A 70,944-nucleotide genomic window follows, 5' to 3' on the forward strand; every position below is an offset into this window, starting at 1 on the left:
AGGAAGCGTAGGAATAGGAAGTTACGAAGTACTGAGATTAAAGTTCGGGAAGTAGAAGAGATGAAGGAAAACGAGATTGAGGGAGAGGGGAATGATGTAGAGCCCAAGAAGGAAGTGGCGAGTGAGGTAGAGGTAGCGGTGATTGAGGTAGATGCAGTGGCCAAGCAGGAAGTGGTGAAAGAGGTTGTGGCCAATGTCGTAGAAGGGATTGAGAGAGATACAAAGCAGGAATTGGTGAAACAGGTCAAGGCAATTCAGGTCGACACGATCGAAGAAAAGGCCATGCAGGTCTTGATCAATGAGTTAGACACAAATGAGCTAAAGGCCAAACAGGAAATGGCAAAAAAAGTTGAGAATGTGGTGGAGGAGATAAAGCAGGAAGGGGCAAATGAGGTTGAGGCATATGAAGTAGATGCCATCCAAGAAGTGGCAAAAGAGGTAGAGGAGATTGAGGGAGAGGCCAAGCAGGAGGTGGTTATGGAGGTAGAGCCGAATGAGTTAGAGGTGAATGACGTAGAGGTGATTGAGGTAGAAGTGGAGGTAGGGGCTATTGAGGTGGAGGAGAGTGAGGCGATTTTGGTAGAGGCGAATGATGTAGAGGCAATAGAGGTAGACGCAAAAGAAGTAGGAGCTATTGAGTTAGAGGCAAATGAGGTAGAGCTGAAGGAGGTCGACACGATTGAAGACGATACAAAGCAGGAAGTGCTGAATGAGGAAGGAAGATATGAGCAACCTTGGAGGGCAGAGAGTGTTCAGGAAGAGAAGAAAGAGATTAAGCACATCCCATCTTCTAAGGGAGAGAGAAAGAACAGTTTCTGGCGTTGGGCAATTTGGAGCTTCATGTGCTGCACACGGCAGCTGGAGAAAGATGAGGAAGAGGAGAAGGAACGAGGAGGAGACAGAGGGAAGGAGCACCAAGACCAGGAGCTGGGAAACAAGAAGAAAGAAAAGTGGTGGAGACTCCGCAGAGGGAGAAACTAGCGTGTTCTCCCGGACATAGACATTGAGACGTGGTTGTATGGACATGTATATTTATATATGTATATATATTTCAGTTGAAATAAAAATGTACTTATGTTTCTTGAACTCGACTTCTGGTATAAAATATGTATTACCTAAGCTATCAACAGAAGGTTTGTACAGGATTAACTGCACTTGTGGCAAATGTTATGTTGGGCAAACAGGACGAATGATCAGCACGAGACTAAAAGAACATCAGAGAAATATTAAATACACACGTTTCAACAAGAACACTCAATCCACTGCTGGATGAAGCCCTCTCCATGCTGCGATTCCTCACATCCCTGTGATGTGGCAATCCATTCAACTCCTGTAAGCAACCTATTTTTATTTGACGAGGTAAGGCCCACTGAGATATATAGCTCTTTTCCAGAAGCAGCCTGGCCACATATGATTGCTCAACGAGGTGGCTTATGTGAAAATTCATAGCAGTCATGTCAACGTGACCATGGGGAGAACATGCAAACTCCAAATACGGGAGACCCTTGAATATCACGAGTTCATAGTTCGTGGTTTAGACCTATCACCGGCAAGCTCTATGTATATCAATTTACCTATCATGGGGATTAGATTTGGTCTTTATTGGGTATACTGTACAAGGAAGTACTATATCATTGTGTGATATCGTGGTGGGGAGCGGGCGAGGGGATTATTTGTTTACTAGCCTTTTGCCCGTCCAAGCATGGGTGTATTGCAGTAAATCTGAAACTTGCAAGCGCAAAGCAGACCGCGAAGTGATATTCATTGCATCCATTTGTGTGCAATTTGTAAGGCCGCGGTGACAGACCTATTTCATTTAAAGGTTATAATCCCTTGTTCATCATGACGTCCTTTTTACTTAGATGTCTCAATAGCGTTATGGAGATCGCGTTACGTGAGGGTTCTGCCTTTGTAGTGAGTTTATAAGTTGACGCTTAGGAGGGGAGAGGAGGCACCTCGCCCCTCCCATGTGGAGTGATGTCACCCGCTAATTATTATCAATGGAGGGGGGTGTCCATTTGGAGGACGTCACCTGCTCATGATTAATAATGAGGGGGGGGGGGTCCATGTAGAGGACGTAACCTGTTTATGATTCTATTCTATGGGTCCTTTGGTAAAGCCACGTAGATAAAAAATAATACAAATATCACGACGTTTCGATCGCAACACAAGCAATCGTCTTCAGGTCAGGTGAGAGAGAAAGTTGCTGAGACAAGGTCTTATATAGGCCTGAGATAGGTGCATCAAGGTAGGTGGGTGGAGCTAGAGATGGTCCAACCACAGAGGCTGGGACAGTGGCCTTTGTATTGTGAGTTTAGCAAACTCATCCGCCATCTCAGTTGAGTACTCTCTATTAACTTATTAAATATTTAAACGTATATACAATAGAACCCCTCTTAATGACCACCCCATGTTAACGAGTAATTCCTTAACGACAGGCCTCCATAGAGCCCAATGTGTACTGTAGAGTAGTGGTGTATAATAGTGGAGTGCCTCTGTAGAGCCCAATGTGTTCCCTTACCGATCATTCCCATTGTTAACGAAGGTCTGCTGGTTTATTCTCCTTGACACGAGATCAGCACGGTATTATGGTTCATGTGTGGCAGTTTCACCGCCTGTACGCGATCACGGCAGTCAACGCGGCCCACCGGGCCCCACGTTTGTGGTGAGGCACCACGGGGGCCAGGGGGCCTCCCCGATGGCCAGGGCCTCCGCACGGTCGAAGTGGGCAGAGTCCAGCCTTCAACTGGTGGTTTGAAGAGAACACGGACAAACATTCGAGCTCGCGCTTTGCTTTGGAAACAATTTGCTTTAATTGCTCCTCTGAGTGGCTCAACAAGCCTGGAAGCCGGCGGATTCAATCACCTCCGAGATCTAAACGTGGCAAATCGAATGTTAATCAGGAGCAAGTTGGCCCAGGGATTGAGAATCGATTTTGCATGTGAAACGGCGGTACATAACTCTCTATTCGAGAGCGAGCGAATACCATGCGGTGGCGCGTTACAAGTGGATATTATTATCATCCAACAATGACCAGCATGGTGAAGTATGGTCAAGCTAAACCTGACGTTCAACAACACAACGTGGCGAGACGTTCATCCAGCAGTGGTACACGTAACGACTTACAGTAACCAAGACAACAGAGCATGCATGGAAAATAAATCGGTTTAATTTTGTATATAAATGCGTAGAACTAATTACGTGTTTATGCTTGTATATATACGATTCAGCTAAAAAAGTTGAAAGACATTTACAAAGTGTCGAAGACGTCAACTCGCTTAATTTTTTACCACTGTTGAGAATTATTGCCCAAGTATATACGTGAGCAAAGTTACGACCATTTACAAAACAATTTGCAAACGTGTCAATGTTTTTGTCATAAATTATCTTTGCACGTCTAAAGGAAAATAGTAGCTCTAACGAAATTGAACTGCGCATTTGAAAACAAATCTTTCAATTTTCTGACAACCCGACATTTTTCTTAACAAAAACACTCCTTGTGTGTTCACACAGAGGCCGATGGGGGTCTGCTGCGTAAAACACCTCGTGTCTCCTTTAAACCCACCACGGTTTAAACAGCAACAGCTCGGGGAATTTCATATTCACTTTGCTCTATGCAGCTGATCCCTACCCCTTCATAACGTAAACGGCTCCTCACAAGAATAAGTAAACCTAACATGCCTTGCAGGAAATCCTCTCGCGATGTAAACATTCAATTGGCTATCCATCACGTGACCCGTGCAGGTATCACCATGTACAATTACGCTTTGTGACTGTGAGAGTGGAGACACAGCCTACGAAGCTGTTGCTTGTATTCCCCACAGAGTGTTTCCCTCTGAGTGGCCGCCCTAAAGGCCCATTCCTGCAGGCCAAGTCTGGCAGAATTGCAGGTTTTGAACTTTAGATAAGTGGTGGCTGATATGTTGATCGCGATTCAGAGGTGGATGATCGCAAAAAATGGTGGTTGTGGATCTCAGGACAAATAAGAACAAACACCTCTAATATAAAGTAATAATCCTCATAGTCGATGGCAAATAAGAATCCCTGACTAAGAATTAATGGATTAAAAACATAACTTTTCTACCAATAGATCGCACTAGCACTTGGCATGTCTGTCGTGTTGTATTACTCGGTTAAATCCATCCGGGTAACTGTTGTTCATAGCTTTCTGGTGGATCACGGAACATCTTGAGATATACCAGAATGGATCACAGTGTTTTGTGGTTAGTCAATAAACACCATCGAGTCAGTAACCAATATTTTTGTGAAATCACCTTCGTCACAAGGGGGTCAGTGTTTTGGCTGGTTAAGTGGGCATAAGATGTCCTAAACTATTCATACATAGTGACGCTTATACACCTCACCTGGCTGTTTGTACTGGTTGGAAAGGTAAAAATTGTAAATTTAAGAAAATTGCGATACTGTTTCAAACGCTGCGATGGGAAAACGAACCAGTAACTTCTGGATTGCAAGTTCAGAGTGCAAACCGCCCGTTACTTCAGGGTAGCGTTTCTCATAACCGCCACTGATTTTTTTATTGTTCACCTCTGCTTGCGAGCACAATGTACACTTAACTAACTCTGCAGATGTAAAACCCAGAGTGTGTGCCCACTCATGCACCTCTTACCTCTTGCTGACACCGCATGTATGATGCACGAGTACTGTCTGGGTTTTTGGGGCCGGGGAGAAGGGGAGCCCCATGGGGTGGACTCCGGAGGGTTGTAGCCTGGAATCTGTGACAGCGGACACACAAGATGGCACAAGCGTACAACAAAGATGAAGATCACCCAAATAAGCCTTAACAGACTGTGCTGCTGTTAGGCGGCATGGCCCACGAGGAGGTGGGTGGCCAGCACCACGCGCATGCAGCCACCTCTGTCTCCCCAGTGCTCATGTCTACACACTGCACCAGGTACTCATTTAAGACAGAGTTTACCTAGGATAGGCACAACACCGGTTGAGATAAGGCAGACTGTCTGCCTCAGCAGCTGTCCCCCTCTCTTTTTTTCTTCCTGATGACAAAAGCTTGTGTTGTGATCGAAACGTCGTAGTTTTTTGTTATTTTTGGTTATTTCATTTGAACCTATTTACGTGACGTTACCGAAAGACCCAAAGAATGTCTTCCTGCAGTTACAAAAGCTTTAAGTCAAGATTTATTATTACATTTGTTTACTGTGCAAAAACTCAAGACTTCTTCATGAGGGTCCTGCGAAGTTTTTGCCGTCACTGTGTAGTCCCAATTGAGTAATTTGCAGGTGATTTTTCAGTATTGGGATGTTTTGCCCAATGCCAGACTCGTTGTATTGGGTATTTTTTTTTTACTATGGGAGGAAACTCGAGAACACGGAGGAGACCCAGAAGAGGGGGAGAACATACAATCTTCACACACTCACACATTCACGCTAACTCACTCGCTCACACACTCACTCAAACACTTCATTGCACTTACACACTCTGACGAACAGGGGGAGAGAAGATGACAACTCCACGCCGAAACGCGCCCGAGTCGAGAATCAAACCCAGCTTTCTTGCTGCAAGGCGCAAGGGTTACATACCAATGTGCCACCATGCCACCCATGGCGATTCGTAAACTACATCAGTACCAGTTTCCATGGACTGGGGGCAGCTGCCCCTGTGCAGCCAGAGCCTTGCAAGCGGGCTTTACCCTGCCAAGTGGGTTTGTGATGTTATTAGGCAGCTTCCCCAATGGAATAATTTGCAAGTAAATTTCTCAAATTTGGGTAATTACACCACACAACACTTGGCCGACTCTCTTTTTCTAATCATGTACGTGTTCGCTCTAACTGTGTCTACTGCGAAGTAGACCGCGGTATTAACCAGAGCGGCCACCGACTTAATTTCAGTGTTAAATATTACAGACGGTACATTATACACTAAATACAACTTTTAAAAATGACAATACTGCACGTATATACATCACTGCATTCAGAGTCTTCGAGATTGGATTGGTAAGTACGGTACAGTAAATAGGTTACATTTTAAAGTAGGATATTTATTTCTGTGTATGTGTATGTTTATTCACACCAATTTCATATAGTAAACTAATTTAAAAGACAACAAAACATTCACAACATTTAAAAAAATGCTATGCAAGAATGTGCAAAAAAATTAGCTTTTTAAAATTATTATGTAGTGAATATCCGGCGTTGTTAAAAAAATTTGGCGTCCCCTTCCCCCCCGTAGCCGCCGAATAATCGATGATCTACTATAGATACTCTATAGTTAGGGCATTTCTGAATCGTCCGGGCTTCCTTGTGCGCCGCAGGCTGAGACGCGTTGTCGTCGGAGAGAGAAGCGATCGTGAGCGACTCTATTCCATCCGGGGTGGACAACCTCCGGAGCTTCTCGGAGCAGGTCGCGAGCGGTATGGCCTTCCTCGCTCACAAGAACGTGAGTCGCGAGAGAAGTGAATCAGCAGTGAGCCTCTCTCCTCGGTTAAAAGAGTGGTGGAACATAATGATGAAAATACATGATGATTTTAACCTGTCTCTGTGTCTCTCGGTATGTATCTCCGTGCCTGTCTTTCTCTATCCCTACAGGGCCATGACCATCTTTAACAACCTCCGGAAATTCACCTCTGTGTTTCAATTTGACCATGTGTGACTGCGCGTGTTTAACTGTCTTGATTTAAAGCCCTCGTCGAGGAGGCTGCTCTCCGATCTTACATTTACATGCTAATTTCTCACATTAACATCACTAGCCCCGCCCACTTCTTTATGACCCTTGGGCTACACCTATTTCAAACCTTTTAAAACAGTCTGCCTCAGCAGCAGATCATGCTTTCCCACCTGATGAGGGACACTTGTGTTGCGCCCGAAACGTCGTGATTTGTTTTATTTTATACCTATGTTACTTTTCCGAAAGAACCAAAGAGTATGTTTAACTGTATCTCTGTGACTGTGCGTGTTTAACTGTCTTTGTATGTGACTGTGTCTGTGGTGCACGTCTTTGTTGCCCTTAATATGTCTGTCTGGGTGGCGAGTGGTCGCTCAGTGGTTAGTTCACTGCACTACGAACCCAACGGCCAGAGTTCGATTCCCGCTCACGGCCAACACCAGTGACAATTATCTGAACCGGTCTTGGGCCTCCCCATATGGACTCAGTCTCAAATGAGTACCTGGTGCGGTGTGTAAACATCTACACTGGGGAGACAAAGGCGGCCGGGCGTGGTGCTGGGCACCCACCCCGTCGTGTACCGTGGCCGACCTTCACAGAAGTTGCCCCAAGTTTGTTGAAGGCCACACAGGGAATTTTTTTCTTTTTTTTAGTGCATCCACCGCGACCTGGCTGCGAGGAATTTGCTGGTAACGCATGGACACATCGCCAAGATTTGCGACTTTGGGCTGGCACGGAACGTCCAGACTGACCCCAACTACGTGGTGAAGGGCAAAGTGAGTCCTTCACCTTACTTAGCATCATCAGCATCATTATCAGTATCGCCAATGTCATCACCATCATCGGAATGGAAGGCCCATCACTTTAATTGTACTCAATGTTTTTATTTTATTTTGCACAGCCCCTAAGAAAAAAAGAGTGGGGGGTGCTGCCACACACGGTGGTGCAATGGCTCTCCCACCCTGGACTTGCAATCCAGAGGTCGGCAATTGGATTCAATCTCCCTGCTCTGCCGACAGTTCAAAATATGGGGCAATTTCACAAATCCCCTTCCTCCTCCCCCCCCCATGTGGTACACGGGGTAACTGGCCCAGAATAACAACCTGTGGTGGTGACCACCAGGCTAACTACACTAATTACAACATGACTAGCTACGACAGAACGGGACCACAGCTCGGGTCCCAGTCCATGTGTTGGAGACTCGGTAGAACGTAGACGTAGACAAAGGTTCTTCAGGATGAACAACAACGCCGGTCCCTCTGGGGGACCCGGCTTATATTCTCTGTGGCGTGACTGGCTCCGCCCTTGGCCACGACCACCTTCTAGAATCATCGAGCAGCAGGATCTGGACCCCGACCACGTGACCACCCCTAGCCCCCACTTGGGGCCCCTTTGTAGACTTAACCGGTCACTTGTCCTCTCGGGTCAACCAGAGTGCCATGGCCTTTAGTAACCCCTTTCCTACGGCCGGCACTCCCACACCCTATCCTGTCGGGCTGGCACTGCACGCCAAGCGTGATGCCATCCAGCGGGATCAATCAGCGCTGACCAAGCCCCTCTAGGGCCGGTACTACACCCACACCAGAGTGGTATCCGCGATGTCAATACACCGCACGCCGTGCCTCTCTAGGGCCGGCACTACACAGTGACATCCCGTGATGTCACTACACATTTAACCCTTCAGGGTAGTGGAGGGCTAGATGACGCTAATTTGGCCAGATGAATGTGGCCTGACACAAAAAACGTATGACGAATCGCGATGCATCGGCCTGAACTGAATTTACTGAACGTATTGTTGTTGTACTTGTGGCCATGCGGTCATGTCCATTAGGTGCCTCTGCCTGTAAAGTGGATGTCTTCAGAAAGCATGTTCCATGGGCTCTAAAAGGTGCAGAGCGACGTGTGGTCATACGGTATAATACTGTGAGAAATCTTATATTTTGCTGAGACAAACTTTCATTTGCCACAAACATTCGGGGCCCCGAGTACAGAAGATCCTCACAGCAGACAACGATTGTAGTCTTATCTTACACTATGATTTTTAATTGCGTAAAGTTCAGATTTAAAGCTTTCGTGACTGCAGGGATTCATCTTCTTGGTTCTTTCGGTAAAGTAACGTAGAATGGAAAAAAAATAAAAAAAATAAAACGTAGTAAAAAATAAAATTTTCACGACGTTTCGGCCACAACACAAGTAGCCTTCTTCAGGTGAAGGAACAGAACTGTCGGGACGACAGCACTTCAATGACTGCTGCTAAGATTCGCAGTGTCGTTTTAACTAGGTGGGAGAGGTAAAGCGCCTTGACAAAGGAGTTTACATATCAAACAGGATAATTTAGCATTTAAATAGCTGCGTTAAAGTGTTGGATCAGCAGGGTGTTAAAGTCAGAAATTAGCATGTAACTGGGAGATTAGCATGATGTTAATGTGAGGGATTAGCATGTGACTGGTCACGGAAATAGCTATGTTAAAGTCAAAGTTTCCATCTCAACAGAGGCATTTAGTATATGGACGCTAAAGGACTGCAACTACCCAACTATCATACAATAAACCGATGTGAAAAAAACTAAGTAGAAACTTCATCAATATAATAAATGTACTCAATATATTCTTCAATAAATTGAGCTATAAACATAAAGTAACTGGGTATACACTACACTATCTAATGAATACAATATAGTAAACTAATAAAAAAACTAAAATACAAACTACATAAATGTTATCAATAAACTCTATATACTCTCCATCAGCTGAGCTACTAACAATAAGTCGTTATACATTACAATGCCATATGGCGAAAAAATGGGTGGCGGTTTTTTCCTTCTTTCCAACGTTAGCACCACGGAGAGCGACGAGCCTCGTTCAGACGGACGAGTCCATCCATGCTCGGAACGGAGGAGGGGGGAGAAACAGCCACGATGTGCTGCTCTGTCCTGTGTTGCGTTACAACCATGCCATAAACTAGACTACTATACATTGTAATGTTATACCTTCCAATCTAAACTACATTGTATAATATCGTATACACAGCCCAATGTAAGCTCTAACATTATGCATTATATTGATATGTCTCCAAATCAACTTTTTCCTACATTACACAACTATACACCGTAATATACACTACCATAGACAAACCCACCCTTGAATTATACAATGCGTTACTTTAGACTACCCTATACTTTAGACTGTAAAATATTAGACTTGTAATATTACACTATGTATTATTCTACCAACCCTACTGTATACCACACAGCTGTATATTCACTATAAAATTACAATACTATATATTGCCTTATGAATTATGTTAAACATTACAATGTTATACTATTTATTATTATATAACATGCTATAAACTAGGGGTGTCCAAACTACGGCCCGCGGGCCAACTGCGGCCCGCCATCCATTTTTAATTGGCCCGTATCAAAGTTTAAAAATATAATGGACTATGGCCCACTGTATTTCTTAATTTAAACACTAGATGGCGCTATTGTCTTGAACAAGGCAGCGTCTCCACAAAGCAAGCAATCGAAGAAAAACATTTGCTCAGGGTCACCAGAAATGCCGGAACCGAAGAGACGCAAGATTGCAAGCGAGTGCAGAAAATTTCAGACTCGGTGGAAAAATGAATTTTTTTTCATAGAAACAAAGGGGAAGTGTGTTTGTTTGATTTGTAATGAGAGTGTTGCCGTGATGAAAGAGTACAATGTACGACGGCATTATGAAACGAAACATCAGACCTTCACGTCCTACACTGGCGCCGAGCGGAGAGAGAAGGTAAAGCAAATGGCAAGCTAGCCTGCTAACGCAGCAGCAGGGTTTTTTTTCCGTGCTAACAAAGCTCAAGAAAATGCAACAATAGCCAGCAATGAAGTAGCTCAACTCATTGCCCTACACGGGAAACCTTTCTCAGACGGTGACTTCATCAAACAGTGCCTCACTAAAGTCGTGGGAACGTGCCTGGAGAAAATGCAGGATTTTAACGATGTTAGTATGTCCAGAAATAAGGTTGTGCGGCGAATTGAAGACTTGTCGGCTAACTTAAAACAGCAAGTGTCAGATAAAGCTTGTGCTTTCGATTTTTACTCGATTGCATGTGATGAGAGCACAGATGCCACGGACAATGCACGGCTGTTAATTTTTTTTGCGGGGAGTTGATGAGAATGTTTGCATTACGGAGGAACTGCTTGATCTTCGGAGTCTAAAGGGGACAACAACTGGGAAGGACATGTTTTGAAGCTGTGTCAGATTCAATTAACCAGGCTGGACTTACATGGGATAAGCTGTGTGGAATTACAACGGATGGGGCTCCAGCAATGACAGGCGAGCGCAAAGGAATGGCTTCTATGGTGAGTGCCAAGGTGCAGGAGAGTGGAGGTGAGACTGTTAAAATGCACTGTATCATCTACCAAGAAGCCCTCTGTGCCAAGATAATCCAGCTTGGCGATGTGATGAACACAGTTGTGAAAAATGTCAAAAAAAATTATGGCCCGAGGGCTTTACCACAGAGAATTGCAAGCGTTCCTCTCTGATGTCGATGCTGAATACGGGGACCTACTCTACCATTCTCAAGTGCGCTGGCTCAGTCGCGGCTCCGTGCTGCAGCGGTTTTATTCCCTGAGATCAAATATCGACAAGTTTTTTAAAGAAAAGGGCAGACCTCTCCATGAGATCAGTGACCCTTTATGGTTGGCAGGCCTGGCTTTTTTAGTTGATCTCACTGATCATCTCAACACCCCGAACAAGAGACTACAAGGCAAAGAGCAGCTGGTACCACAGCTGTATGTGCACATGAAAGCATTCCGTGCGAAACTCCGTCTCTTCGAGTCACAACTGCGCAACTTCAATGTAGCGCACTTCCCCACGCTGACCGAAATCAATGCGCATTTCCAAATGCCAAGCTCTCTGCAAAAATGGGAGAATATGTGTCTGTGATCACATCTCTCATGACAGAATTCAGTCAGCGCTTCCAAGATTTTTCTGTCATTGAGAAGGAAATCACACTGTTTGCGGCTCCGTTTTCAATGGATGCAAAAGAAGTGGAGGAGAGTCTGCAATTAGAACTGATCGAAATTCAGTGTGATGATTCTCTGAAGAATCAGCATCAGCTTCTCTCCCTACCTGACTTCTACCGGAGTTTGGAAAAGGCCAAGTTTCCTCTGACGAGACGCCATGCAAAACGAATGATGAGTCTTTTCGGCTCAACATACATATGTGAGCAGACATTCTCTCTGTTAACGCTGAACAAAAGCAGGCTGAGAACCAGAACGACCGACAGCCATCTCCGTGACGTCCTTCGCATCTCAACCACCAAACTTACTCCTGACCTGCCAGCTATCCTTCAGACCAAAGTGCAGCATCACTGCTCCCACTGAGCGTAACATTATTCCCATTACAGGTGAGTTAAAAATATACACACCGTTTTCATTTGTTATTAAGCCCAATTACTTCATAAATTCAGTCAATTAAAGTTGATGACAATTTTTTTAACAAAGGTTAGTTGATGTGTTAACAAGCCCAATAATTTATTTGTGTAATAAGCTTGAAATATCCACATCCCCTATTTGTCTTGTCTCTCCCTTCATATGGACAATGAAGGGGGATCAGCACCCTAAGAACCAATCTGAGGCTGTCACTGAGAGAATTACCTGCCAACCTTTTTGTAAAAAATAAAATCTACTAATGAAGAGCTATGATGGAGGCTTTTTTTCTTCAAACATGTTCAATAATCAAACGTAATTTACCTGCATTTGATTGATTTTGACAATATTAGTGCATGAGAAGTGAGGCAGTATACCTCACGTCTAGTGAGTGGCCCAATCCTTCGTATATTTTTCTGTATGTGGCCCTCGGGAAAAAAAGTTTGGACACCCCTGCTATAAACCATACCATTGACCGTCGTGTGAAAGGTATTAAGAGGCAGTGGCAGCGAATGGACTGCGATCTGAAAGTCACCGTAAAATACAATCAATTAAGTACCAAAATGGTTTATAACGTCTTTCCAATGGTTACTAAGCCAGAATCCATCTTCTCAGTTGAAATTGTTTCTGTGTTTGTATATGTGGATGGCCTCATGAACGAATCTCTCATGGTAGCCGGATGGCTTGCAGAGAACGTCCGTCTTGGAGAAGTCAATGTCATGTGAGCCCACTGAATTATAACAGTGATCTGCCATGGCTGAGGTGCTCGTCCTACCGTGTTTCAAGTCTGCTTTATGTTCACGGATGCGGTCCCAGATATGTCGTTTGGTTTCTCCAATGTAACTACTACCACAGAGGCAACTTAGTTTGTAGACGCCCGGGTACTGTATGTCTGGAACCACATCTTTTACAGACGGAACCAGATCACGGATTTTATGTACTGTGTTGAATCGGACCTGGATCTTGTGTTTATTCAGGATTTTGGAGATCTTTTTTGTGACCCCCGCAATGTAGGGTAAGGTGATGGTTTTGAATGGCTCCTCAAGAGGATCCTTCTTCATGGCTGGAGTGATGGCTTTGCGGATTGTGTAGTCGGAGTAACCATTAGCCTTGAGAGCTTGGTGTACGTGCTTAAGTTCACTGGCAATGTGTTCCCGGTCGGAAATGCATTGGGCTCTATGGTATAGAGTCTTGATGAGGGAGTTCTTCTGGCATGGATGGTGGTGGGAATCCGGTTTTAAGTAAGCATTCGTATGCATAGCTTTCCTGTCGACAGAGTGGCTCATTGAACCATCAGGTCTCCTTTTAATTAGGACATCCAAAAAGGGTAGCTTGCCATCTTTTTCGACCTCCATGGTGAATCTGATGGCTGGGTGTATGGAATTGATGTGGTCGAGGAATTGGTTTGTGTTATGGTCGAAACGTCGTGAGAATTTTTATTGTTTTATATATATTTTATTATTTTGTTGTTTCCCTTCAACGTGACTTTACCGAAAGAACTAAGAATATGAATTACTGCAGTCACGAAAGCTTTAAATCAAAATTTCATTGGAAAGACGTTATAAACAATTTCAGTTCTTAATTGATTGTATTTTATGGTGACATTCAGACTGCAGTCCATTCGCTGGCACTGCCTCTTCACACGACGGTCAATGGTATGGTTTATAGCATGTTATATAATAATAAATAGTATAACATTGTAATGTTTAACATAATTCATAAGGCAATATATTGTATCGTAATTGTATTGTGAATATACAGCAGTGTGGTATACAGTAGGGTTGGTAGAATAATACATAGTGTAATATTACAAGTCTAACATGTTACAGTCTAAAGTATAGGGTAGTCTAAAGTAACGCATTGTGTAATTCAAGGGTGGGTTTGTCTATGGTAGTGTATATTACGGTGTATAGTCGTGTAATGTAGGAAAAAGTTTAGTTGAAGACATATAAATATACTGCATAATGTTCGAGCTTACATTGGGCTGTGTATACGATATTATACAATGTAGTTTAGATTGGAAGGTATAACGTTACAATGTATAGTAGTCTAGTTTATGGCATGGTTGTAACGCAATACAGGACAGAGCAGCACATCGTGGCTGTTTCTCCCCCCTCCTCCGTTCCGAGCATGGATGGACTCGTCCGTCTGAACGAGGCTCGTCGCTCTCCGTGGTGCTAACGTTGGAAAGAAGGAAAAAACCGCCACCCATTTTTTCGCCATATGGCATTGTAATGTATAATGACTTATTGTTAGTAGCTCAGCTGATTGGAGAGTATATAGAGTTTATTAATAACATTGATGTAGTTTATATTTTAGTTTTATTAATTCGTTTACTATATGGTATTCATTATATAGTGTAGTGTATACACAGTTACTTTATGTTTATAGCTCAACATATTGAAGAACATATTGAGTACATTTATTATATTGATGTAGTTTATACTTAGTTTTTTTCACATCGGTTAATTATATAATAGTTGGGTAGTTGCAGTCCTTTAGCGTCCGTATACTAAATGCCTCTGTTGAGATGGAAACTTTGACTTTAACATAGCTATTTCCGTGACCAGTCGCATGCTAATCCCTCACATTAACATCATGCTAATCTCCCAGTTACATGCTAATTTCTGACTTTAACACCCTGCTGATCCAACACTTTAACACAGCTATTTCAATGCTAAATTCTCCTGTTTGATATGTAAACTCCTTTGTCAAGGCGCTTTACCTCTCACACCTAGCCTAAAAGACGCTGCGAATCTTAGAAGCAGTTATTGAAGCGCTGTCGTCCCGACAGTTCTGTTCCTTCACCTGAAGAAGGCTACTTGTGTTGTGGCCGAAACGTCGTGAGAATTTTTTTAATGTTTTATTTTTATTATTTTATTTCCATTCTACGTGACTTTACCGAAAGAACCAAGAAGTTGCATAAAGTTGTTGCATGCTTGGGCTCCAGATGCCGAAATTACCTTTTAAAAAACGGCCAGTCTCATCAGATCTCAGAAGCTAAGCTTGCAGCACCCAGCCCTGATGGTAACCCGGGGATCAAATTAATGTGGAGAAACAAATGTTCGCTTGTGACGACCAAGACTACGCCTGTCCTCCAATGGACAGGCCTCACTGATTCCGAAGACTTTTATTTTCAGGAGGGTCCTGCCGAGTTTTTTTGCAGTAGGGAGGCGATGTTGTGCGGTGCAGTGCCGGAGAGTAAGCTCATGCAGCCGGTCCACCCTGTCCTCTCTCCTCCCGTCGGGACGGGTAGGTCACAATCGCGTTCAGAAACACCCTCCACGTCACAACACAGTTCAATTTCTCAATCCGGAGGTCAGCTCAAATCTGTACTGTGGGCGTTCCCTTGTATTCTACTGTGTACGTGGGGCTCTGGGTCCAATCCCCTGATCACCATTGCATTCACTTAAATAATAATAATACATTCTCCTGGCCACCCATAGAAAATAAGAGTGCACAATTATACGTGTTATTCATCACAGGCGAGCTCACACCGGCTACACTTACAGCTTAGGGCCTCGCATTAAGAGAGGGGGGGGGGTCTCTAAATACGAAACAAGAAATGGACACGAGGTTTCGAGTTTTAACATAATTGTTTAAAAAATAAAGATCGGTGAGAAATAAAGACTCTCCAAAGCAGTTATTTTCATTCTGCTGACAAAAATATACAGGCATTCATAGAAGGGGCCTCTTAAACTTTACAATAGCATAGGGCCCCAGCAATGCCATCATCCGGCTCTGCTGCCGAGTGTCATCCCAGTGAAGTAATTTGCAGGTAACTTTAGCATTGGGATGCTTGGCCAATACCCAGTTACATTGTGATAGTGTGTTTTCTAGCTATGTGAGCAAACTGGATAACCCATACAGAACAAAGGGGAGAACGTAGAAAACTCCGCAAAGTGCCAGTCGGATAATTAACCAAGGCCCTTCTTGTTGCGAGGGTCAAAGATCACCGCTGCAACACCCTGCCACCTGAAACGATAATAGTTCGCTTATAATTATGATTTTTTTTTATTTTAGTGTGCACATTTACACGCGATAATCACATCTCATCTCAAGCATTTGAAAAGGGCACCCTCAGTGGCAACTGTTCTCTGTGTGACACACGGTTATTCAGCACCTAACCTGCAAGCAGGTCAAGTGCTGTTTGCTGCGAGCAATCCCAAATGAGTAATTCCCAGTGAAGTTTTTTTTTTACATGCCAATTATCGCCTGTGATGCTGACACACGATGGCCATACTTTATTTTAAATAATGTCTTGGGATCGTTGTGCTTTGCACAAGAAAATACTGTAGAAGCATAACGCGCTTTTTGTGTCTCCACATAAATCAGAATACGATGTTTAAATACATCAGCCTAATGGCTTTTCCCACCAACATTCCCCAGCAGCATTTGTTTTAAGCAATATAATTATACCCGCTTCCATTTGGGTTTCATCAGTTAGGCTTGTAAAACTAATGGTGGTTGTTATTCAAAAACGAGCCGGCCATTTGTGTCAGTGCCACAATCCAAATTTACCAGACTTTAAATAATACTTTCCAATCATCCAATTGGTTAAAACCACAGAGCAGCATTGCCCTTAATGTGAAACCATGGCACACTCTACCCGTCTGTAAAACATCACCTTCGTGGGAGCCTTGCATTGTAGGAATATTGTGGTCAATGCAAACATGACTCCTTGTAAAAAAAGGTGTCAGTTTTGTTGCCAGATAACAGGGTAAAAAAACAATTATGAGCTCCACAATAAAATAAATCATGCACAGGCGTGTTTCATTAAAGGGACAACATCTTATGGCCCATTAAATACAATGTTTTTGGTAACCAGCTAGTGATGACGGGAGCATGATTGTGAAGTCTGGAAGCTTCTAGTGGCAGCTACAAGAAGGTCGTCTAACACTCAGCAGAAACAAGAGTGTGTTTCTGCAGCTGTACCTGCGACTAAGAAGTCCTTTCAAATGATCCACTCTGCTCACCCCACGTGGGGAAGGAGCTAGGAAAGTGGCCTTAAACATAGTCTGTCTCACTCCTTCCCGACTGGATAACCACGTTCAGAAGGATCCCCATTACTGTGGTGGAAACAAAACTAAAAGTCAGATAAATACCTTTGGGAACTGGAATGTCAGGACCCTTATGGACAACACTAAAAGTGAACGCCCAGAATGCTGCACCTTAATCGTGGCCCGGAAACTCAGACGACATAACACTGACGTAGCTGCCCTCAATGATACTCGACGAGAAGAGGAGGGGCAGCTCAAGGAACAAGGAGCTGGCTGTACCCTCTTCTGGAAAGGCAGACAGGAAGAACAGCGGTGGCTGCACAGAGTTGGTATCTCCATCAAGAATTAACTTGATGAGTGAGCGCCTCATGACTCTATGTCTCAAACTGGTGGGGAGCCAATATTCTACTGTCATCAGCGTATATGCCCTGATTCTTCACTCCGATTATGAATGTTACGTCAAACTTGATCAGGTCCTTTCTACTGTTCCTGTGGGAGACAAACTTATTCTGCTCGGTGATATGCATGCCAGAGTTGGAAGAAACATAAACCTCTGTAATGGAACCATCGGGAAAGAAGGAGTGGGTAAAGTCAATTCCAACGGCATCCTTCCCTTGACTAAATGCACGGAAAATGGAGTCATCATCATCAACACCCTGTTACGCCAGAAAAACAAATACAAAACATCATAGCATCATCCGTGATCTAAGCACCGCCACTTGATCGATGACGTCATTGTCCATGCCCAGGATCCCAAAGATGTCTGCATCATCCAGGCTGTTCTAGTAGCTGCTGGTGGCTGGACTGATCATCGAATCATCTGCTCAACCATGCTCATATAACTGGCGCCCAAGTGACGGCTTCATCGGAAGAGATGTCTACAGAAGATTCACATTGAAGCTTTATAGGACTCCATTAAGCAAGACCTCTTCCGCCAATGCCTCAATGAAAAACTGTCAAACTTGATTAACCAAAAGTGGGAGAATGTAGTTCGTCAGAGAAAGTGCTTCAAGGATGTCCTCAAGTCCAACATGAAGAAGTGCTCCATCGACACTAACTCAAGGGAGTATCTTTCCCAGGATCACCTCAGATGGAGACAGAGTCTATTTCAAGAAGCCAAACATTTTAAAACTTAACAGCAGAAACAGAAAAAGTGGGAATGGCGGAAACAACAGCCTGCAGCCCGACTTACTAATGCAGTTCCACCCACCACTATTTCTGGACACATGTGCCAGAGTTGCGGCAGAATCTGTCGATCCCAGATTGGTCTTCAGCCATCTTTGGACCCACCACCAGGGATGCTGTTGGGAGATGCATCGACATCCCCACCCCGACTGCTTCTGGCATATTATTCACCCCCACCGCCATGGCGCTTGATGTTGGCAGATTCAGCGCTGCCACCCCGGCTGCTGCTGGCATCTCCAACACTGCCACCACCACCCCGGCTGCTGCCGGGAGATCCAACGCTGTCATCCCAACCCAGCTCATGCTGGCAGATGCACCACTGCCTCCCCAGCTTTTGCTGGGAGATCCACCACCACCACCGCCTGTGCCAAAGCCACCAGGTTCGGCAAATTGCGTAAATTTATTCGAGAACTTCACTGGTCGGCTACTGCTGGAAGATCCACCGCCGCTACCCCTACATCTGCAGGCCGATCCACCACCGACACCCCTGCGTCTGCAGGCCAATCCACCACCACCCCAACGTCTGCAGGCCAATCCACCGCTGCCACCTGTGGGTCTGCAGGCTGATGCACCTTCACCACTCCTGGGACTTCATATTCAATACTCGTTGAGAAATACAACTGAGATTCTTGCATTACGTGTAGTCATTACACTTTCGGTGTTTTGCTTTCACTGGTGTTTGTCACGCCAAAACAAAGGTCACATGTTGCTTTCGGGAGGTTATAGCTGGGAGGGAGAGGACAAGTTTGGCAGAAAAGAACCAGAGCTTTGTATGAAGTGATAAGCCATGTAACTTTTATACAGCGCTATGCAGCTGAAAAAAAGGATATGCCACTGAACTAATTCAGAGTAAGACCTCCGCTCTGAAATTGGAGCTGGTCATAAACAACTGCCCAGATATGGGAATACCTTCACTCTTTCCACAACTACCTATCATGCGGAGTTGAGGGGGTGGAGTCCTTGAAGACATACAAAATATCAAGGCAGGTACTGCTTTGATTTATTTGGTAGGGCGAATGGTAAGGCCCTACCTCTTATTGGCACGATCCAGGTTCACCATCAGACTCTCCCACTCCTCGAAGTGAACAGCCATTACGAGATCATCACCAACATCATCAGCACACAGATCATCCGTTGTTCTCTCCTTCCAGATTAAGAAAAACCGTGGGGCATGTTACACGTTAACATTATTGATACATTACGATTCGTAGATCAAAGTAGATTTTAATACAATCAGTCCTTGCTTAGAATTTCCCCGTAGAACACTGATTCGTTACAGTGATAGGTGTGGGGCCAAATGTTCTGGACTGACTTCTACCACCAAGCCAGCTTCACAACATTTGCGCGTTTCTCCGGTTTCCTCCTACGTGCCGAACCCTGATGCTTGAAATTGTCCAAACATCTTAATGCAGCACGGAGCTAATAATGAGTCTCGAGACTCAATGTGGCTCTCCTGGGTACATAAAGGATATTTCTAGATTTGATTATATTTATTCATATTATTCAGCCTAGCAGCTGCACTGCGATGTGCCAGCCTTGCCACTGTGTCATGGTGGTAGTGGTGGTAAAACGGATTCGGAATAATATGTTCAGTACACGTCGTGATTTTTTTAAGTGTTAATCAAACGAGTTGCAGTGACGTCATGGCTGAGTAAGCAGCAATGACCGCTCCAACCCCTACATTAGAACATTACCTTTTTCGACCCAACATAATAACTCGCTTTCCTGTTTGATAGTTTTCTTATTTTTCTACCTGGCCTCAGGCACTTTATAGGGGGCCTTGGAAAGCTGGTTTTCTACTTTGGAGCTTCCTAGGGCGATCCACAGCCTCCTTAGGTGTAGGGTCCTCAGTAAGCAACTCGAGCCTGACCTCATGGCAAGGCCAAGGGGACCTTCCGCCTGTATCTTTGTGCTCCATGGAAGACAGATCCCCTGGGAAAAAAGCCATGGCTTTGTCTCCCACCCCCCCCCCCCCCCCGTTCAAGTTGACACCAGAGATCCCGGTGGGAGGAACGAGAGCTCTTACAAGCCCTTTTGTAAAAAAACAAAGAGAATACTGCCCTTCTTCGGGTCCTCAACGAGATGTCGAGTGAGGTTTGCAGGAGGGTGAAGATTCAGGAGGCAGCCACATATGACCCTTCAGACTATGCTAGACGAGCAGAGCGGTGCAATGAAGACCTACGAAGCCAGGCTGCTGGAACCTGAGGAGGCTTACATCAGACTGGACTCTAAGGGACGGGAGTGCCAAGTAAACCATACGGCCTCCCGGAGGGGGTCGAGGGCAACGCTCCTCAAGATGCTCTATCCTACATTCGGCTACATCTGCTGGAAGCTCCGGCATTCCTCTCTACAACTGGGCCATCACCACCTACACGAGTCGGCGCTGCGCTGTGACCACGGCGTGCCTCCACGCGTGCCTGTCGACAATCGTCCTCAAGACTGCCCGCATCGAACGCGAGCTCATCTCATTCGTATGGCAATGCTTGCTTCCCGCAGAGCAGACTCTTGTCCACAACCTCTCTCGCATAGATGTAGCGTAATAAATGCACATCCTATACCGTCAGTATACTTACCTGCAGTTGCGGGCACAAGCCCATAGGGGGTGCCACCCTGAGCTGGGGAAGGACAGAGAGAGCCAGGCCCCAGGTGAGGGGTTGGGGGGTTCTTCCAGAGCCCCCTGGAAGGTTCTAGAGAGGGGGCGGTACCGGGGGCAGAGAGCCCCCGAGAGGTGTATTAAAGGGGCACCTCTGGGACAGCTCGGGGCAGTGCTCCGAAGACGAAGAACAGAAGAACAGCCTAGCTAGGACCCTGGGACCCGACATCCTTATAAGGGTCGGGGCCGAGCGCGGACCAGTGGTCAGGACCCGCACCTTGGCTGGGTCGGGTCAGTTAGCCTCCCCTAGGGCACAGATAGCCAGAGGGCTGAGAGCCAGGTTTGATCAGTGCGAGGGCACGCTAGCCCGGAGGCTGTACCTCCCTAGATAGTGGGAGTAAAGGGGAGTTCTGTTCATAGTTACAAATAAACCGTGTTGCCTCTAAAGACGTCTCCAGTCTCCGTGAAACCCACTACATATATATGTATTTTTATATTTTGTCCAGTCTCCGTGGAACCCACTACATATATATGTATTTTTATATTTTGACCACTGTGTGATAAACACGTTGCCTGCGTGCGGCGACACTGGATGCTTTTCCCTCTTCCTTTTCCTCATCCCTTCACCACAGAATGACAACGGTAACGCGGTCATGCACCTCGGGGGGGGGGGGGGGGGGGTCAGACATTTGTGACGATGTGTGACGAGGGGGAGGGGGGGGTTTGAGAAATGTGACGTCACATCAAAATGCGCAACTTTAAGTATAGAATTGTTATAACACTAATTGTTATAACACTCCTACATCAGTGCAGCGCCACGCACTACAATGACAATAGTTGAAGCATGTTTTATTTTCAAAATGGAAATATGGTTTTGGGGGGGGGCAGAGCTTTGTGACGTCATATTTGAGGTGGGGTCTGACTTTTTGTGACGCCGAGTGACGAGAGGTCAAAAATTGCATGACGTCATTCATGGACGGCCCCTCAAGTGAATGGCAAAATTGGTTTCGATTTACGTTGTTTCACTTACCGTCGTGTTTTTCAATGTACTAAATCGAGAACTTCAGTGCTTGGGGGATTTTGGAGCTGGCTCACCGCCTGGGCTGCTGCTGCCTTCCCACTCGGCTGTGGTTGCTCGAACCTCCGAGTCGTTCATAGCTCGTGGCTTCTAATATCGGAAGGAAGCGGTGATCGTCTTTGTTCGATGGCCAAGAGCTGCTGCTGCGAGGATGACCGGAGTTTGCGTGATGATCGTTTATGCTCCTGGACACGAGATCAGCAAGGTGTGATGTTTCATTTGTGGGAGTTGCACCGCCTGTACGCGATCAACCGTCGACGCGCCCACCCGGGCCCCACGTTTGCCGTGAGGCACCATGAGGGCCTCCCCGACGGCCAGGGCTTCCGCACGGTCGGAGTGGGCAGAGGCCGGCGTTCGACTGGTGGTTTGAAAAGAACACGGACAAACATTCGAGCTCACGCTTTTGCTTTGGCAACAATTTTCGTTAATTGGGCTCCGAGCGGCTCAACAAGCCTGGAAGCCGGCGCATTTAATCACCTCCGAGATCGAAATGTGGCAAATCGCATGCTAATCAGGAGCAAGTTGGCCCAGGGATTGAGAATCAAATTTGCATGTGAAACGGCGGTGCAGGACTCGATTCGAAGGCGAGTGAATACTGCGCGGTGGTGCATTGCAAGTGGACATTATTATCATCCAACAGTGACCAGCATGGTGAAGTATGGTCAAACTAAACCTGGCATCCAACATCACGTGGCGAGATGTTCATCTAGCAGTGGAAAACGTAACTTAAAGTAACCAAAATAACAGAAGATGCATGGAAAATAAATCGATTTAATTTTGTATATAAACGCGTATAACTCATGTGTACATGCTTGTAAATATACGATTCAGCTAAAAAATTGTAAACACATTTACACAAAGTCGCAAAGACATCAACTCGCTTAAATCTTTACCACTACTGCAGGAGCTCAGAATTATTGCCCAAGTACTGTATATACGTGAGCAAAGTTATAACCATTTACGAAACAATTTGAAAACGTGTCAATATTTTGTCAGAAATTATCTTTGCACGTCTAAAGGACAAGAGAAGCTGTAACGAAATGCGCATTTGTAAACGATTAAACCTTAAAATTTCCTGACACCGACATTTTTTCCAAAAACATTCCTTGTGTGATTGCACAGAGTCCGATGAGGGGTAGGGTAGCTGTGTAAAAAACCTGAGGTGAAATTCTCCGTTAAACCGACGATTTAAGCAGCAACAGCTCGGGGAATTTTATACTCTGTTCTATGCAGCTGACCGCTGCCCCTTCATACAGTAAATGGCATCCTCACAAGAATAAGTAACCTAACATCCCTTGCAGGGAATCCTCTCGCGATAAAAAAAATCTTCCATTTGCCATCCATCACAAGACTCCTGCGGGTATCACCGTGCACAATCATACTTCGAAGCTCTTGCTCGGATTCCCCAGAGCTTTGCCCTCCGAGTGGCCACCCTAATGGCCCACTCCGACAGGCCAAACCTGGCACAATTGTAGGTTTTCAACTATAATACACGTTTTATGGGTTAGATCGTTTAAATATATAAATGTGTTGTTAAACCCACCACCACCCGACAGCCAATTAGTAAGGTTTGTCACGTAAACAGAACATGTCAATTCGTTACTAGTACAGTCCACCAGTGTGTTGGAGAGCAAAGCCACACCATTTACAATCTAAGTACAACATTTCGCCAGCACTAACTAGCTTCATCAGGCGACAGCCATCACTTGTGAGCACTTCTTTCGCGAATTGGGAGGGGAATCAATGAATGCATATGACTATGGGTATCCATTGCCGATTGGGTTATTTATATGTTAATCAACACACATTATGCATGCGCATTAAGGAACGAGGATTCTCCACGAATCTGGCTGTCGCCTGATGAAGCTGGTTGTAATTACTGGTGAAACATCGCACTCAGATTGTAAATGTTGTGGCTTTGCTCTCCAAGACACCGGTGTGATGTTACTAGTAACGAATTGGCACGTTCCGTTAATGTGACAAACCTTTCGAATTGGCTGTGTCGGGTGGTGGCGGGTTTACCGACACATTTAAATATTTATTACGCGATCTAACCAAAAAAACCCGTGTTATGGATATTGGTCGCGAAAGCCTACGTGTTAAACTGGTTTTCAACTGTTAGATCAGTGGTAGCCGATATGTGAATCGTGATCCATGGGTGGATGATCGCAAAAGATTTTGATTGTGGATCTCGGGACAAATATGAATAAACACCTGTAATATAAAGCAATTCTTGTTATAGCAGATGGCAAAACAAAATCCCCAACTAAGAATGAATGGATTAATAATATATATTTTAAACCAATAGATCGCACTAGTACTTGGTATGTCTACAGTGTTCTATTAGTCGGTTAAATCCATCCGGGTAACTGTTGGTCAAATATTGCTGGTAGATCACGGAACATGTTGAGATATACCAGAATGGATCACAGTGCTTTGTGGGTTGGACACTGCTGCGTTAGTCAATAAACACCACCGATTCAGTAACCAATATTTTTGTGAAATCACCTTCATCACAAGGGGGTCAGTGTCTTGGCTGGCAAAGAAGTGGGGCATAAGATATCCTAAACCTTTCATACATCTTGACGCGTATACACCTTAATTGGCTGATTGTACTGGTTGGCAAGGTAAAAATTCTAAATAAAAAAAATTGCGCTACCACTTGAACCGCTGCGACAGGAGAATGAAGAACCGGTGACCTCTGGATTGCAAGTTCAGAGTGCAAACCGTCTGTTACTTCAGGGTAGCATTTCTCATAACCGCCACTGCTTTTTTTTCAATTGTTCACCTCTGCTTGCGAGCACAATGTACACTTAATTAACTCTGCAGATGTAAAACCCAGAGTGTGTGCCCACTCATGCACCTCCTCCGACATCTTGTTGACACCGCATCCACGATACACTAGTGTTGTCTGGGTTTCTTAGGCCGGGGAGAAGGCGAGCCCCATGGGGTGGACTCCGCAGGGTTGTAGCCTGGAATCTGTGACAGCGGACACACAAATGGCACAAACGTACAACAAAGATAGTCACCCAAATAAGCCTTTAACAGACTGCTGCTGTTAGGCGGCATGGCCCACGAGGGGGTAAGTGGCCAACACCTCTCCCCAGTGCTGATGTTTACACACTGCACCAGGTACTCATTTAAGAAAGAGTTGACCTTGGGTAGGCAAAACAGCAGTTCAGATAATCCTCATTGGTGTTGGCGGTGAGTGGGAATTGGGTTGCCGGGTTCATAGCGCAGCGTGCTAACCACTACACCAATGCTCTCACACACACATGCGAGTATTTCCAACACAAGTGATACGTTATTATTACACTTAATAACACTGAAAAACTTCACCAAGTCTGAAGACTTTTGAGGAACAGGGGGAGAGAAGATGACAACTCCACACAGTAACACACTCTAGTTGGGAATCAAACCCAGTTTTCTTGCTGCAAGATGCAAGGGTTTACCAATGTGCCACCCTGCCGCCCATGGCGATACGTAAACTACCTTAATACCAGTTTCAACGCATGCTTCTTTTTAGATATGGGAGGAAACCAGAGAACCCGGAGGAAACCCATACAGAACAGACTCATGGAGTTTTGTTAAGACATCTGATATCTACCAAGGCTCCCACACCCTGACTTAGCTTGGTATCTTGAGAACTCGCATTCATCAACAACAGCCCCAAACGATCATTTAAATAGGTCACGTTTCAGATAATGGCCCTTCTTGTGCAATGAACTAGGGCCATAATAAAAATCTATTTTATACAGCACCTTGCATATCGAAATATCTCAAAAAAGCACTGGACATTAAAAAACTACTCAAGTATAGATACAAGCCAATAGAAATAAAGTAAAAGCCGATAATAACAATAATGACAGTGATACTGACACTTTACACAGCATGCAAAATGCAATAAAAGCTAATCATAATGATTCCCCTCACAGTAATAACCAATCAGAATCCAGGAAAAGCCAATTAATAACGACATTTTCAAGCTGGATTTAAACACACGGACAGTCACAACTGATATAGGTAGGGATAGTATCCCACAGTCTTTGGATATACAGTCTGTTCTATAATACGGTAGTTGCGTACCTCAAGAACACCGCGTTTTGGAAAAATCGTGATATAATAAATAATATATATTATATGGCGAAGAGCGCAGTCCGCAATAACGCGTGAGATGCGTAACACAGGCTGAACAAAGACTAAGGAACGTGGGTAGCATCTAGAAGCATCCAGCAGCATCCCGCCTTGTGTGATGCTACGCCGAGGCAGCCGTTACAACCACTTATTCCTACTCGTGCGACGTAGTTCCATTCATTCAACCGAGTTAAATCCAGTTCGGATCCGCGTTATACAAAAAATGCGTTCCTTCATACATTCATCATCGCGTTATATCCAATTTGCCAGTTACAGGAGGTATAGGACAACAGACAGTGGTGTAAAATGTGGTCCATAGTTTGGGTTGCATGGCCACAATCGTACAGTAGCTTCTTTTTAATGCACTGCTATGTATCTGTATGAGTCTCTATGAATCTCTAGGAATAATAATGGGTCTCTCTGCATCTCCTATGTATCTCTGTGTCTCTATGGGTTTACTATACGGTCCCACAGTTTGGGTTGCATGGCAACAAGCGCTATGCTGTGGCTTGTGTCATTAATTTTCGGCCCGCTGACGTTCCGATGCGGCGAGCGTTTGTTTTTTGTGCACTACTGCTGGCGCAGCAAGCAGCAACAGCAGCATGGTCACAATACAAATCGGTGGTATTCCGAGGTTGTGCATCGCGCCGCACGGTGAGTACCTCCGGGCAGACGAGGTGCATGCGGATCCGCTGGTGCTGCAGGTTGGACGAATCCAGCGAGCGACACGCGCACGCACACGCGGTCGAACATGTTCAGCGCGATGCCCTCCACGCACAGCGTGGGGCCCTACACAAAACACAAAGACATATCTCCAATGTAGCCTTAACAGACTGTTGGGGCAAGTGCTGTTGGCGAGGAGCACAGATGAAGGCCGGCACGGCACACAAGGAGGTGGGTCGCCGGCGCCATGCCCGGCCGCCTTTGTCTCCCCAGTGGCGATGTTTACACACCGCACCAGGCATTCAATTGAGTTCCGAGTCAACCTAGGGGAGGCCCAGGACCGGTTCAGATAATCATCACTGGTGTTGACCGTGCGAAGGAATCGAACCCAAGTCGTCGGGATCGTGCGCAGAGCGCTAACGCTACACTACCGCTGACTGCTCTCTGCCAAGTGCCCTGCACACAAGCACGGATTGACGTAAACCCAACGTTATTATTCATACTATTAAATGGGTTACTCAGAAAAGCCTCACTGATTCTCAAAACGTTTGCATTCAAGGTCACTGCTACGTCTTTGTAAAAGGAGGCGAACGATTGATATGTGCTCCCCAAATAAGTAATTTGCATGTAATTTGCCAACCTTGGACCATGATGCTGGCACACGAATAACGTTACAGGATCTTTAAACGTCCACTGTTAAAGCGGATAGCCTGTAAATATTTTACGCTTAATACACACCACAGTATTAACCGGAGTGGCCACCGAGTTTGAAACGCAAACCTCCACAACACACAGCGAATGCAATACCGCTTGGGCCACCTCACCGCGAGCTGAAAACCAGGCATGAGAAGCCGATGGCTGCAATGACCAAACCAACCGAGGGATCGTGATGTGCGGGCCAGCCAAGGAATTTTAAAGCCTTATTTGGCCATCATTAAGGAGTAGATGCAACCCCCCTTAGGTTATATGGAGTGTACAATTGCAGTTAAGAACATACCAAAAATATGGCTGCAAATGTTGACCCTTTTGAGCTTCTGGTCCAAATTAGGCTGTGTGCATTATCCACGCAGAGTGACAATGTAATGCGGCATACAAGGCATGCTGGAAAGGACCAGATCCACTGGTCACAAATGTGCTTTTTGCCATCTAGAAATCACTTTTTGCATCAACTACTATTTCCCTCATTTGTTTTTATTCTACAAGTACTTTTCTGCCCTTCGAGTTTCTCATTGTTTACAGAAAGCATTAGAGTTTCTCTATAATTCTTCCGGATCTGAGGGATTTTACTGTATTTTTAATGTGATGTCCTCTCCGTGACAATACGGGCTCCGTCATGGCAGTCATTTCCAAAGCATATTTAATTGTGACCGTTTTATATTTGAAACGCATTTACATAATTTAATTCAGTTTCAGTTTATTTTGGTATAGCCCTGTGAGCCATCCGGCTCTAATGTATCCACCGGTGTAACTTCCTCTGTAATAGTCCACACTGCCAAATGGCAAAAAAAACGGAGCTTCGTATCTCACTGCGTTCTTCCACCTTAAACCAAGTGTCTGTGTGTCTGATAGAAACCTAATCGTAGAGAGATGGTCAGGGGGCTTGGGTCCCAGTGCATTAAGCCAGTCCTGGGTTTAAATGCAGAATTCAGCCGTTCGGGAAATGCCAATGCCTCCCGGTTAAGTGAACACATGCCCTACCTCCTCGTCGAAGGTAACGTTGAGCTTGAGATCTTTGGAGTCAAAGAAAACCGTCCCCTCCAAGCCGTACTTGGGAATGAGCACCACCACGGCGTTCTTGCGCACAAACAGCACGAAGCCCTCTTCGCTCACCACTCCCTTGCTCTTGAAGAACAACTGAGACCACAACAACAACAGCTGTTAATCACCGCTACGTGGCAAAGAGCAGACACACGCGCATCACTTACCAAGCCCATAATTATTTAACAAAACTTAAGGTATTTTTCTGCATCCCCCCGATAATTTATTCCAGTTGTGCTATTGGCATCATGTCATGGGGATTATTTTGAGTTCAATCGTGAAGGTACAATGTCAATTGTATTGACTATAATCCTCCATCACATGACAGAGCCAATCAAATAAAGTTGTCACATCATGGGCAAATGTGCCAAGTGACCAGGTTTTTCAGCAAACACAGAAGAATGCTGAAAAGCAACGTCAAGTGTAGCCAACCAGTACAGCCACGGCACCACCACACGTAAGCGTGCGAATAGAAAACAATTGATTCTTACTACACGCACAATACGATGCCTGCTTTCGTGACCTTAAAAATGGTTTTCAAGAGACGAATTGACGCATTATCAGGTGCCTAAGCACACGCCGTGCAAGCTCCACGTGGCCCACACTTCCGCCTCCCACCTGCGTGTGGAAAGCTACAGACGAGCGTTGGGCGTACTGCGCCATCTTCTGGCGGTAGTTGAGGTTGTTGCAGAGCTGCTGCTGCTTCTGCTTGTCGGTGAGCGCCGGGTACGTGGGGTCGGCGCCCACGCACACGGCCAGCAGCCGGTGCACAATCACATCCGAGTATCTGTAACGGTACAGGGAGACAACAACAACAACAATATTCACATTTGTTGTAGCCTCTATTTAATATGAAGATTAAATTTACAGTAGATACTGGCTGCGGTATGGCCACGAGATGCCAACGGAGCAGCGGTATTAATCCACCAAGCACCGCGATTCATTCTGGTGGATCTCAGCGGGTTTCACGATCCACCAGAAAGCTACGCAAACAATGACTCAGATGGATTTAACGCTGTGATAGAATACTGTACTCTGGACAAACCACGTTCTAGTACCATCTGCTGGTGGAAATTATCTTTGTTAATGTATGAATTTAATTCTTTGTTGAGGACTTTTTATTTGTCATCAGATGTAGCGCAAATTGCTGCCTGCTCATATCTGTGTTCTTATTTAAGATCCACAACAAAATCGTTAGCGATCCATGGCAGAATTGCAATTCACTTTTGGCCGCCGCTGCAACACGGCAATGGATTCTTGATTCTGCAAGTGGAACACTGTCACCCTCCTTGTAGGCGTTGGTGTTCTCCGGATCCTCTAGTTTTTCTCCAACACAAGCCAAACAACCATTTAAGGAATTGGCCAAACTTCCCGTTTATAAGACCTTTTAGAAAAATAAGTCAAAATCTGAAACTTTATCCTGGAGAAATCCGATTCGCGATAAAAGCTCTTTTTGACAGACGTCCAGTAGGTAGATGATAGGAGTGTTAAGAATAGGAAAGGTAAACAAATCACTAAAAGTAAATAATAGAAAAAAGATATACAAGTTGTATGTTGAACTTCATTCGCACCGTACGTAGCCAATCGTGCTAATCGGAGGTGTGCCATAATGACAAGTTAACATTGCAAAAGTACACCAATTAATAAATAAATATCTAAACTTGGGAAAGGCAGCACAGTCCCAGACCACACCAAGACAACAACATAGTCTCCTCAATAATCGCGAAGGTCGATTTCACGCGTGTGCCTGACTCCAGAGCACGTCACCGTCGAATGGGCGACGTGAAGTGGGTGTAGATGGCGGTGGCGAGCCCGTAGTGGTGGGTGTCGGGCTCCATGCCGGAGCAGAAGTAGATGGCCTGCATCATGCAGCGCGTGGCCAGGATACGCAGCAGAGTGTTGAGGTATGGTGGCGCTCCCGGCACCGCCGCCCGGTCCAAGGACTCGGCCAACACCTTAGCCGAGTCCACCTGGATCTCGATGTTCTGCGCAAAAAAATCGGGCACACCGGCGTTTGTGAGGTGACTATCCCGCACGTGGCTTGTAGTTCAGTGCTGGGGAAGCAGCAAGGGTTGTGGTGTATTGGAAAGAAAACGTTATTCAGCGCACTTCCTGTGGGCATTCAGGTTTCCATAACCTGGCTTGCCAGGAGAAGGCAGTACAGCAAGTGGATTAATCTACATCTGGCACAGTGCCTGGCTGCCTTCCAGCGTTGTCTGTGGTTCGTCACACCTTTTGAGTTGTTCTGCCTCTAAGGGCGAGTGGAAACTATACGGCTACATCTCAAGATAAAGGTAAAAGGTGCAGCCCTGCAATTGCTCGCTCAGGCCAATACTGACGTCGTTTCAAGACACCTCTGCTTCACAGTAGGGGGTAGCACATTCCCACCCATTTTGAGCATAATGTTCATCACAATAAGTCGACCTGATATTTCAACATTTCAGTGCTGGAATTTATCTAAAATTAAATACAGTACTACATTTATCGTGATGGTTTTTTGTTGCTTATTTCTGTGGAGTAGCTGGGAAACGAGCCGAGTCCTTCAACTCCCTACACTTGATAACACAGTATGTTCAATGCGGCTGCTGGATTTTGAAGCCAGGGTCCCAGCTGTAATCTCTGGGTCATAGGGTGACCCAGGTGACCCTTGCAAATGAGACTATTATGGTCTCTTGAGTTCTCACCCGGTTAAGCCAAAAGACCTCAAACAAAAATTTGAGCCACCCGGCGACGTCTGAATTCCTTGCGAGGAGGATGATATTGAAGGAAGGTTAACAGCAATCTAGAGACAGTAGAACCCCTCTTAAAGACGGTAATTGGTTCCACGAACACGAGCATTAAAGGATTTGGTCATTAAGCGAGTATAGGAAATACGTGTTAAAAGCTTAATTCGGTCCGATAGCATCGAAAGTTTCCCTTGTTCACCCAAAAAACGTATTTTATAATATTTAAACAATGGATATTAATACATAAAGATACTAACATTATAAACACATCATATTAAAATAAACACTGTTAATAAATGCATTAATTCATTTTGATTTAAAGCTTTCGTGACTGCAGGGATTCATATTCTTGGTTCTTTCGGTAAATTCACGTAGAAGGGAAACAACAAAATAATAAAAATATAAAACAATTAAATTCTCACGACGTTTCCACTGCAACACAAGCAATCATCATCAGGTGTCAAAACCACAACAAGAAAATGTGAAAAAAGTGGCGGTTATTTTAACGTTAGCACCACGGAGAGAGATTTGATAAACCATTTTGGGTCTTAATTGATTGATCACGCTTAAGGTGGCTTTCAGAACGCATCCATTATTTTTCGTCTCCTCCCTCCTCTTTTCCGAACATAAATGGACTCGTACATCTGAACAAACTGTCAAATCTCTCTCCGTGGTGCTAACGTTAAAAATAACTGGCACTTTTTTCAAATTTTCTTGTTGTGGTTTTCACACCTGATGATGATTGCTTGTGTTGCAGTCGAAACGTCGTGAGAATTTTATTGTTTTATATTTTTATTATTTTATTGTTTCCCTTCTATGTGGCATTAATTCATATTTACTGTACCTACAACAGCCCGTCGTTAACAGAGAAATGGTCGGTTAAGCCTACACATTGGAGGCCCGTTGTTAAGCGATTAGTTAACAAGAGTAGTCGTTAAAAGGGGTTCTAACTCTACCTTTGATTTCGCCGCCTTCACCAAGATGTCGTAGTTGGAAGGCGGAGGCGCCGGATGGCGTCGGAGCAGCGCACACTCGGGGAATTCGCCTACGATGCGCTCCGCCACGGAGATGTTGGCGAGCAACATGAACTCCTCCACCATCGAGTTGGTCTCCCTGTGTACACGCACCAGTTTCCGCCACCACAACACATCAACCACAAGGGTCAAGAATCTTTATCTTAGATTATTTTGCTGATAATAAATTTCCCACGTGATAAGCCACTTTGTTCAGCTATCATTTGTGGTCAGGGTTTTACTTGGTATGATAAAAAATAGTTTAGTTGTATTTGTATATTTGTTTAAGTTATTTGTTTACCTTTCCAATACTTTGCAATCCTAACGTGTGCTTGCATTGTTTGTTGTTGTAACGTTGTGACCTGCCCCAACTGGACATCTGTGAAAAAAGAGCTTTATAGCTCATCAGATTCTTCCAGTAGAAATATATATTTTGATTCTGATAGAGAGATCTGCACAACAGTCGGATTGCAGTCATGGGAGGTGTCTTGTTGACGAGACTCACGAGGTCCTTGGTCTGCAGGTCGATCGGGTCGTGGGTTTCGCTGTCCATGTGGAATCGGACCTCAGGGGATGCCAGAGTCAATGCCATACGGGTGGAGAAGGGACGTGAGCGATTATCATGTCCAGCCAAAACAACACAGAATCTTAATATAAGACACTTCACAAACTCAGATATTTGAGTTGAACATGCACAGCTCGTTAAGTCAATCCACTGCTGGATGAGGGCCGCCCCATGTCATGCGGATCGTGGGGTGGTTTTACCGTACTTAACCGTGGTGGTCAGTACGCGTTGGCAAAGGTGGGGGAGCACAGACATGGGAGCATTAAGAAGAGTAAAACAATTTGTGTCACTGCATTGTCCTCTATTGCCCACAATGTAGCCCCGCAGCAGCCTGTAACACTCCAATCTAGAAGGATGTTATTAACCAGGTAAAACCTTAACTTATTTATTGTTGCCTTCATTTCCGCATCTCCAGCTTCTTCAGCCTCCCACTCTCAGCCCCGCTCACTTCCCCCCACCCCCCCGGCATTTTGCCGTGCTCGCCCCTTTAATCCCTCTAGCAGCACCCCACTTCCCCTACCCCACACCCCCCATCTCTATCTCTCCCCCCTTGCTCCCCCCCACTCTCTTACCTATATAGCCTCTTGTTACAACAGCGCTTTATTGCCCACTTCAGCAATTGTTTCTGGCTGTGGTTGTCCCACCTGAAGAAGGACGCTTGTGTTGCGCCCGAAACGTCGTGATTTAATTTAGTTGTTATTTAATTTTATAGTTTTACCTACGTGACTTTACTGAAAAAAAACAAAGAGTAAGAATCCTGTAACACTTGTTTGTGAATGGTATTCACCCAAGCCTCATGCATCATGGGGTCAAAAAAAGCTACAGGTGCAGCCTTGCAATTGCTTGCTCAAGCCACTGCTGGAAGAAGGGGGCTCCCATAAGAGGGGGCCCCTCTAGAGATACACCCTTTTACAGTCCCTCTCAATGTATTTTAGCCTACTCTTCCACGCTGGCCGGATGTCTTAGAAGACACGGGAGTAACCACACTTTACCGCGCCACAGGCGACCTGCCGATCGACTAAATGTGGTGCACCCATTAATACTGCTCAGCGCTCCAGAGGCGGTGGAGGGGATGAAGATCCTGACAATGAGTTACCCATTTTGAATGCGCCTCTGCTTGAGAATCTTGGCCAGGGAGTTGAGGCCACGCAAGCTGCTGGTGACCGGGTCCTTCCGCCCGGCGTCGTCCATCATTAGCTGAGCCTCTGCGTACGTCAGAGACGCCTGCGGGGATACGATGAACACACCACGGGTGAACCATGGGGTCCTCGCAATTACACAATGCCCACGCCTGATCAAAGCCCAAGCCAGAACTCAACAGATGTCTACGTGGCTCCCGATGACCACTGAGGGTTACGCTCACCCAAAGACAGAAAAATTGATATTTTTTGAATTCTCAAAGCTGGAATTTAACCAAATTTAGTGCAATGGAATTTGGTGGTCTTTCGTGCAGTGAGTTTAACACGTAGGCTTTCGTGACCAATATCATCCATAATACAGGTTTTTTGGGTTAGATTGTATAAATACATAAATGTGTCATTAAACCCGCCACCACCCGACAGCGGACTAGTAAGGGTTGTCACATAAACAGAACGTGGCCAATTCGTCACTGGTACAACACACCTGTGTGCTGTACTCGTGACGAATTGGCATGTTCTGTTTACGTGACAACCCTTATTAGTTGGCTGTGTCGGGTGGGGGTGGGTTTAATGACACATTTACATATTTAAACGATCTAACCTAAAAAAACCCTGCGTTTTGTGCAGTGATTGTTGACTGGACAGAGACCATCAACTCACTACTTTCATGTCCTACCCGCACCTCCGATTAGCACAATTGGCTACGTACGGTGCAAAAGAAGTTCAACATACATACTACCACTTGTGAACCCGGTTCATCTTGCTACACTTGTGAACCCAGAGGTGCAAGCTCAACGCTCTGACCTCTCAGCCATCCGGAAACCTCAACTGCACTAACATAGCAAGGCACCGATACAATACACGTGAAAGCAAATGAGAGTTTTACAAAAACTGAACGTCTGTGGGGGAGGGGGGGAAATCACCTTGGAATTGATGATGCTCTTGGTAAAACGTGTGCTCACGATCTCAGCCTTTGGAGTCATCTCCCATATGCACGAGAACGCCAGCCTGCACGCGCACAGCACATGCACGGTCGCCATTCACCGTCGAGTGGCGGAGTCGTCGTCATTGGAGTGGTGCAGGGTGTTCACTCAGGAAAGCCTCGCAAAGTCTCGAGACTCTTTTACAGGAGGGTCTTGCCAAGTTTTTGGTAGTCGAGTCATTCTTTCAGCAGCGGGATGTTTGGCCAAATACCGGTTTGGGTTGTTACAAATTACTCAACTGGAATATATATGTAGCAACCAAGCTCGACTGCAAAAGCTTTGCAGTGAGATTCAGCGAGGCTTTTCTTGGTTAAGGATCATAGTAGTAATAACACGTTTATGTTAGCGATGAGAGGAAACCTGATAACCTGGAGTCAACCCATGCTAAATAGGGGGAGAACATACAAAATCTACATGGAAAAGCAACCAAGTCGGGCATCAATCCTAGGCCATTCTTGCTGTGAGACACGTGTTACCATTGTGCCATCCTGGTTTGGCTGCTTATGTATGTACACATGCTTGTGTGGATCTGTACAATGACACTTTAACAGTGCCACGCATCATGGGATTACATGTGCACCTGGCAACAACGCACGTTAGCTGCTGAGTATGGGTTGTAATGTGCGCACTCGCGAGTTAACAGTTGTTGGTGCATCTCACCGGTCGACGTTGGATCTCAAGGAACACAGGTTTGAGCTCAATAACTCTGGCACCATATCAATCCTCTGCAGGCGCACAAACACATAAACGCAACAACTTCTCTGTCAATAAACACAATCTAGCAAATACATATGCACCAACTCAACGAGTGTTTTGCAAGCAAACCCACACATGATTAAGTCACCTGCAGGTAACTGTTCAGCAAGGGGATGTTTTCGTGAATGCCAGTTAAGATTGTATGGGTTTTATTTAGAGGAAATCTGATGAATCCAGAGGAAACCCATTCACTAACAGGGGGGAGAACAAACAAAACTGCAAGCGAAAAGGCACAAGAGTTGAGTAATCAAACCCAGCGTCTCCTTGCTGCAAGGCACGAGTGTTACCACTGCGCCGATAGCCTGCCGCTCATGATGTCACGGTACATCATATGATAAGAAATCCACAAAAATCACCTCGTTTTAAAACATCATGAGAGTTATTTAGCATTGTTGTTGCACATTTTTAAATTCTAATTCATGTTTAAGTTATCGTTATTCATACGGGAAGTACTGAAAAGCACGCAAAAAAATGTGATGAAAATGTCAAATACAATTACAGTTGTGGGGAAACTGGTACCGCGATGATCGTTACATCATAATATTTTACATCATGTCGTAAAGTTAAGAATGAAAAGATGAAATCGGCGGGTCGTAAAACACTTGATATTGTGGCAAGAAAAAATCCACATCTCACCTTCTCACACAGGTAAACTGTGGTACCACGCAGAGATGCCTCCTCGTCCAAGGCATTCCCCGGCCGGATAAAGTAGCTCACATCGGCGATGTGTACCCCAACCTAGAACACATTAATACACCGTCACCACCCTCACATGCATGGATGTGTAATGACAGGGTGATACCTGCCGGCCTGTAAGGGTAATTAAGGTTATAGCTGCATTACATAATGCCTCATTATGAAGGGGCGTATCTGGGGTAAAGGTCAATGGCGGAGTCAGTCGAGAAGCTCCGGGAACCATCCCGAAGGGCCTAGAAGGTTCTAGAAAGGGGGCGTGGCCAGAGGTGGAGCTTGGCCACTCCAGGCAGATATAAAGAGCACCGAATCAGAGCTTCGGGGCTGTTAGCGTGGGGTCTGGGTCCTGGTTGCGTCGCTACCGTCGTCATCTCTTCGTCTTCGACCACGTGGCTGGTTCTTCTGCAAGAGCAGCTCTGTCTCCGCCGCTACGCTCGTTAACCAGCCAGCGTAGCTATGCAGGACGGAGATGGGCTGCGTGTTTGTACAGCCTAGGTGTAGCCGCGTTACAAAGTGTATCGCCCTGTGTGCTTTTAATAAATAAGTAGCCTTCTACTAGACGTCTGTCGGAAGTCGCTTACTCCAAATGCTTGCATAAGCTCCACCATAGCCACTCCAACCAAAGCACAATAATGTGAAATGAAATGCACACCCATTACTACCTGGTGCATTCATTGTGAACCAGGCATTCGGCCAGTGACGTGGACACTTAGGCCAGTGGGGTCTTAGCCATGGCTTGGCTCAGGCTTGGCTCTCGTGCAACATGCATTGAGATTATTTCTATTATTTTGGCTGCTATAAATGTACAAATGATGGGCCACTTTGTTGAGCTATTCATTTGTGGCCAGGTCACTAATCAAAAATAAATTAAAACCTCAATGGGCTTTGCCTGGTAGGATGGGGATGGTTTCGTTGTATTTGTTTGTGTTTGGGATGGTTTCGTTGTATTTGTTTGTGTTTGGGTTATTTGTTTATCTTTCTTGTACTTTGCACTACTATGATGTTTTTGTACTGTTTGTTGTTGCAACGTTCTTACCCGCCTCTACTGGACATGTGAAAAATAGCTTTATAGCTCATCGGATTCCTCCAGTAAAAATATCCTGATTCTAATTCTCAATGAGCCACATCAAAGCAACACTTAAAACCCGAGCTGCCTCTAAGCATGGTTCCAGCCCTGAGCTTGTGTCCCTTGTGCCTCCTAGTATATCTCTGCATGCTCCCAGCCACGCTCAGAATTTCCGTGAGCTGAGCCTGAGCCAAGGCACAGCTGAGCCACTCATGCTTCTTTGGAGGCAACGGAGCAGATCAAGCCAGAACCGAGCCATGTTGAAGTCAGTCCTGAGCCGAGCAGAGACCAAGAATACGGGCACTAAGGCAACAATGCTTGGAAACTTAATAACAGGAATATTGTCCACCCCTTTGTCAATCCACTGCAGGATGAGGGCTTCTCCATGCCGTAATGGGTCGCGATTGTCATTTGACCTTGCTTTATTACGATGGTCAATGCAGATGGTGAAGGGGAGAACTTGGGCAGTTTTTTTAGATATCACTCTGTACCGGTGTTAGCCATGACTGGAACTAAACCAGCTTGACAGGATGAATGTGCAGTGCACTTATCATTGTGCCACTAAACTCCCCTTGTCACCTCCGCTAGCATTGACAAAACCATGAAAGGAATAGGCACGAATTACCACGACCGTGACCACGATTACCACCACCAAATGAATACCTCGGTGTTCCCATTGTCGAGCGGTTTGCAGTGTAGGGCATCGTCGATGTCTGTGCAGCCTGGAGGATCCACACTGCAGATGGACAACACACGGAGGTCCTCCCTGCCAGCCTGGTCCTTGTACGAGACACACACAGCACCAGGTTCAACAAAACGCTGCCTTACAACAAACAAAACACAGGGTGAGCCATACATGGGTAAACCAACTTCATTCTAATGGCGTTCTATCTTCTCAATAGGCGACTGAATATTTTGAAAGTACAGTCCGTTCTCCTATAACTCCGCGTGTTTTCATATCGTGAATTAGATATAATGCGATGAATGCATTAGGGAACACATTTTTTCATAACATGGATGTGAATTGGATAAAAGGCGATCAAGTGAACAGAACTGCGTTGTGCGAGACAGAATAAGCGGTTGTACGGTTGCCTCGGTGTAGCATCACACAAGGCGGGATGCTTCTGGATGCTTCTAGATGCTACTCACGTACCCGAAGTCTTTGTTAAGCCTGTGTACGCATCTCACGTGTTATCGCGGACTGTGCTTTACCCTATATTATTTATTATGCGATTTTTCCACAATTCGGTGTTCTTCAGGAACACAAGTACAGCGTTATAGGAAAAAAGTCTGTAGTCCCCTTGCTCCATTCATTTCTGTACTGGACCATCTCCACTGCTACTGCAGAGTCCTCCACATCCTGGCTCACCACTTTGATCCGCATCTCTCGAGGCCTGCCTCTCGGGTCTCCGCCCCGGTGCTTTCATAAGTCCGTCGCCTTCCTTCCTCCGATGTGAATTTCCTCTCTTCTTACGATGATGTGTCCGAGCCATCGACTTTCTTTCAGGTCGACGGCTTTTCTATATACGGTCTGCGGTAAAGGTGTAGAGCCCCGTGGCTTCTCGTTCATGCCAGTGCAGCGGAAGGACCTCGACTGGAGGGAGAGCTCCAGAGAGGCCCTGTAGAAGGTATTCTACGCAGGCCAAACATCTTGAAACTATTGAGGTTTGACAGCACGATGATGATGGGGGGTGTTTTCACATTTGTCTATTGTCGGGGGCCTATACGTCGGGGGCCACACGTCATGGGCCACATCAAAGGCAACCAGGGGCCACCAGTGGCCCGTGGGCCTTGTAATAAAGAACACTGAAGTAAAGGATTCTCACATGCACGACCAAACACACCAACACACTGCAGGCGTAAGAATTGAACTCAATCGATGAATTGACATATCGTCACACGTCTCATGCGTACCTCTGCTGTGATGCTGAACGTGGGAGGGGGCAGGCATGCAAGTACGGCCTGGCTGAAGGGCTGGTGTGGCACGTCGTGCTCCAGCAGCAGCACCTCTGTCTCTGTCTCCTTATCCCCACATTCGCCCAGAGAGCGCACAAAATGGCCCTGCACAAGCACACCGACGATAAGCACGGTTGTCTAAGTTCAACATGCATATGCACATACGTGGCCAATCGTCACTGGTATCCCTTTTCCAATGGTACATTGGAACCCAGACAGCGCAGATCTCTCGAGGTGTCTGTGGTCACCCACTGGCTTTTTGCCGTGTCGAACCGGAACCAAACCGTAGTATGCAGGCCCCACAAGGCATCCAAATCTATCCGGGGGCCGAGCAGGGCCAGGGGCGGGGCTAGCGACATGTTGTGTGACGGCAGTCGGTAATCCACGGGGACGTGGCACCACAGCGTCATCTGCACGTGCCTAGACTTGTTCAAAGCATTGACCGTCCATGGCATGGATCCGCTTTTTCAGTGGATAAACAACCTGCAGCCTACTAAACCGTGCCAGCCATGGTGCCGCTCGGTTGTGCAGTGGCAAATAGGTATGAAAAGCACAACCACAATGCCAACCTTGTACCTAACGTTCATGATGTAGAATATTAACCGGCATCTGTTTAAACAAAGATACAACCCAAATAATACATCTTAACAATATATTTAGCTATTCACCAATTTTTTTTCTCATTGTGTTAATGGTATCACACAAGACAAGCAATCTATACCACCCTTCGTGGTCAAGGACGACCCACAGGAGCAGACATAACAGAGCTACTTCTAAGATCCAATGAAGTGAAATGCGGTCCAAATTTTAGGGGGGCAGTGCATTTCCAACCACTCTGCCAATCAAAGTAATGTTCATCACATGGCAATCAAAAGCAGTAGTTTTCTCAGAGATGGAAATTAAACAATCGAAGTGCACGACCAAATTTAATATCGTTTTACAACACCTTAATAACCTAGGTTGAATAACAGGTGAGTTTGCCATGCTTTCAAACAAAAAATCAGTGTTGCCAGCTCATCCACCCTGACTTCCAATTCACCGTGTCACCGTTCGTGTTTTGGGTTCGACGGCTGTATTGCATACAGAGCCGCATGGCCGCGCGTCAAGTGACAGAAGGATGAGCCCGACGATGCCGACCACGGGACGGACGGGTGAGGTGTCACGGCGTGCGGGGCGTCACGGTGCAGTCATACGTTCGGGTAGCGGGAGTGTCGCAGCCAGCCATCGATGGCCACCACGATGCGGTGGGCCTGCAGGGACGCTGCTTGTCTTGTCTCCACCCGCACTCGTGGCATGCGGCGGTCCGCGGGCGTGAACAGGTGGCGGGTGGCCTGCAACACGCACAAAGAGCCCCCAGTAAGGCATTCAACAAACTGTTTGGGCGAGTGCCGTCAGCACACACCTATTCAAGCTGGTACGGCAAACGACGGAGTGGGTACGGCCAGCACCATGCCCGACCGCCTTTGTCTCCACAGCGCTGATGTTTACATGCCACATCAGAGACTCATTTATGGCCGAGTCGACCTAGGGAAAGGCCCAAGACAGGTTCAGACATTTGCCGCTGTTTATTGGTTATGAGCGATAAATATAATCCAACTCGGGTCCCAGGATTCGTAGCGCAGCGCGCTAACCGCTACATCACCGCTCCCCACACGTACACACACACACGCAGATCAGCCCACCTCCTTGATTGGGCTGGGCATGAGCATGCCGCACAGCGGCCTCGAGTTCCGCTTGATGATGCCGACCACTTTGCCAGTGGGCCGACGCATCTTCCCACTTTCGGCTTTCAGCTGGAGACCAAAACAAAGGACAAACATCGTGTTGCGTAATCTAAGCAAGAGCGACGACAGCAGCAGCAGCAGCTGGAATAGCACCGGGAGATGACAACGCAAACTCAAATGAGCACTCACCACAGTAGCGTCTCTCTCACACACTGAAATAATGAAATAACTATTTTTTTACCAGCTCACTGCATAACACAATACAATTTGGCTTGAAGGGGAAGGAGCAATCCAAAACAATAGCGCTTAACCTGCGGATGTGGTTTCATGCTGTGTCTCATCAATGCCAATAATGAGACTGACGCTTTGTTAAAATGACAAAAGATCACAGTGAGGAGTCCTCCGTGAATATTGATAAGTTAAAACAGTTCTGGCGATTGATAGAATCAACCGGAACACGCCCATCAGACACCACATGTTTAAAAAAAAACCGCGTAGGCTTTTGCGACCAATATTATCTACAACAAAGGTTACCCTCCCATCTAATTCACAATTTGATGCTTAATCTCTCGATTCTTTATGATTTCACTTGCAATTGTGATTGACATTTTCTCTTACCTGCTTAGCACATCAGTCACCCTATATGTGTTTAATGTTTACGTAACGTTTTTTCTAAGTATAACCGTGCAATGATCAGTCTATAAATAATCTACCCAAGCAAACTTGCACTACATGCGATTTAATATCTAACACTTATTTATGTTTGTGAAATATTGTCGACTTTTCATAAACCACGGTTGTTTTTGTGCCAATTTCAATTAACTTCTTGCTGTACTTTATTATGTTTGCATTTTGTCACTGTGGTATGTATGCATGTAAAACTTATTTCGCACCGTACACAGCCAACCATGCTAAAAAGAGGTGCGTGGCAAGGACTACAATCTAAATACAAAAAGCAGTTCTAAAGAAATTAGTTTTCAATATAGAGGCCACCCTGTGACCCAGGTCACTCTCGCAAATGATACGTGTCCTGATCTCTTGAGTTCTAATTAAGTTAATTAAAATAAACATTAAAAAGGAGCTCAGACCGTGGAAGCGACGCCGTGTTGAGCCTGGATATGCATAACAGGTGGTATAGGCTCTGCGCCAAAATGGCAGGCAGCAGAGCGCAGTACAGCAAAATGAACTGTTGTCCTGTCCTTCTATGCTCCTGATCTATGCCCCCCCCCCCCTTCACCAACCCACACCGAAGTATGGTCAAATAACCCCTACGTACATACAAAAATAGTACGAAATGATTAGCACTCCTGACTTGATTTTGAAGTAATGTAATGTAAAGTCATTTAATAAACGCAAAATCAAGCTAACAGCATCTCTAATGTGGATTGTTGTCTGGTCACACGGTGTTCATTATGTTTAAAGTCTCTCTTGAAGTGGTTGAGTCTTTGTTGATATTCTTTGTTTAAACTATATTAAAACTATTTAAAAACTATAAACTATTTTAACTTTACCAGGTAAGGACCCTGAGAGCTATATAGCTCTTTTTAAGTGACCTGGCCACAAATGATCGTTCAATGAAGTATCTTATCACATTTGAAATTGATAGCAGCCAAATACTCTAAGTGCATATGAGATTGTAACTGTGGAGGGAAAAGCCGGAGGACCTGGAGAAAAATCCATGCGACCACGGGGAGAGAGACACGCACACTGCAGGTGTCTGGGTTTGATTTTGGTTCGGCAGTGTTGACGCTCCACTCACCACATCCTCCTCATTCTCTTCTGCAACGTCCCCTGCGACGCCCTCATCGTGCAGGACCAGCGAGGAGGGGGCAACCCAGCGCTCCTCGGGGAACATCTCCACGCACACGATGTCGTCGTGCATCGCGCGGTTTAAATGCTGCAGCCCCTGGATCAACACCTGCACGGAGACAAAAACGATCCCCCGTATAGCCTTAACAGACCGCTGGGCCAAGTGCTGTTAGAGAGCAGCATATACAGTAAAACCTTGGATTGCGAGTAACTTGGTCTGCGAGTGTTTTACAAGACGAGCAAAATTTTTAATAAATATTAATTTGATAAACGAGCGAGGGTCTTGCAATACGAGCAGCTTTGTACTGCCGAGCGTCACGTGATCACAACTGATATACGAGTGCTTTGATATACGAGTGCTTTGGATTACAAACACGTTTCCGGAACGAATTATGCTCGCAATCCAAGGTTTTACTGTACAAGAGTTTTAATACCACGAATAAACAATTTAAAATGTAGGACTATTAGGCCACGAATCTTCTGAAACCGATGTTTTTCAGTAACATGTTCAAGCAGGGCAATTTCTGGACTGGGTTTTTTTTCCAACAAAGGGCCAATGTATCTAATTGTTATTTAACGTTACATTTTGGAGGTGGAAATAGATCATTCATTTTGTTAACAAAGTAGTCACAACCATCATTAGACCTCCTTTGCCAGTACCAAAATATAATATGGTTTTTCCCCGTTTTTCTGGCAACAAAACTGAAACCTTTTATAAGGAATCATGTGTGCATTAACCACAATACTTGTGGTCAAAATGCAAAGAAAAACACACTGATATTTGCAATATATGCGTACGCCTTTTGGCGTCCTCTGGTCTCGCACCAATTGGGTCGAGGCTCAAAAGAAAGCCATCCCTGGGGTGGTTAATGCACACATGATTCCTTGTAAAAGGTTTCAGTTTTGTTGCCAGAAAAAAAGGGAAAAACCCTATTATTAAAGTAGTCACAATTCACGTATATACTGTGGTTGTGGTGGCGTAGCTATCGAGTGTGCAGGCAGTGCAACTGCACCAGGACCCACAGGCCGGGGGGGCAGCAGCCAGGCTACGACACCTACGTAGGGTGCAAAAGACGTTCAAAATACAAATATTTTAGCTAAGAGCTACTGCTCATGCCAAGAACGCTATGCCACTGCTTCATTATAAATTTGTTTTTAAAACTCACACAGATACGATCGAACAGCATTGTTCCTTCCAGACGCAGGCTTGTGAAACGTGTACCTCTTTATCACTGTCACCGTCCCCTCGCACACTCAGAATCCCCTCCAGGTAATTCTCACGACTCGCAAGGAAGGTTCCCTGGACAAACCGGCCGGAGCGCACACCTTGCTGCAGCTGGGACAGCGGGAGATGTTCGGGGAAGATTACCCGGGACTCCACCACATCCTGCACACGTACACAGCACACGCACGGCACATGCACGCGTCAACAACAATTTTATAACCGCCATCACGTAACGAGACGAAGGATCCAGTCTGATTTATCTCAGAGCAGTACGGCCATCCGTGTTAGAGAACGTTCCACAAAAGCGGATATCATAGAGCTACCTCTAGAGTTTCACCCTTCCGTCTCTGCTTTTTGCTAAATATGCCACGTTATAGATCTAGGATTTATTTGATTGATTGACCATTGCTGGTGAGGATGAGACGTTCTAAAAGGGAGCTGTTTAACACGTATTATTTTGCGACAAAATATTATCCATAATAAAGGTTTTTTGGGTAAGAGCGCGTAAATGTGTGTAGTTAACCCGGTACAGCCAATTAGTAAGGTTTGTTACGTAAAACAAAACGTGTCAATTAGTTACTACTGCAGCATGCCAGTGTATTGGAGAGTAAACCCACAACACTTACAAATCGAGTAAATCGTTTCCCTGGCGATTACAACCAGCGAAACGTCGTACTCAGCGCAAGGCAAGTGTCCCTTTCTTCAGTGAGGCAGCTGGATGCAACGTGGAAGTGAGGGGTCGGACAAGGGTACAGGCCCGCACCATAAATATGAGGGGGCGGCAGAGCTGATGCATGCATACGGAGTCTCACCTGCTCCGAGACCAGTGCCAGATGGTCAATCAACTCAGGGTTGTCCAGCAAGCTGCGCACGTATTCCTCCACTGGGGGTACACAGACACGCGCAGATAAACGCAGAAATTATAATTGGCGACACGATTTACCGGACGATTTAGAGTGCCACACAAAATGTAAATTTGTTACTTTTCAAGTCATGCCTGCTGGATTTATTAATTTTCCTGTTTAACTGAAGCACTGTTTAACAAGAGGCACTACAGACTTGATTCAAAGCTTTCGTGACTGCAGGAATTACTCTTTGTTTTTTTTCGGTAAAGTCACGTATAAATAAGAAATAATAAAATAACATAATAGCGTACGGCGTTTCGGTTGAAACACAAGCAGCCATCATCAGGTACAGAAGAGCTAAATTTACGAGAGAGAGGAAACACATAACCCCAGATGTATATACAGACACACAAGTAGGGGGGAACTAACACAGATACAACAGGGGACACAGAGAGAGAAGCATACCAAACAAACAGGGTTTAGCGCCCGAAACGTCGTGATTTGTTTTATTTTATACCTATGTTACTTTACCGAAAGAACAAAAGAGTATGTTTAACTGTGTCTCTGTGACTGTGCGTGTTTAACTGTGTCTTTGTATGTGACTGTGTCTTTGGTGCACGTCTTTGTTGCCCTTAATATGGCTGTCTGGGTGGCGAGTGGTCGCTCAGTGATTAGTTCACTGTGCTACGAACCCAACGGCCAGAGTTCGATTCCCGCTCACGGCCAATACCAGTGACAATTATCTGAACCGGTCTTGGGCCTCCCCAGGTGGACTCAGTCTCAAATGAGTACCTGGTGCGGTGTGTAAACATCTACACTGGGGAGACAAAGACGGCGGAGCGTGTTGCTGGGCACCCACCCCGTCGGGTACCGTGGCCGACCTTCACAGAAGTTGCCCCAAGTTTGTTGAAGGCCACACAGGGAATTTTTTTTCTTTTTTTTTAGCGCATCCACCGCGACCTGGCTGCGAGGAATTTGCTGGTAACGCATGGACACCGCCAAGATTTGCGACTTTGGGCTGGCAAGGGACGTCCAGACTGACCCCAACTACGTGGTGAAGGGCAATGTGAGTCCTTAACCTTACTTAGCATCATCAGCATCATTATCAGTATCGCCAATGTCATCACCATCATCGGAATAGAAGGCCCATCACTTTAATTGTACTCAATGTTTTTATTTTATTTTGCACAGCCCCTAAGAAAAAAAAGAGTGAGGGGTGCTGCCACACACGGTGGTGCAATGGCTCCCCCACCCTGGACTTGCAATCCAGAGGTCGGTAATTGGATTCAATCTCTCTGCTCTGCCGACAGTTTAAAATATGGGGCAATTTTACAAATCGCCTCCCCCCCCCCCCCCACCATGTGGTACACGGGGTAACTCTGGCCCAGAATAACCTGTGGTGGTGACCACCAGGCTAACTACACTAATTACAACATGACTAGCTATGACAGACTGAGACCACAGCTCGGGACCAGGTCCACGTGTTGGAGACTCGGTAGAACGTAGACGCAGACAAAGGTTTCTTCAAGATGAACAACAACGCCAGTCCCTCTGGGGGACCCGGCTTATATTCTCTGTGGCGTGGCTGGCTCTGCCCTTGGCCACGACCACCTTCTAGAATCCTCGAGCAGCAGGATCTGGACCCTGACCACGTGACCACCCCTAGCCCCCACTTGGGGCCCCTTTGTAGACTTAACCGGTCACGTGTCCTCTCGGGTCAACCAGAGTGCCATGGCTTTTAGTAACACCTTTCCTACGGCCGGCATTCCCACACCCTATCCTGTCAGGCTGGCACTGCACGCCAAGCGTGATGCCATCCAGCAGGATCAATCAGCGCTGACCGAGCCCCTCTAGGGCCGGTACTACACAGTGACATCCCGTGATGTCATTACACATTTAACCCTTCAGGGTAGTGGAGGGCTAGATGACGCTAATTTGGCCAGATGAATATGTGGCCTTACGCAAAAAACGTATGACGAATCGCGAAGCATCGTCCTGAACTGAATTTACTGAACGTATTGTTGTTGTGCTTGTGGCCATGCGGTCATGTCCATTAGGTGCCTCTGCCTGTAAAGTGGATGTCTCCAGAAAGCATGTTCCATGGGCTCTACAAGGTGCAGAGCGACGTGTGGTCATATGGCGTGCTACTGTGAGAAATCTTATATTTTGCTGAGACAAACTTTCACTTGCCACAAACATTCGGGGCCCTGAGTACGGAACATACTCACAGCAGACAACAATTATAGTCTTAGCTTACACTATTATTTTAAATTGCATAAAGTTGTTGCGTGCTTGGGCTCCAGATGCCGAAATTACCTTTTAAAAAAACGGCTACCAGTCTCATCAGATCTCAGAAGCTAAGCTTGCAGCGCCCAGCCCTGATGGCAACCCGGGGATACAAATTAATGTGGAGAAACAAATGATTGCTTGTGACGACCAAGAATACGCCTGTCCTCGCTAGGACAGGCCTCACTGATTCCGAAGACTTTTTTTCAGGAGGGTCCTGCCGAGTTTTTTGCAGTAGGGAGGCGATGTTGTGCTGTGCAGTGCCGGAGAGTAAGCTCATGTAGCCAGTCCACCCTGTCCTCTCTCCTCCCGTCGGGACAGGACAGTCGCAATAGCGATCAGAAACACCCTCCACATCACAACACAATTCAATTTCTCAATCCGGAGGTCAGCTCAAATCTGTATTGTGGGCGTTCCCGTGTACTCTACTGTGTACGTGGGGCTCTGGGTCCAATCCCCTGATCACCATTGCATTCACTTAAATAAACAATTATCCTGGCTACCCATATAAAATAAGAGTGCACAATTATACGTGTGATTCATCACAGGCGAGCTCACACCGGCTACACTTATAGCTTAGGGCCTCGCATTAAGAGGGGGGGGCTCTAAATACGAAAGAAGAAATGGACACGAGGTTTCGAGTTTTAACATAATTGTTAAAAAAAGTAAAGATCGGTAAGAAAAAAGACTCTCCAAAGCAGTTATTTTCATTCTGCTGACAAAAATATACAGGCATTCATAGAAGGGGCCTCTTAAGCTTAACAATGGCATAGGGCCCCAGCAATGCCATCATCTGGCTCTGCTGCCGAGTGTCATCCAAATGAAGTAATTTGCAGGTAACTCTATCATTGGGATGCTTGGCCAATACCCAGTTACATTGTGATTGTGTGTTTTCAAGCTATGTCAGCAAACTGGATAACCCATACAGAACAAAGGGGAGAACGTAGAAAACTCCGCAAAGTGCCAGTCGGATCATTAACCAAGCACTTCTTGTTGCGAGGGTCAAAGATCACCGCTGCACCATCCTGCCACCTGAAACGATAATAGTTCGCTTATAATTTTTATTTTATTTTAGTGTGCACATTTACACGCGATAATCACATCTCAAGCATTTGAAAAGGGCACCCTTAGTGACAACTGTTCTCTGTGTGACACACGGTTATTCAGCACCTAAGCTGCAAGCAGGTCAAGTGCTGTTTGCTGCGAGCAATCCCAATTGAGTGATTCGCAGTGAAGTTTTTTTTACATGCCAATTTTCGCGTGTGATGCTGACACACGATGGCCATACATTATTTTAAATAATGTCTTGGGATCGTTTTTACTTTTTTACGTTGAATTGTATTGAGTAAATCACGAGCCTGTTACAGTGCGCCACGGGACTGCACGTCATTCGAGTGGTGCATTCACAATGCAACCGGACCATTTATTAGTAGGGGCTGACGCGAAGGGGGGAGTGAGGTCCGCGCATAAACTGGGGGGGGGGGGGGAGAGGGGGGCATTGTGACAGGCGTAGAGTTGTAGTTGTAATCTGCTCCACGTTTGTCTTGATAAAGGAGACCTGTGCAACCTGCTCGGTGTGTGATGTGCGTGCTCCTCGGTGTGACGTATGTGCGGCTCGGTGTGTGATGTGTGTGGGTGTAGGAGAGGCCCCTTACCCTGGCGCATGGCAGTCGATGACAAGTTCTACCGCTTGATCTGCGATGACTACTGCATGCAGCCACCACCCGGCTGTCCACCACAAGTGTAAGCCACCCCCCCATACCTCCCACACCAGGTTTTATCCACTGCTGGACTGATGCGTTTCTATTGTCGATGCAGGTGGCTGACGGAGGAGAGTGCGAAGTGTTTGTTCTGGGAGATACTTTGGTTTTAATTGTAGTGATTCAATTAATTGATTGAACAATTGCTTAAGGGTGAATTATGTGATGTGTTATTGGCAGTGAGTTGTGCCGGCTGGTTCAGTGTCGTTGACACGGCCATTATGAACCCTCTTAGTCTGGAATGTCCTACTTCCAGCTGTATGTGCTGTTGCGACCCACAGACTCCTCACATAGAGACCCACAGACTGCTTCTCTCTCTACGAGATAAACATGACCAGTGTTTCTGCGCTACGTATGGAGATGCGGTGGCATTTAGACGCCGCTGTGTGAATCCACACTGTAGGTATTTTATGCCTTCATGACCCTCTCCCTACTCACCCCCCCCTCACCCCCCTCGCCACCTGACCCCCTTCATCCCCCTCCGTGACGTCATTAACATCATCGGCACTCATTCAACCATTCTGAGAACGAACGCGCACTGGAAGAGGTGAAAGCGCAGTCCGAGCTTGTGCACGATTCGCCTTCCTCGCACCCTCACCGCACCCTCCCCTCGCCCCACAGCCGCAAGGTGATGCACCGCTGCTGGAGCTACGCGCCGTTAGAGCGCCCCACGTTTGAGGCGATCCTCGCAGAGCTGAGACCGGCCTCCAACGATGACAAGATCGACAAAGGCGAAGAGGTCGGCTGGGAGCCGTCGTCCGTTCCGTTCGAGCACAGCTCCCTCGCTTGCTAGGATCACCCTCGCTACCCTGTCCACTCTAGGGGTGAAGTTTTTTTTATTATTTCAAAGATTACCGTGCTACATTTGTTTATTCAGGGAAGTCTCACTCTTTTGCAGGAGGGTCCTGTCCAGCTTTCACAGAAGGGGGCGATGTTGCCACGGTGTGTAATCCCTGTTTAAGTAATTTGCAAGTAAAATCTCACTGTTAGAATTGGTTGTTCTTTTTTGAAAGCTGAGAACCCTGAGAAAACGCGTGCACAACAGGGGAAGAACATGCAAAGTCCACAAACTCTCACTTACACGCCAAGACTAAGATTTCCCCATGTAACAAACTGTTGGAGTAAGTGCCGTTATGAGCACTTATGCAGGCCAGCACAGCATATGGGGTTTGTCTCTGCCAGTGCTGATGTTTTCACAATGCACCAAGTACTCATTTGAGGCCGAGGGTAGGTCCAGGAATGGTTCAGATAATTGCCACTGGTGTTGGCCGTGAGCAGGAATTATGCCAGGATTTATGGCTCCATAGTACAGCTCGCTAACCCGCTGCACTAACGCTCCCCGTAAACATCGGTAACATAAACAAACAACAGCTCGTACAAATACAAGAACAAATACAAGAACCCCCCCCCCCATAAGGTACATCGTGTTGTTTTGATTTCACGACTCGGCGCGACTCGCGAATACTCAAAGCGAGATGCTCGTGGTTAGTAAACAGGTGTCCAGTAGTCAATCCGTGTTCACTAAAATCTCGTGGTTGGTAAATTAGCGGTTGGCAATGGATTCCTGTACATGTATGCCTCTACTTACGAAAGGGATGCGTTCTTCGAAAAACGCACGTAAAACAAAACATCGTAAATCGGAATGGCTTTTCCCATTAATTGAATACGAAAAACTTGCGATGTGTTTCAGACAGTCATTTCTACTATAAACCCAAAATAAACACCAATATTTCACAATGCAAAAAATAATAAAGAACAAATATTACAACGGTTGAATAATAATCAATTTAAAACAAAAATAATTAACATCTTCAAGGAACTCACCAAAAGATCTGCATGTTGGAATGACTGGAGAGGTGACGAGGCGTTACTTTTGCACTATGGGGATACCGTGACACTGTCGTGGATGGATGACAGCTTCTTGCTTGATGATCTCATGGCGCGTGCCATGTGATATATTGTTTCTGCTGAAATTCTATTTCGCAAGTCGAAAAGTATCCTAATTGTGTCAATTTCGTTTTCACTCAATTTCGCGAATGGAACATTCGTAAATCAAAACACAAAGATTTCCTGTACAACCAATACAGACTATTGGGCCAAGTGCTGTCAAGCACCTAATACAGAAAAGAAAAAAACACGTGCTTTCATGCACAACCACGTACAAATACACATGACCATTATAAGCACACGCTTTCAAGATAAATTACAAATGTTATATATTGTGCTTTAATGATTACATTTTATATTAGTGTGTCTTAATATTACACATTAAATATCTTTAAGGACCACTCTTACAGTCCCATCATCACCACCATCATCACCAAATGTATCATTATCATCATCCTAACCATCTGTATAATCAATCACCATCTGTATCATCACCACCAAAGCAAAGACTCCCCGTATAGCCCGAATAGACTGTTGGGGCAAGTGCTGTTAGCGAGTACCTGTGAAGGCCAGCATGGCACACGAGGGGTGGGTGGCCAACACCACGCCCGGCCGCCTTTGTCTCCCCAGTAGTGATGTTTACACCACACCAGGTACTCATTTGAGGCTGAGTCGACCTAGGGGAGGCCCATGACCGGTTCAGAGAGTCGTTACCTGCGTTGGGCATGAGCGTGAATTTAACTCGGGTCGCCGGGTTCGTAGCGCAGTGTGCCAAACGCTACACTACCGCTACCCACCACCTGTATCACCATCATCTTCCAGAGTTAATACATTTCATGTCAATAGCTGGAAATGCTTGTATTTGTAATAAAAAAATGCATAAGTAGTTGTCACTCACTCACCCACACTCAAACGGTCAGAAAGGACTGAAAGATGAAATATCTTCAGAACCCTACATCCTGAAACTAAATTAATTATTTCAATTTTACCAAGTAAGGCCCACTGAGCTATATCGCACACTCAGGAGTCCTGATTCCACTTCTGGGAGTCTCAAGTCCAACGCCATGGAATTGTATATGTTTAAACATGTGCGTGCATGTGTGTTTGTGTGCACGTATGTGTGCATGCGTGCCTTCATATGCGCATGCGTGTATGCACGTGCATATGTATGCACGTGCGTGTGTAAAATAACTTTAGCCATGACATTTGGGATATGTTAGGTTTAGGGTTAAGAGCTTTGCGCACGTAAACAGGTGGGTGTGTTAACTTACCAGTGTGTAGCTCACCTCACCGGTGAGCTGGTGTGTACGCTATCTAATCTGTAAGCTTACGACTGTGTGTGTGCACACTAGTGTGTAAGTTCACTGATGTGTAAACCTGCTGGTGTGTGGCCTCACTAATGTGCAGCACATTTTGTGGAAGTTCACTAGTGTGCTTGCACACGAGTGTGCCGGTGAGTGTGAGTGTGTGTGAGTGTGCGGTGAGTGTGTGTAAATTTGTGTGAGTGTGTGTGAGTGAGTGTGTCAGTGAATGAGTGCGGTGTGAGTGTGTGTGAGTGTGTGTGAATGCGGTGTGAGTGCGGTGTGTGTGAGTGTGCAGTCAGAGTGTTGGTAAGTGAGTGTGCGGTGAGTGTGTGTGAATGTGCAGTCAGTGTGCCGGTGAGTGCGTGGTGAGTGTGCAGTGAGGGTCCAGTGAGTGTGTGAATGTGCAGTCAGTGTGCCGGTAAGTGAGTGCGTGGTGAGAGCGGTGAGTGTGTGTGAATGTGCAGTCAGTGTGCCGGTAAGTGAGTGCGTGGTGAGTGTGCGGTGTGTGAGTGTGCAGTGAGTGCCAGTGTGCGAGTGTGCCGGTAAGTGAGTGTGCGGTGAATGTGGTGTGTGTGAGTGTGCCGGTGAGTGTGTGGTGAGTGTGTGGCTTGACGTGTCTCCGTATCAGTCTTACTCAGCCACCCCCTTACTTACCCACGCGTAGATCCGTCCTGCCCACCAGACAGCTACATGCGATTCAAATGTCCACGTACACATGACATCACGTTGCGATGCGCATGTGTGACATACATGTGCCACGTGTTGCACACACTACGCACGTCCCATGCACAAAGGGCATGCCTTACAAGTGATGACCACGCGATGCAGGTGCTTGCCTTGTAGATGTCACGTACCCGTGACGCACGTGGCCCGTGCGCGTGACGCGCGTGCTCCGCGCTGCCGTGTGCTTTGACCAGGGCCGTCCATAGGGGGTGCGTGGGGCCCCCCCGATGCCTTCAAACTAAACCGGAAGCATTACATGTGACACTGATGTCTACACGTGGGGCCTCCCCCGAAGCGCGGGGCCCGGGATGGTCGGTCCAATTTGCCGGACACTCGGGGCCGACTCTTGATTTGGCATACGCGACGCGCACGTTGTGTGCGCTGTGCGTGGGGTGACTGGCCCGATGTGCGTGCCAGGCAGGGCAAGGGGGACTGCCATTGATTGTGTCGAGACCTTTTGTATGGGTGACGAGATGAACGCCCAAATTCAACGCAGGCCGCCACACAAGGGCTGCACATTTCAATGTTGAGCAGGCCCCTGTGTGTCCGTGCATGTGGGTCCCTGTGTGTTGTTTCTGTGTGCGTTATGTGAGGGTAGCAGTGACGCAGTGGATAGTACGCTACGCTCCGAACCCCACAAACATCCGAATTGGAGTCCCGCTCATGGCCAACACCAGTGACGATTATTTATCTCAACCGGTCCTGGGTCGACTCAACCTCAAATGAATACCTGGAGCGGTGTGTGTAAACGTCACCACTTGGGAGACAAAGGCGGCCGGGTGTGGTGTTGGCCACCTACCCCCTGGTATACCATGCCGACCTTCATTGGTGCTTGCGAACAGCACTTGCCACAACAGTCTGTTAAGGCTATATGGGGGACCTTCGTCTCTCCAGTGGGAAACTCGTAGGTGTGTGCATGTGTGGAGGGAAACCTGTACTGCTGTCGTACGTTGTGACCGGGCGAGGCCAATTTCCGTCCTCATGGTCGGCCACGGCGTCCTGGTCTTCGTACTGCTGCTTGTTTTTGGCTGTAATGACACCCAACATGGACAACCCCATCACCTGCGTTCAAACAAGTGTTACACAGTATGAACAACATGCGCAATAAAGCAACCACAAAGCACATACACTTTTAAATATAAAAGCACTGGGGGTCTAGTACTGTAGTCACCAATCCGCGTGTATTATTTATTTATTTGTTGGTCATTCTGATGGCAGCACAAACAGAAGCTGCATCCATAACTTCTCAATCCGCACAGTCCCAGGCCAAGGTCCATTCGTGGAATTAATAAAAAATATTTACTTATTAGAGGGTGTTTTTGTTTGTTTGGGTTAGATGGCGTAAATCTTAGTCAAGTTTGTCACGTAAACAAAACATGCCAATTAGTGACTATTTCAGCACATCGGTGTGTTGGAGAGTAAACCCAAAACATTTACAAATCAAGTACCGTGACGTTTCGCCTGTAACTACAACAACAACCCGCCTCGTCAGGTGACAGCCAGAGTTGTGGTGAAATCCTTCCCCTGTTTCGGTCTTTAATAGACGTAGACGGGGGATAAATGTGACGTCGTCGCTTGTAAGCAGATCCGATACGAAGACGGGGGGGGGGTAATGTATTGATGTAAATTACAATGGATATCTGTTATTGATTGGGTTATTCGCAGTTAATCAACATACATAATTGTTACTCCTGCTATTATGGATTGACTCAAGCAGCTAGCGAAGGATGCTAGGTTTAGTAATATATGTTATATATGTCGCTATTGTTAACTTTCAATCACATTTCTTTTGATCACTGTTGCATTGTTTTTATAGCATTATTTTAGTAACTTCTAGAAAGGTTTAGTTTAGCCTGATTTTTTTTATGTAGTGTAGAGTTAGACTTAAAATTGTAATTTAAACTGTATTATAATTGTTATTGTTATCTAACATCAAAATGGGATTTGTTTGCACACTTTAGTACGCAGCATAAACAAATGGTGCTTTTTCTAGAAGATTTTATTGTTTTTGTAGGGGATGTCTCAATTTGTGTACAGTAAATTATCAATGCATCTTGTAATTGTATTGTTTGTCGCGGTTGCACCCGAACCAAGAGCCGAATGGCTCACAGGGTTATTCCAAATAAATGAAACTGAAACTGAGCAGTCCATGCGGTCCGCACCACGCCCGGCCACCTTCGTCTTGCCAGTGTTGACGTTTACACACTCGACTCGGTTAAGGCTGAGTCGACCTTGAGGGAGGCCCGGGACAGGTTCAGATATTCGCCGCTACTGCTTTTGGCCGTGAGCGTGAATGAACTTTGCTGGCTGAGCACAACGTAGCAAGTTGCCACGAGGTTCTACAGCAAAGTGGCAGAGCCCCCCCCCCTCCCTCTACACCGCTCCCATCCCCCGCGCGGCCCTCACGGCCCCTCCACCTCACCGCGTGCCGAACCCGCGCACGTGCAACTCACACACACACAGGGTCTACTACTGGCCCGTACGTGTTTACAGTATGTTAGACTTCTTTCACACCGTACATAGTGGACACTGTGTGTGTGTGTGCTGCGAGCTGAGTGGTGGAGGTACCTGGCAACAGTTGAACCGAGCCCGCTCGGCCTCTTCATCCGTGGCGAGCAGAGTACAGTCCTTACTATATTCTTGGTTCTTTCAGGTAAAGTCACGTAGATAGAAAATAATAATAAAATAAAAATAAATTAAAATAAAAGCAAAAAACCCAAGGCGTTTCGATCGCAACACGTGATAAAGACCGCTTGTGTTGCCATCGAAACGGGGTTTTTTGCCTTAACTTAAAATGTTATTTTCTATCTACGTGACTTTACCGAAAGAACCAAAAATTATGAATTCCTGCAAGTTACGAAAGTTTAAAGTAAAAATTTGACAGTCGCGTAACTAATCATGCCTGGAGGATACAGTGGACCACGTGGTTTCCGGGGTTTGTTACCTTAACAACAAGTGACGTCACTTCCTTAGCAACGGTCGATCATTACAGACGGAGGTGGACGCGCGCTCTGTGTGCTTAAAGATCGCATTCGGGAGCACACTTCGACAACGTCGTCAGTGAACATCGATAACGCGGTTAAATTACTTGGTAAACCTCATTGACACACATCCGTGAGGTTGAACACTTCATTAACACAGTTAACGAAATCTATTGACAAAACGTGACCATCCGTGACTTCTCGTTCTGCCTTCAAGGCGATATCTTCCGTGAGTACATCCACACGCGCGCTGTATCAGGATAACATTAATCTGAGAGAACATCTATATGTGAATGTGTGTTCGAAATGTTTAATATACTTGCCGACATGCAAGAAATTTGAAATTTGGCATGTGGGTAGCTTCCTGACTGTATACAATTAAAAAAGTATAAAAATATACTTTTCTATTTGGGGGGGGGGGGGGGTGGGCGCAAAAATGGATATAATATTTCGATTTAAAGCTTTCGTGACTGCAAGGATTCATCTTTGGTTCTTTCGGTAAAGTCACGTAGAATGAGAATAAAATAATAAATTGATAAAATAATATAACAATAATATTCTCACGACGTTTCGGCCACAACACAAGCGGCCTTCATCAGGTGAAGGAGACGAGACTGTCTGGAGGACAGCGCTGGAGTGAGAAAGCCATGCTGAGATCACGACCTTTAAGCTGTGTGAGAAGAAACAAAGCGCCTTGACAAAGGAATTAGCATATAATTTAGCATTGAACTGGCTGAGTGATTAGCTTGTAACTGGTCACAGAAATAGCTATGTTAAAGTCAGAGCATATACATTCACCGAGGCAACTAGTACAAATCAAACAGGAGAATTTAGTATTGAAATAACTAGGCGAATTTAGCATTGAAATAACTGAGTGATTAGCTTGTGACTGGTCACAGAAATGGCTTTGTTGAAGTTAAAGCCTACACATCTGAGCTATTCACAGTAACTGGGTATACAATACAATATATAATGAATACTATATAGTGAACCAATAAAAAATACTAAAATATAAATTACCTCAATGTTATCAATAAACTCTATATTCTCCAATCAGCTAAGCTACTAACAATAAGTCGTTATATATGACAATGCTATATGGCGAAAAATGGGTGGATTCTTACCCTCAACTTTAGCAACACGGATAGCTACGGGTCCCGTTCAGACGGACGAGTTCATCCATGGTCGGAACAGAGGAGGGGGAGAGAGACAGCTGCGAGGCGCTGTTATACTCCATGTTGTAAACCATACCATTAACCGTGTTGTGAGAGATATTAAGAGTCAATGCCAGCGAAAGAGCTGCGGTCTGAAGGTCATTGTAAAATACAATTAATTAAGAACGAAAATGGTTTAAAATATCTTTCCAATGGTTACTAAGCCAGAATCCATCTTCTCGATTGAAATTGTCTGTGTGCTTGTATATGTGAATGGCCTCATGAACGAATCTCTCATGGTAGCCGGTTGGTTTGCAAAGAACCTCCGTCTTGGAGAAGTCAATGTCATGTGAGCCCACTGAATTATAACAGTGATCTGCCACGGCAGAGGAGTTCGTCCTACCGTGTTTCAAGTCTGCTTTATGTTCGCGGATGCGGTCCGAGATATGTCGTTTGGTTTCACCAATGTAGCTACTACCACAGAGGCACTTTAGTTTGTAAACGCCCGGGTACTGTATGTCTGGAACAGCATCTTTTACAGATGGAACTAGATCACGGATTTTATGTACTGTGTTGAATCGGACCTGGATCTTGTGTTTATTCAGGATTTTGGAGATCTTTTTAGTGACCCCTGCAATGTAGGGTAAGGTGATGCTTTTGAGTGGCTCCACAAGAGGATCCTTCTTCATGACTGGAGTGATGGCTTTGCGGATTGTGTAGTCGGAGTAACCATTAGCCCTGAGAGCCTGGTGTACGTGCTTGAGTTCACTGGTAATGTGTTCTACAAACAAACTGAGGGCACCCCAATGGGCTCCCCCCCTATCTCCGGTTGTAGCCAACGTATTCATGGAAAAATTTGAAACTGACGCCATCCAGACTGCCACTCTACGCCCGACCTTATGGAAGAGGTACGTGGATGACACCTTTGTCATCTGGCCACATGGCCAGCCTGCTCTAGACCAATTCTGCGACCACATCAATTCCATACACCCAGCCATCAGATTTACCATGGAGGTCAAAAAAGATGGCAAACTACCCTTTTTGGATGTCTTAATTAAAAAGGAGACATGATGGTTCAATGAGCCACTCTGTCTACAGGAAAGCTACCCATACAGATGCTTACTTGAAACCGGATTCCCACCACCATCCATCCCAGAAGAACTCCCTCATCAAGACTCTATACCATAGAGCCCAATGCATTTCCGACCAGGAACACATTACCAGTGAACTCAAGCACGTACACCAGGCTCTCAGGGCTAATGGTTACTCCGACTACACAATCCGCAAAGCCATCACTCCAGTCATGAAGAAGGATCCTCTTGTGGAGCTACTCAAAACCATCACCTTACCCTACATTGCAGGGGTCACTAAAAAGATCTCCAAAATCCTGAATAAACACAAGATCCAGGTCCGATTCAACACAGTACATAAAATCTGTGATCTAGTTCCATCTGTAAAAGATGCTGTTCCAGACATACAGTACCTGGGCGTTTACAAACTAAAGTGCCTCTGTGGTAGTAGCTACATTGGAGAAACCAAACGACATATCTCGGACCGCATCCGTGAACATAAAGCAGACTTGAAACACGGTAGGACGATCTCCTCTGCCGTGGCAGATCACTGTTATAATTCAGTGGGCTCACATGACATTGACTTCTCCAAGACGGAGGTTCTTTGCAAACCAACCGGCTACCATGAGAGATTCGTTCATGAGGCCATTCACATATACACGCACAGAGACAATTTCAATCGAGAAGATGGATTCTGGCTTAGTAACCATTGGAAAGATGTTTTAAACCATTTCCGTTCTTAATTAATTGTATTTTATGATGACCTTCAGACCGCAGCTCTTTCGCTGGCATTGACTCTTAATACCTCTCAAACCACGGTTAATGGTATGGTTTACAACATGGAGTATAACAGCGCCTCGCAGCTGTCTCTCTCCCCCTCCTCTGTTCCGACCATGGATGAAATCGTCCGTCTGAACGGGACCCGTAGCTATCCGTGTTGCTAAAGTTGAGGGTAAGAATCCACCCATTTTTCGCCATATAGCATTGTGATATATAACGACTTATTGTTGGTAGCTTAGCTGATTGGAGAATATCGAGTTTATTGATAACATTGAGGTAATTTATATTTTAGTATTTTTTATTGGTTCACTATATAGTATTCATTATATATTGTATTTTATACCCAGTTACTGTGAATAGTTCAGATGTGTAGGCCTTAACTTCAACAAAGCCATTTCTGTGACCAGTCACAAGCTCATCACTCTGTTATTTCAATGCTAAATTCGCCTAGTTATTTCAATGCTAAATTCTCCTGTTTGATTTGTGCTAGTTGCCTCGGTGAATGTATATGCTATGACTTTAACATAGCTATTTCTGTGACCAGTTACAAGCTAATCACTCAGCTATTTCAATGCTAAATTCTATGCTAATTCCTTTGTCAAGGAGTGCCTCTGCGGATGTGTATACTTTAACTTAGCTATTTCAATGCTAAATTATATGCTAATTCCTTTGTCAAGGGGTGCCTTTGCGTATGTGTATGCTTTACCTTTAACATAGCCTTTTCTGTGACCAGTCACAAGCTAATCACTCAGCCATTTCAATGCCAAATTATATGCTAATTCCTTTGTGAAGGCGCTTTGTTTCTTCTCACACAGCTTAAAGGTCGTGATCTCAGCGTGGCTTTCTCACTCCAGCGCTGTCCTCCAGACAGTCTCGTCCCCTTCACCTGATGAAGGCCGCTTGTGTTGTGGCCGAAACGTCGTGAGAATATTATTGTTATTTTATTTTATCAATTTATTATTTTATTCTCATTCTACGTGACATTACCAAAAGAACCAAAGAAGATGGATATAATATATTGCACGGCAAGTGAGCAGTGACGTCACATTAGTGACGTCACTGTTCACGTCACCCGCATCCAGTAGCGTCACGTAGTGTGCCTACTGACGTCACGCATCCCCCGCCCCCAACCCTCCTTGTATGCCGTGTATCCCGCACAAATGCGCGGCTGGGGCGGTGGGAAATAATGGATATAATATACTAGGCTACAAACTTTAAATTTGGCATGTGGCTAGCTTCCATACTGTACACAATGTAAAAAGTATAAAAATATACTTTTTTAATTTGGGGGGGGGGGGGAATTATGGATATAATATATTGCACAAGTGACGTCACATCTGTGATGTCACCGGCATGCAGCAGCGTTACACAGTGTGCCTGCTGACGTCACGCATCCCCCCCCACCCTCCGCGTAGGCCGGGTATTAATCCAAGACAAGAATCCAAGTCCCAGGCGAAGCCGGGTAGTAAAGCTAATCTCTGATCAATTATGTTAATCCTCAGGGAAGCCAATCAGCATCAATGGGAGGGCTAACAGCCAAGGAATTTCACCAGTGTGCTTTTTTGATCCACAAATCGTGTGACAGGAATCACTGCCGATTGAAATAAAATGCCTCTGCTTGATCACTGCTTGGTCACGTAAACACAAGTATTAAGAATCATAGTTCGATCACTGCTCGATCAATGCTCGATCACATAGACACATGTAATGTGGTGCCATGGTGGCGAGATGTTAACGACCTCGTCTGGTGTACAGAAGGTTGTGGGTTTGAGCCCTGGCTGAGATAAATTTCCACGTGATAAGCCACTTCAATGAGCTATCATTTGTGGCCAGGACACGTCTGAAAAAGAGCTATGTCGTTCAGTGGGCCTAACCTGGTAAATTAAGAATTAATCGTTTTTTATTATCTAATTTGTCAACGCTCGACCAATGCTCGATCACATAGAAACAAATATTCAAAATTTTATTGCTCGATCACTGCTCGATCATATAGAAACAAATATTCAAAATTTTATTGCTCGATCACTGCTCGATCATATAGACGCATGTATTCAAAATGTCACACCGTGATGACTGCTCAATCAATGCTCGATCACATAGACACGTATTCAAAATGTCTTAGGTCGATCACTGCTCGATCACATAGACAGATGTATTCAAAATGTCATAGCTCGATCACTGCTTTAACACATAAACAGATGTATTCAAAATGTCATAGCTCATTCTCGACTGACCCATACATGGTGGACACTAAGTATACGGTTGGTGCCACAAGTTTTGAGTCATGGAGTTAGTTGGCAACATTTCACCCGAGATCACTCAGCTTCATTATCTGTGGCGTCTAGGTGCTGTGGGTACGTGATCTCCACAAGCGGCTCGACAAGTAGTGACTTGAGTTCTCCGTGGGGGTCCGACGTGCTTGCTGTGCACTTCAGCATCGCATACGGGACCCACTTTGTCAACATTGCTAAGAAACATCGTTGACACAGTTAACTGACTTGGTAAACTTCTTTGACTAACATTAACGAGGTTTACCACGTCCGTAACATCGTTAACAAAGTCGTTGACAAGGTGAAGATCCACGACATCTCTTGTACCGTCACGGCGATATCTTCAGTGAGTACATTCTCCCCTCGCATTCATGCACACAGGCGCTGTAACAGAATTAAATTAATCTACGACAAAATTAATGATACATTATGTTCATGCTTAGGGAAGCCAATCAGGTACAATGGGAGGGCTGACAGCCAAAAAAATCCACCATTGGGCTTTTTTGATCTACAAATCGTCTTTTTTACGATACGTAAATCGTCTTACAGAAATCACTTTACCGATCAAAAAAATCACCTTTGCTTAATCACTGATTGATCACGTATACACAAGTATTAAATATCATAGCTCGATCACTGCTCGATCAATGCTTCATCACACAGACACAGGAGGTTGTGGTTTTGATCCTAACCCTGACCCATGCATATTTAGACTTTGCATGTTCTCACCCTGGTCGTGTGGGTTTTTCTCAGGTCCTCCATTATTTTTCAAATTTTGAAACATGCATTTTTATTTATTGTCTGCTCTACAGTTCCACACGATAAAACAATTAGTTGCGCCATCATTTATGGCCAGGGTATCATTTTTGGATCAGGTTGCTTCCCAAGAAGCACAATATAGCTCAGTTGGCCTCACCTGGTAAAATAAAATAAAAATATTTATAGTTTTTAGTTCATTGTCAAAATATCAGCTCAATTACTGCTTGAAAACATAAACATACTTATTCAAAATGTCAAAGCTCGATCACTACTCGATCAGATAGACACATGTTAAAAATGCCATGGCTTGATCACTGCTCGAACAAATAGACACATGCTCGATCACTGCTCAATCAATGCTCAATCATATAGACACGTGTATTCGAAATGTCATAGCTCGAACACATAGACACCTGTATTAAAAATGTCATATCTGGATCACTGCTGAATCAATGATCAATAATTTCGACATACATATTAAAATGTCATAGCTTGATCACTATATCCTTGGTTCTTTCGGTACTGACCCGTACATGGTGGACACTGTACGTATACGTATAGGTGCCATAAGATGTGAGTCGTGGAGTTAGTTGGCAACATTGGACCCGAGCTCACTCTGCTTCATTATCTGTTGCGTCTAGGTGCTGTGGGTACGCGGTCTTGACAAGTAGTGACTTCAGTTCTCCTTGAGGATCCGACGTACTCGCTGTGCACTTCAACATCGCATACGGGACCACACTTTGACAACATTGCCAAAAAACATCGTTGACAGTTAACTGACTTGGTAAATTTCGTTGACTAACATTAACGAGGTTGAACACGTCCGTAACATCGTTAACAAAGTCGTTGACAAGGTGAAGATCCACGACATCTCTTGTACCGTCAAGGCCATGTCTCCCGTGAGTACATTTGCCCCTCGCATTCATCGACACACATGCACATATGTTACACACACCCCCGTGTCGCCTTCACACAAACAAACACACAGATGAATGTCACCCTAGATTCATATGGACCGCTGGGGAAAGCATCGTTAGTGTGCTTCTATTTAGACTGAGGCAGCTAACGAGTGATCCTTTTGGTCCGCACCATGCTGCCTTTCCCTCCCCAGTGTTGATGTTTATACACCGCACTGGGTCATCAGTGAAAGCTTAGTCGACCTTTCTCTATTCCCTCACCCCCGTGTGGCCCCCTACAGCCGCCCCCCCCCCCGCCCGGGCGGGATAGGGGTGGGGGCATGGAGGGGATGTGGGATCCACGTGGGGGGGCAGAGGGCAAGTGGGGGGGGGCGTCCCATTGTGCTATTTTCCGTAGACTTGCAATACTTTGCAGTAATTGGTCGAAGCGGTATCCACACACGTGAAGTTAGATATGGGGAATGACACACGTGGGCACGTGAAGTTAGATATGGGGAATGACACACGTGGGGAGGGGCACGGGGAGTGAGAAATAAGATGATGGTTACCATGGTGATCGTTATGGTGGTTATGATGAGGACGGTAATGATGATGGTGGTGGTGGTTGTAAGCTGTGATGTGATTAGAGTCTCACGTGCGCTGCTGTGATTTTGTTGCAGGGTGGAGAGAAGAGCAAGCCGACGGGAAGTGAGTACTGCAATTCCACACACAGACATACACACAGACACATGCACCTGTATACAAAGACAGATCCCCGTATAGCCTTAACAGACTATTGAGTCAAGTGCTGTTAGCGAGTTAGCACCTATGATGGGGTGGGTGGTCAGCACCGCATCCGGATGCCTTTGTCTCCCCAGTGTTGATGTTTATACGTTGCACGAGGTACTATTTTAAGTTTGAGTAGATGTAGGGGAGGCACACGACCGGTTTTATTTATTAGTCACTGATGGTTGTGAATGGGAATCGAACTCAGGTCGATCCCCACAGACACAACTGCTCCCAACCACTCATACAGACACTGCACATAGACACAAACAAAGACAGAAATCTTGTGTATAGCCTTGAAACACTGTAGGAGCAAGTGCTGTTAGTGAGCACCTATGACGGCCGGCACCGCACACGAGGGGTGGGTTGCCAGCACCACACTTGTCCGTCTTTGTCTCCCAAGTTGCGATGTTTACACACCGCATCAGATACTTATTTGAGGCTGAGTGGACCTAGGAGAGGCCCCTAACCGACTCAGATAACAACAACAGCCCTCATTCGCCACTAAGTGACGGAGACGTCACCATGGCGCTTGTGCCAGGCCTGGTGCACTCCGAGGCCACTTGAAGTGTCGAAGGCTTGCCGACAGGAGATCAGGGGACAGACCCCAGTGCGATGGGTTGACTGACTGAGATGACTGGCAGACGCACCACCTTTGCATCCTACTGTGCCAACTTGCTGCGTTTTAGTCATCCAGTGCACCGTCTGTTGTTGTGAGCGTCGCTCCTCTCACCCTCCTTTTTTGCTTGAGGGCAACTGCCACCAACTTCCCATAAGCATCCTTCACGAGCTTCCTCCATAGAGGCAGATCTTGACACCAGTGGTACCAGTCTTTGGCAAGTCCACTTAGTTCCGTATCCTCCTGTACTGCATCAGTCCATCTCTTCTCCAGGCCGTGCCACGCCCATTTAGCCCCCTCTATCTGGAAAAACAGAGGCTGCTTGGGCATGCGGTGGCTGAGCAAGCAGGCTACATGACCCAGGCAATGCAGCCCTGCCCACCAGTGGAGCTCACTGTGAGCTCTTCACACATTCCAGCCTAGTTAAACCCAGGGTGGATCGTAGGCAGGCCAGTCTGAAAGTTTAAAGCTGGTTCAAATTTTTAATTTATTCTATCATTGGCCAAGAAGACCCAGCGTTTTGTGTCGAGTGACAGACCAGGTAGATACCCCAAAGTGTTACGAAGCTGATGAAAATATGCCACTTGACCGATTCGCAGTGAGACCTCTGCTGCCAAACCAGAATTTTTGCATAAGCACAATATCCAGGTACGTAAACTTCTCTCTACAATTACCCCATCACTCAAGAGTAGTTTAGGGGGCGGAGTATTAAATTACACAAAATACTCAGGCGGGTGCTTAGTTTTGGTGGGGCTGATGGTAAGGCCCCACCTCTTTGTCACACGCTCCGGGCTTAGCAGCAGAACCTCCAACTATTTTTCAGTGTGAGCATCAACTCCCAAATGATCAGTGTACGTAACATGGTTGACCAGTAGGGAGCCATCGCTTGACCTCACCCAGGCATCAATCAGCCTCCCATTGTATCTGTAGCAAATATTAAAAAATCCACCGGTACAGCCATAAAAAAATTCTCGAACTATGTGGTCGAAGATGATGCTAAATAATGTGTCAGCCAGAGTAGATCCCTGTCGCACCCCACTGTAAACAGGAAATTGCTCTGACTCCCGAGCATGCAACTTTATCCGGGCCTGCCCACCTACGTGAAGGTCCTTAATGATTGTGAGCAGAGGGTTAGGGACTCCGGAAATACGAGTAAAAATCCAGAGCCCTGGCCTACTGATTGTATCATAGGCCTTGACCAGGTCGGTGCTGCAACACTACACATGTAACGCATGGATTTGTTACACCGTTCAACCACACACACAGATACATTTTAATTAAAACAAGTCCCTGATTTGTAAAAAAAATAATCAGAGTACCAGTCATCAAATAGGCAATTGACACTTGGTCCAAAGACTATGTGATACTGTAATAGAAATACATGAATAGCTAAATTCAGAATTTAGGTTAATAAGGCATAACCCAGTGCACAATATGACATTCATGAAAAGACAAACAGTGCAACAAAGGAAATAAGCTTTCAGTCTGTATCAGATGGTCTCAGACGCTAGTGTTGAGAAGGTGACATGGCAGGCGTTTAGAAACCCGCAGTGCCGGCGGATGTAAAGTCGTTACACACAGTGTCTTTCGAACAATACAACAGTCAGGTGCTTGATGCAGCTGGTGACTTTCCAGATGTGGTGGGTGTATTGACGATGTGTAGAACGATGCAATTGTACTTCTTTCTCGAATGTCAGGTGTTGTCGGGCTTTGACGATGTGTAGCACGATGGATTTCCTTCAGTATCCAACGTATAGAGGTGTCTTCACCATGATAATTATTCACAGGCTTGTTGGTCTACAGTCACGTTTTTTCTAAACTCATGTGATTCATGGCACGTGACCTTGCAGCACAGTTTTGAGCAATGCCTTTCCTTCTCCAAGAGACACACATGTATCCTCTCTTTCTGCAAAACTCACTTTAAGTCTTCTTAATTTCACTTGCCATATGTATCGGCTCAATTTAAATTTACAAATGCAAATCTTAAACTTTGCTTTTAAAATCTCCACTGTTTTACCACTATACCGTCTCCACTGCTTAACCACTATACCTCTGAGTGGTTACTCAGCGTTTCAGCCATTCTTGTGCAAGGAATGACTTCTGTTGAGAGCAACCTCACATGCACGGGAGCACATGCTATCCAGCCAACATAAACATTAGGGTTGCCCCTGGCTCTCTGGCCCCTTTGGGCACCCTCCTCTTCTCCTCTCCTCCCTTTATCTTCTCTAACGTAGCCCACTAATATACTAATTGTATGAATGGACCAGTGTATAACAATTAATAGTGTATTTCTTTTCCAATTCATGTTCTCTGTTGTGAAACAATGGACATCTTATAAATTTAGCCAGACCTCCACAGCTTGGTCATCAATCCATATTACTTTTTCGGAGATAACGGAAGTTTATCTATGTTTGGCCTGGAGTTTCCAGACCTCGCAAACTTAATATGGCCTCCCCAGCCAGCCCATTAATCTAATAAAGTTCTTTGGAGGAGGAGGTGTCTCCGGCATATGAGTCAACCTCCAGACCTCCCTACAGTGTTATCATTGTTACATCGGTCTCAAGTTAAGTTAGATTCCTGTCAATGGTGCCAAGTTTCTTTACCAAAATAACATACAGGAAATACGCCTTTTGGCGTCCTCTGGTCTAACACCGTTTGAGACGAGGCTCAAAAGAAAGCTGTCCCTGGTGTGGAACAATCAGTTTCAAGGACAATGCATATATTATCAGAGTATGTTTTTTGTTTGCATTCTGACCACAAGCATCGTGGTTAATGCAGACATGATTCCTTGTAAAAGGTTTCAGTTTGGTGTTTTAACATCTTAATACCTGTTTTGTTGCCAGAAAAAATGGGAAAACCCTATTATCATACTGGAAATACTCAAACACCCATTAACGAATCAATTGTGGTGCTGCTCTCTCCTCCCCATGTGACTCCCCAGACCGTCGCTCGAAGAGGCAGCAGAAGAGGATGCTCTGTGCTAGAAAACTAGAAGCTGAGCACCAGATTCGGGAGCTTGAGATGATCCTGCTGGATCATTATGCACAGCAGCAGGCCAAGTATCAGCGGGAGCTGCTGGAATTCCAGAACAGCACCGAGCTGAAGAACTTCATCATCCACCACCAGCAGCAGCAGCAGCAAAAGGCAGAAGAGCACCGGGAGGCAGAAGTCAACACTAATAATGAGGATGTGCAGCAGACACATCAGAATAGCAACAAGGTTGAGAACGAGATGGAAGAGATGGAGAAAGTGGGGGAGAGAAATGGTATGAAGAGAAAACGTGGGAGTAGGAAGAAACATAAGAACAAGAAGAAAGTTCTGGAGGAGACAGTGAAAGAAGAGGTGGCTGAGAGAGAGGGGAGTGAGGGAGAGCCCATGCAGGAAGTGGTGGAGGTTGGGACGATTGAGGTAGAGATGATTGAGGCAGTGGCTTTGGAGGATGTGATGAATGAGGTAGAGTTGAATAAGGTAGAGGTGTTAGAAGGAGATGGCAAGCGGGAATTAGCAAATGAGGCAGAGGTAGCGGTGATTAACGTAGAAGCAGTGGCCAAGCAGGAAGTGGTGAAAGATATAGCGGCCAATGTCATAGAGGGGATTGAGAGTAATGCAAAACAGGTATTAGCAGAAGAGATAGAGCCAAATGAGGTAGATGAGAATGAGGGAATAGCCAAACAGGAAGTGGCTAAGAAAGTTGAGAATGTTGTGGAGACAAAGAAAGAGGGAGAGGATGGTGTTCAGAGGAAACGTAGGAATAGGAAGCTACGAAGGACTGAGATGAAAGTTCGGGAAGTAGAAGAGATGAAGGAAAACGAGATTGAGGGAGAGGGGAATGATGGAGAGCCCAAGAAGGAAGTGGCGAGTGAGGTAGAGGTAGCGGTGATTGAGGTAGATGCAGTGGCCACACAGGAATTTGTGAAAGAGGTAGTGGCCATTGTCGTAGAAGGGATTGAGAGAGATGCCAAGGAGGACTTAGGGAAAGAGGTAGAGGCAAGTGAGGTAGATGGGAATAAGGGAATAGCCAAACAGGAAGTGGCTAAGAAAGTTGATAATGTTGTGGAGACAAAGAAAGAGGGAGAGGATGGTGTTCAGAGGAAACGTAGGAATAGGAAGCTACGAAGGACAGAGATGAAAGTTCGGGAAGTAGAAGAGATGAAGGAAAACGAGATTGAGGGAGAGAGGAATGATGTAGAGCCCAAGAAGGAAGTGGCGAGTGAGGTAGAGGTAGTGGTGATTGAGGTTGATGCAGTGGCCAAGCAGGAAGTGGTGAAAGAGGTAGTGGCCAATGTCGTAGAAGGGATTGAGAGAGATACAAAGCAGGAATTGGTGAAACAGGTCGAGGCAATTCAGATCGACACGATCGAAGAAAAGGCCATGCAGGTCTTGATCAATGAGGTAGATACGAATGAGGTAAAGTCCAAACAGGAAATGGCAAAAAAAGTTGAAGTGGTGGAGGAGATAAAGCAGGAAGGGGCAAATGAGGTTGAGGCATATGAAGTAGATGCCATCCAGGAAGTGGCAAAAGAGGTAGAGGAGATTGAGGGAGAGGCCAAGCAGGAAGTGGTTATGGAGGTAGAGCCGAATGAGTTAGAGGCGAATGATGTAGAGGTGATTGAGGTAGAAGTGGAGGTAGGGGCTATTGAGGTGGAGGAGAGTGAGGCGATTTTGGTAGAGGAGAATGATGTAGAGGCAAAAGAAGTAGGAGCTATTGAGTTAAAGGCAAATGAGGTAGAGCTGAAGGAGGTCGACATGATTGAAGACGATACAAAGCAGCAAGTGGTGAATGAGGAAGGAAGATGTGAGCAACTTTGGAGGGCAGAGAGTGTTCAGGAAGAGAAGAACGAGATTAAGCACATCCCATCTTCTAAGGGAGAGAGAAAGAGCAGTTTCTGGCGTTGGGCAATTTGGAGCTTCATGTGCTGCACACGGCAGCTGGAGAGAGATGAGGAAGAGGAGAATAAACGAGGAGGAGACAGAGGGAAGGAGCACCAAGACCAGGAGCCGGGAAACAAGAAGAAAGAAAAGTGGTGGAGACTCCGCAGAGGGAGAAACTAGCGTGTTCTCCCAGACATAGACATTGAGACGTGGTTGGATGGACATGGATATTTATATATATATTTCAATTGTAATAAAAACGTACTTATGTTTCTTGAACTCGACTTCTGGTACAAAATATGTATTACTGAAGCTATCAACAGAAGGTTTGTACAGGATTAACTACACTTGTGGCAAATGTTATGTTGGGCAAACAGGACGAATTATCAGCACGAGAATAAAAGAACATCAGAGAAATATTAAATACACACGTGTCAACAAGAACACTCAATTGATTTTGATAATGTTGAAGTTATGTGCAAAACTAGCTACGACTGCCCAAGACTAATTAGAGAATCTATCGAAATTGAAATAACTAAAAATAATTTTAACCGTTTCGATAGCTACGAACTTAGTGCTGAGTGGAAGCAAATCATCAAATAATACATTGTTTTTAATGCATGCCTATACAGAGTACCATACTACAAGAGGGATTACTGTTGGTACGGCTATTTTAACGCACACAATGGACAGGAAGGACAAGATCAAAGGGCTCGCAGAAGTGTGGTCACCACATCTATGCCTCTATATAAGGAACGAAACACGTGGACTTCTCCACAAATCTGGCCGTCGCCTGATGAAGCTGGTTGTAATTACTGGCAAAACGTCGTACTCAGATTGTAAATCTTGTGGCTTGGCTCTCCAACACACCGGTGTGTACTAGTGACGAATTGGCATGTTCTGTTTACGTGACAACCCTTACTAGTTGGCTGTGTCAAGTGGAGCCGGGTTTAAATGACATATTTACGCGATCTAACCCTATTCAGTTGCATGCAACCAAGTTACTCTTATCGCTCAGGTATGGGGTCGCCTCAAGAAATGCTTGTAATCGATGTATTGATGATGATGCACCATGGTCCCCAGTCTCATATTGAACCCGAGACTCATGCAGTCTGTGCACTCCCAGCAGATAGTGACAGCGCAAAAGGGAGCGCGTCACCAGCATTAATTGAGTAACTCACTGGTTCGTTCATTTCGTCTTTCATCTGTTCATTCTTCAATTCATAGGTTCATTAAATGATGTATTTGTCAATTAATTTATTAATTAGGCACTTAATCCATTTACTCATTCAGAAAATCATTGATCGCTTCTCTCAGTCTCCTTCCATGCATCAAGTCGTACGTGAAGTCACAGCTCAGTTCCCATTCGTGTTCAGCTATACAGGTGACGTCACGGCAGCTCTACACACAAAACAATGTCGTCCACGGTGGTGGAATATTGATTTGGTGCACTGCACTATAAACCAGTCAGGCATCCATCGGGAGTGTGGGGCCTGATGCAAATCTCACCGTGTGGGATTCCTGAAGCCTTCAAACTAAACTGGAAGTCACGTAGATAGGTTCATACATAGCAATGGTCACCAAAAAGATTTCCAAAATCATGAACAAACAATAGATCCAGGTTCGATTTAACACAGTACGTAAAATTCGTGATCTGATCCAATCTGTGAAGGAACTAATCTGTGTCTGTGGCAGTAGTTACATTGGGGAAACTAAGCGACATGTCTCGAACCATGTTCATGAACATGAGGCAGATCTGAAACACGGAAGGACCAATACCTCGGTCATGGCTGATCATTGTTCTAATGCGGTGGGCTCACAAAATTGATTTCTC

General features: G+C 45.6%; 1 pseudogene; it reads right to left on the reverse strand.

Moving 5' to 3' along the window:
- Positions 1–2,608: 2,608 nt before the first annotated feature.
- LOC142906028 (exosome complex exonuclease RRP44-like) lies at positions 2,609–34,127 on the reverse strand (annotated as a pseudogene).
- Positions 34,128–70,944: the final 36,817 nt, after the last annotated feature.

This window comes from Petromyzon marinus, chromosome 61 (assembly GCF_048934315.1).
Source record: "Petromyzon marinus isolate PM22_M1 ecotype Great Lakes invasive population chromosome 61, UKy_Petmar_22M1.pri1.0, whole genome shotgun sequence".
NCBI lineage: Eukaryota > Metazoa > Chordata > Hyperoartia > Petromyzontiformes > Petromyzontidae > Petromyzon > Petromyzon marinus.